The sequence below is a fragment of the Tamandua tetradactyla genome, chromosome 2 (genome assembly GCF_023851605.1).
Source record: "Tamandua tetradactyla isolate mTamTet1 chromosome 2, mTamTet1.pri, whole genome shotgun sequence".
In the NCBI taxonomy this organism is placed as follows: Eukaryota; Metazoa; Chordata; class Mammalia; order Pilosa; family Myrmecophagidae; genus Tamandua; species Tamandua tetradactyla.
Window position 1 is genome coordinate 50789959 of NC_135328.1, and position 71386 is coordinate 50861344.

Here is a 71386-nt window from a genome sequence, read left to right on the forward strand (position 1 = left end):
AAACCGGAACTAGATGGAGTGGCAGTCCCATTTTTCAGATGGAGAAAGTGAGGCGAAGAGAGGGACAAAGATTTGCCGGTGCTCACAATCCGTGTCAGCGATGAAACTGACACCAGAAACAGAGGATCCTACTTCCTGGTCCTGGTCTTTATTGGGGGGAGGGATACAGAGACTGGAGGAGGAGGGGCTGGCTCGAGCCTCCGGGGATGGGGGAAGATTTCGTTGGGCAGAGAGCACCGGCGGAGGGTTAGGCCCTACTTAGCTGTCCACCCTTTAGGTGTCCCCTCTTCACCGCAGGGGATGTGTCCAGGAGAGCCTGCTGCCACCCCGTCCCTTCACTGTGACAGTGGCCCAGACAAATCTTCACACCGGCCCCATGACAAGACCCTTTTCCTATCTTTGGAGACCTTTTCTGCTGAAAACAAGACGTTGGCCCACATCATCTTTGTTGTCTCCTCCAGTTCTAGGGTCTGGAATGCTACCTCCCCACGGTCACAGGATTGGCTGCTCCTCACCCATCAGGTTTCATGAGTCTGGCTAGGCCATCCAGCTGCTGTGTGACTTAGGATAGTCCGGGGCAGCAAGTGAGGGGCCCAGGCCAAGTCGGGAGACAACCCTGGCTTGGGAACATGCTCAGCACCTCCTGTAGGATTGACTTTGGGCTCAGCTATGGGGCCAAGTTTTCCAATTCCATGTGGGCCTAGCACAGAGGAAGGGACTGAAAACTAGACTCTAGAGTTTAAGGGGGCCATGAATAGGGGTCAGCTCTGCGAAAGGGGCTAAATGCTGGGCTGGGGCAAACTTAGTCTCCTAACCAGGTTCCTTTTGTCCCATTCAAAGCCACTGAGGCTTCTGTCTACTTCTGAGCTCTAAATATGGTCCCAGGGCAATCTGCCTTTCCCATTTTGGCTAGCCTACCTGGATGCTGTGCAAGGGGCAGGGAATAATGAAGGGCCCAGGCCAAGCCTGGAGACAACCCGGGCTTGGGAATATGCTCAGCATCTTCTGTAGGGCAGCCTGTATATCCACTTTCTCATTTGTTCCCAAATTCCATTTTGCAATAGAAAAAACTGAGGTGTAAGATACAGTTAATTGCCCTGAGGCTCACCTGACCACTGGGGAAGGCTGCAGAGCAGTGATTAGAACTTTGGTTCTGAGGTTAAGTCCTCTGAGGTCAGAGACAAGTTCAAATACAGGCCCTGCCACTTAATAGGTATGTACCAAGACTGGCAAGTAACTGCCCTTTTGGGCCTCAGTTTCCTCACCAGGAATCCAGCGTAGAAAAGGTGGTTATAGTTAAGACTGCAGCCAGAACTTGGAAGAAAACACTGGCATGCACCCTCCCTACACTCAGGAAAGTCATCTCATTCACTCTGGCTCCTTTCCCATGTGGTCTTTGTGTGACCCCCAACCCCAATGTGAAGTGACAAGGAAAAAACAACATGCCATACCAAAACAAAAACCACATTTAATTTTTTTTCCCAAACCAAGACACTAGACTGATTTCCCCATACAATGTTATTTTCTACAATAGAAGCTGGAGACAGATACAAACAGCCCGCTGAATCTGGGGGGCAGTGGTGGCAGCATTCTGTTAGAAAGGAGGGGAAGTTTAAAAAAAAAAAAAAAAAGGACAAATGATGCCCCTCCCTCATCTCCCTAAATAGAGGAAAACGTGGACATTCTCCATCCTGGTGGAACATGCCACATGGTCATTTTGTAGGGTGACCAAAGGAAAACCCTAAAAATACTGTAGACCTTTATTTTCTTTAAATCTCCTAATAAAAACATTAAGCTGTCTTTCAAGAAGATTCCAAACTGGCATTGCATAGACTGATTCCTTTCCAAAAATATCTCTAATATATTCTCTCTATCTCTATATATAGAATTTGAAACCCAGAGCTGTGGGTGCCTGGTAGGGATTCACTGAGCTCGAGGGGGCCAGAAGGCCCAAGAAGGGGTTCCCACATGGAGAAGAGGCTGGTGTCCAGGCCTCTGGGTCCAGCCAGTATTCATTTGGTTTTGGCCGAATTCTCAGTTGATCAAATTCTCCTGCCAAGGGCCGTGTGTAAGAGTATGGCAGGCTCTGTCTCCTTCTAGGGTGACTCAAGCTCAGACCTCTACTTTGATGGGGCTGGGGTTCTGGTTTGGGGGAGTATCCCCAACAGTGCTAAAGCCAGCAGTTTTGTGCCTAAAGCCCCAGACCCTTGAACCAAAACCAAAATACACCCTGAATGCCCCTCCTCACTGAGCTGAGGTCATGCTGACACAGAAGGACAATGCTCCCCCATCTTCTGGGAGTCATCCAATTTGGAGACAGTGCTGCCAGTTTCCCTCCAAAGTGCCAGATGTTTGTGGGGCAGGAAGGGATCCTTGGAGCTGACCAGAACCTTCCCTAACCAGAGCAAACACTCCATCCTGCCATGGCAGGCACCTTCTAACATTCACTTTTTTTAAAAAAGTAGGTGATTTAAAAAAAAAAAATTACTAGAAATGCTCTGGTCCTAACACCAGTGAGGTTCCAGGACCAATAACCCCATATCTTACCAGCTGGGGCAGACAGAAAACTGGGCAAGGAAGCCTCCTGACCTGGGGAGGACACCTCCTCACTTGCCAGAGAGCCCCAGCATCTTCACTCTTCTGTCTAGAGCCCCAGCCCTGCTGGGACCAGCCAGCAGGTAGGGTAGAGAACAGAACCACCTCCCCTCACCTGGGAGAGGAGAAAAGATTGAACTGTGGACTCCAAAAAAAAAAGAAAGAGAAGATACATGAAGGTCTAACTGAACACCAGCCTGCTGGGTTTATACAAAATGACTGAAATTTAAAAGGGCAGGTGGAGTTTGTCCAGGGGCTGGCTGGCAATCAGACCCCACCTTTAAGCAAGTAAGGAGGACTAGGGAAGGAAAAGTGCTAAGAGCAGAGGCTTTAGTGAGGGTTGGAGGGCAGGACCAGACTGCTCCCCAGAGGAAGAATACATCCCTTAAAGGACTCCACCTCTTCCTTGCCCAGAAATGGGGGGTGCTTTTAGAGGGCTGAGGTACTTTTCCGGCCAGGAACCCAGCTCCAGGCCGGCCTAGTCACAGCCTACCCACCTCTCCAGCCTGGGTCAGCTGACCCTAAGGAGGAAAAGAGGGCTTTGCTTGCCAAGTCCAGCCTAGCTAGGCCCCCAATCTCCAAGACCATGGGAGGCACTTCCATGACACTCCTGCATGAAAAAGTTAGTTGCTCAGGACCCTGCCCTGGGCAAAGGAAAACCACATCAATGCTCAGACCTTTCTCAGCATAGGTCCTAGGCCTGAGCTGGAGCTAATTGGAGGGTAGAGAGGCAGTGCCACGTTCCAGCCGGGCTTCTAGACCCTGAGACTCTGACTGCACAGCAGGCAGAGCTCAGGAATCCTTGGGAAGGGGAGACAATGGGCCAGTGGGAGCTGTGCTGAGACAAGCATGTGCAAAGTGCAGGCTGCCAGGGCAGCAGGAGAACATTCGTTTGCAAGGGGGTGGGAGTGGGGTCAGGTCTCAATCCAGAGCATGGGTGGAGTCTGAGGTGTTGGCTCCCAGGAGGAGGCCACCAGTGGATCCCCCAGGATAGAGGGGAGGGACAGCTGAAGCACTAAGCAGTCAGAGGGTCAAGGTGGCAGGATTCTGGGGGTAGTCTGCCCCCCAAGGTCAAGGGAATAATGGAGCAAGGCCCTGTCAGGGGGTGATGAAGCCAGTACTCCTGGAATGAGCGGGGAACTCAGGGGAGAAGAAAGAGGCCTCTCTGCCACCAGCAGCCCCTGACTTGCTGCTGCATGTCCTTAGCTGAGGCCAGGTCAGTCTTGTGCAAGGGCAATCCTAGCTGTCTTTTTCTTGCCCACCTGCTGCACAGGCCCGCTTGTCCTGCCCTTTAGTGGTTCAGAGGAGAATATTCACAGTGGTGCCTGGGCCCTAATGGGCCAGGAAGGTCCTGGCCTGGATGGGAGGATTATGGAATGATGCTTTAGGGACGGTGTGGGGCTGGAGTGCACAGAGGAAGCACAGATGAGATGCAGCGTAGATGGTGATCCAAAGGGAAAGGTCCCTCGTGGAATGGCGCAGGACTAGATACCCGCGAAGGCAGGGCCCTTCTCCAGATTGGATACCAGCTCCTCAATGGCTTTCAATCACGACTGGCTCATAAACCCCAGAGGAGACCCTGTGGGAGAAGAGGCAAGTCAGTTGTCTTCCTCATTGCTCCACTTAGCGAGTACCATCTGGGCCAGGCCCTTGGAGGTACTTTACATGTAAGCAGGTACTCTTAACAAGCCTCGTTTTTGCAGAGAGAAAACTGACCCTCAGAGATGTTAAATTTCACTTGCCCAGTGTGACACAGATGACATATGTTAAGACTTGTTACCAGGTCTAAGGTAGGACTGCAGCACTGGCACAGGTTCTGCCCCTGAACCCTTGCTGGATATCAGCAGCTTATACATATGGATGTGCCATCCCCATCCTCACAGCAACCCTGGCACATAGGGACTGACTCAGCCCCATCTGACAGATAAAGAAACTGAGGCTCAGAGGGGTTATGAGGATTGAGAAGAAGGCAGTGGAAGGTGAGGCTGGGGCCCATTCATGGGTCACAGACATTCAGGACTTGTCATCTAACTCCATGATACATGCTGCTGCCAACTAGATAGGTTTCTTCCCTGTACCAGATCCTAGTTTCCTCACCTTCAGAGTAGCTAGGATGGGATATTCACAAACCTCCAAGGAGGCCTCTCTTTTTACTTCTTGCCTACCGCACCTTAGGCAGCCCAGGAGGCTGGCTGGGTGATGCTAGCTGCAATTTTAAGCCTCAGCCAGTAGGGGTCAGCAGAACAGCACTAGACAGCACATCCTGGGACCCAGGACTGCCGGGCAGGTCTCCTCCCTGAACCTAAATGCTAAATGGGCACTTTCCCACCAGGCTCACAAGAGCATGGAGAAAAGCCTTCAACATAACCCTGAACATGGAAAGCTCCTCTACTCATTCATTCATTTGGTGAACCAGGGACATTGCAAACATTTTAAATGAATGATTTTGACAAGGCACATTGTAAATTGTTGAGTTCAAGCAAAAATGTGACCTTGTGAGCACCACTAAGGCTGAGAGCTGTGCTGCTCACGACTGGTTCCCCAGCACCTAGCACGGTACCTGGTGCATAGCAGTGTTCCATAAATATCTACTCGATAAATAAATGAATCATCATCAACATTTTAGGGATTGCCAGATCCAGGAGAACTAGGAGGGAAAGCTGGGACCAAATTAACCTATATTCAGCTCTTTCTGTGTGCCAAGCCTTGTGCTATGTCCCTTCCAAGGATCACCCTTGGAACCTGTGGTAACAGCATTCTCATTCTCCCAGGTGCTACCCACACCATTTGGCAGATGGGGGAAACTAATGCTTGAAGAGACTTGCCCAAGGTCACCTTGCATGTCAGAGAGGACATCAAAGATCCACCACGCCCCATAGCTGCCCTGGCCACCCCTCCCTTGACCCTTACCCCTACCTGTTGGCCAGCTGGATGCCACTCAGTGTGGTGGAGCCATCACGGCTCACAAACAGTCGGAGGTTGCTGTCTGTGGGGACACAGGGGAGATGGAAGCTGAGCTGGGGTGGGGGCAGCCAGGGAGCTCCCTGGAGCAGGTGACACTGTTCCCATCCCCTCCCTCTGCCTGCATGGGCATCTCACCCTCGGTGTTGCTGCCATCTGTAAAGTCCTGGCTCTGCATGATCTTCTCCACAATGTCATCTGCGTCAATCCGTGTGTCATCCACCCAGGTCGGATGGCTCTCCACTGAGTCCTTTTTCCGTCTGAGTGGGATGGGCCAGAGTCACAACAGTCAGGACAATAACAAACAGGCACAACAGCAAGAATAGCACCTACAACACTTAGAATGTTCTAAGCACAGTCCATGTCATATCCATGTAAACCTCACAATAACCCTAGGGTGAAGTGAGGTGTTTTTTTTTTTTTAAGTGAGGACATGGGGGCTCTGAGAGGTCAAGTAACCTGCCCAGGGCCACACAGCATGTAAGAGGTTCACCCAGGGTTAGCCCCAGTTCTGCTGGGCCTGAATGGTCACACTCTCAATAACTACACCAAACTGCTAATAGTCCTTGTTAACTGAAAACCTGCTGCAAGCCAGCCATGAAGCCATGACCTTTATGAGCATCAGCTGGTGGAACCTGAGGCAAGGATACTTGCCCTGTGTTCCAGGGTAAGAAGCAGAGGCTCAGAAAGCCACCAGGAACAGGAACCACAGTGGCCAAGCATTCCTGCACACTGCATCATGCTGCCCCTGAAGGGTAGGTACCCAACCAAGCCTCCTGGGGGTCCTCCCCAGCCCTTGCACCAAGCCCTGCCCAGCGGCACACTTGGTGGCAGACTGTGTCTCTAGCCAGGCCTCGCTAAAGCAATGGGACTCACCGAAATGAGCGGTCTGAGAGATGTGGGGGCCGTGGTGGCCGTGGTGGCTTCTCAGGGGGCCGGTATTCCCGCTCACTGCCCTCAGGGCCCTCCACAGTCATGTTGAGGCCACCCGAGGCGCTGCTACTAGTGGACGTGTTGCGGCGGTGCGTCAAGTCTGAGAGGCTGGAGGAGCGTGAGTGCTCCGTGCTGTAGCCTGGTGGGTGATCAAGGTGGGTGGCTCATTATTGGGGGCTTCCAGGAATGTCGAAGGCTGCTGGGGTGGGGCCAGGTTGGGCACTACCTGAGATCTTGGACTGCTGGCTGGCATAGCTGGAGTTGCGTGAATGGCCAGAGTGGAACACCTCCTCAGGGCTGGACAGGTTCTGGTCCGGCTCCTCTGGCAACCCTAGAAGGCAGGGAGAGGCAGGGTAGGAGACAGGGGGTTACCCACCAGCACCAACCTGGCCCTTCACAACTGTCCTCTCACTGACCCTCACAGCATCCCACAGTGAGGGAGGGCCACCATGTATTTCCATTTAACAGACTGAAAAATAGGTTCAGAAAGAAGTAACCTGTGACCCTCCCACACTGTAGCTGGAGACAGTGCTAATACTGCCCCATCCCCTGGGCAGGCAAGAATCCGAGCTTTCAACTCTGGGCCCAGCCCTCTGCCTTTCTCTTATGGCTGGGTCTATAGGAAAAAGGGGAGTGGAGGAAAGCTGAGTCCTTCAGGTCAGAGAGTTCCTTACTGCATCCCTAGTCCTGGGGAGGGCAGAATCATTCAGCAGACATCTACTGAGTGGCATGAGGCCATGTGCCCTCTATTATTTCTCCTGAGGCACAAATTAGGTCCACCACATGCTGCCTTGCTCACTAATCAGTGTGGGGGTGGTCTGCCTCCCAGCTCTGAGTTCACCTGCTGGGGCGAGGGGTTAAGAGGTCATGGATCTTATTCCCGGGGGCCCTGCTTTACACTGCACAGGTACAGGGGGAGACTGACAAACACTTTGGGACAGACCAGAGCCTCTTTTCCAGGTAGCACCCACCACCTCCTCCAAGTTAGCATGCCATCTCCTTCAGGGAATTAGACCCATTCTCATTTTTGTTAACACTGTTAGTAATATGATGATTAAAATATAGTGCCGGAAATATCTATAGAGCACTTAATATGTGTCAGACACAGTATTATCACACATTTCCTCAGTCAAGCCCCAAACCACCCCAGGATTCAGTTGCTACCACTGATCCCATCTTACAGAGGAGAATGCTGAGACCCAGTTCACAAAGCAAGTGGACAAGTAAGAGCTCACACCATGGCCCTCTGCCAGGAACACTGCACCCCTGTCCCCCCAGATGCCAACTCAGATGTTCCCCCCAAGGCTTCCTCTCTTCTCTCTCTGCCTGTTTTTCACAGTTCTTGTCACATCTGTGAGTGGACATGTTTTTGACTTATTTATTGTGATTAATGTCACTTCTGTTAGCCTGAGAGGGGCCATGAGGTAGGGGTGACTAATCGGTCTGGGTCCAGGTCACTGCTGTGATCTTAGGGCCCACCGTAGCGTTTAGCACACAGGAAGTGTTCAGCAAAAGTCTGCCAGATAGAAGCATGAATAGATGGAGATACCATTCTACCCCCTCCCTCTTCTCAGCGTGCGAATCCCTTAGAACCTAGAGACACTATGGAGGTAAAAGCTTTCAGCTGCTGGAAGGGGAGATGGGGAGCCATACCTGAGCTGAGAATGGTGGGCCGGGCCTTGGAGGGCCGGGTCCCTGTGAGAGAGCTGGTGCTGCTACTGCCGCTGCCGCTGGTCCCACCACCTTTACATGTCAGCTGCAAGGAAGAATCCTGGCCTGGGATGGAGATGGACTTAGCAGTGGATGGTGGCCTGGGAGGACAGATAAGCATGAGTGAGGTGCCCTTGCCCTCGGGACTAAATGAAGACACCCCCTTGCCCTGCCTGTGCTGGCACTCACGTCTTGAAGCAGGGGTCTCCAGAGAGCAGGAACATACCAATGGTGACCTATGGGCAACAGAGAGAAATCAGTCATGCTGCTCATCCTCAGCCTGGGGACCGCCTACCTGCAGCCCTGGCTCAGGCTTCAGAAGGGCTTGGACTTGAATCTCTCTCCCTTCCTGGCTGAGTGGTTCTGACAAAGCCACCTGACCTCATGGAGGCCCAGTTTCCTTATCTGGAAGATGGGGATGATCATAGCGCCTGCCTTATGGAATAGCGGTGAATGTGCAGGCAGCTGAGCCCAGCACCTGGCACAGAGTAAGGGTGCAGCAAAAGCTAGCTACTATTATTTTAAAATCATGACTAGACTGTGGGCTCCCTGAGGGCAGGGGCCAGAGATATTCACTTCCCATCCTCAGTGCCCGCTTATAGCCCTCACAGTGGGCCAGGGGCTCACCGAGTCTACAAAGAGAGGGAGAGGAGTACAAAGCCCCACACGGTGGGAAGAGGGTTTGCTGAGCTCGCAGTGGTGGCAGTGGTATTTTCAGAACCTGAATTGGGCTGAGGATCACCAAGTCTGACATGGTGGGAGGGAGGGGAAGAGGGCACGCTCAGAGTCCAAATCAGCAGGTAGAAGTTCACTGAAAACAACTAAATAAAGTAAAGCATGAAGCCACTGGAAATTGAATATTCACTTTAGTAAAGATTTTAGCCACCCGACCCCAGGCTCCCACCATGACCTTTGGTCTCTGGTACCTCTGGTTCCCTCTGCAAAGGGTCCAGGAGGCCCAGAAAACCTGCCCAGGTCTGCTCTAGGTACAACACTCACTCTCCATTTCAGTTCCCAGAGGTATTGTTCAGACAACATTGTGTTCTCAGCCAGATGGAAGGGTATGGAGAGGAGGAAGAGTAGTGTGCTGGCAGTAGAAGCCCCGATATCTCTGTTCCCAAGAGGCCAAGAAGCAGCTGCCTGTGCAGAGGGAGCTGCCCCTAGCAACGGAAACCAGGGGCCTTCAGAACTGCCACCCAGTCTGCACAGTCCAGGAAGACAACAGGTTCTTCCACTCACTGACACTCCACCTGGGAGCTTGGGTCACCTCACGAAGGTCCTGTGGTGCAATGCTTAGGGGCTGGACTGCAGAGTCAAATGGCTAGGGCTCTACTCAAGGCCAGCTCTAATAGTGACCCCAGGCAAATTACTTTAAACTTCTGTGCCTTAGCTTACTCTTATGCAAAACTGGGACTAATGATAGACATGATACCCCATGTCAGGGGATCATGAGATAAGAGATGGCCAGCATTTAGCACAATGCTTATCTCACCAGAAGTGCTCACTAAGCGTTTAAAGACACAGTTCAACCCTCAACTCCCAGTTATGGCTGGAGAAACTGAGGCCGGTGGCCGAGCCAGGCCTCTGATGGTTTCCTGTCCCCTGGGCTCATATCTTTCCTCTGTCTCTCACTGCCTGGTCCAGGGTGATAGCCTGCATTTTAACGACCCCTGGGTGATTCCGACAAGGAGCTAGATTTTGCCCCCTTGGTGGGGAGCAGGTAGAAGAGTCAGGAGAGTCCCTGGGTACCTTGAGGATGGAATTATCCTGGCGGGTGTTCTTTGTGTCATAGCCCTCCAGCAGACAGCAGCGTACTGTGGATCCTGCGCCTGCAAACTCGGCCAGATTCAAGTCAGCGAAGCCCAGCTGTGAGGAGGAGGAGAGGAGACTGTAGGAGGCTGCAGGGAGTGTGGGCACATGGCTGGCAGATGTGGTCAGAAGGGTTAACTTGGTGGGGGGGGAGGGGCAGGCAAAGCCCCTGGGCCCGACCCACAGCCCTGAGTGTTGCATAACCAGGCCCCAAGGACAGAGGCTCTGGGTAAGCGTCACAGACATGGTAAAGCCAGGAGCTCACATCCCTGAGCCACACAAAGCACCCTTTGTGCCACCTCCCAGTGTGCACTGGGGCCTGTACGCCTGAGATGAAAGGACATTGTTGTCTGTGACACAGACACATTGTTCCCTGGGAAACAAGGCTGTGCTGTCGGGAGCTGCCAGGCAAGCAAGCAGGGGAGGAGAGAAGGCCCATGGGAACTTGGCAGTGAGGTGAGGGCGGGGGTCTGGGAGTAGAAGGGGCACTCTGCAGGTGGAGGCCCATGGTGAAGGGGCTGCTAAGCAGAGTCCAGGGTATGAGAAGAGACAAGGATGGGTAGGGAAGTGGGGGTGGGGGGTTTGGGGTGAGAGTGTGAGAACAGGGCAAGAGCTAAGGAGTCCCTAGATCAAAGCTAAGTCTGCCCTGACCTGGAGGGAAGACAGCCTGAGGTGAGGGGGTGAGGGGCTTGGCGGCTAGGGAACAACCAAGCCAGCCAGGGATGACTGCTGAGCACCTGCTGTGTGACTCCACCAGAGCATTTAAGGCCACACGCTTCAGAATTAGACTTGGGTTCAGATCCCAACCCCATTGCGACTCACAGAATGACCATTTTACAGATGAGGGAACTAAGGGTCAAAGGGAAAGGGATTTCCCAGAGCCACACCGCTTTAACCAACAGAGCCAGTACCGAAACTCAAGCCTGACTAATACCCAGTTCCACCCCATTTAGGCCTCAGTTTCCTCTTCTGTCTACTGGGAAAAAAGCTTGAAGGGAAGGTTTGATTAGATACAGAAAGGAAGGGGCCTGGCAGCATCTGACACATGCTAGGTGCAAATAAATGTTTGCTGGGTGGAGATGGAATGCTCCTGGCTGTTTGATGGTAACTTCTTTCCTAGTTGGGCTGCTGTTCTCACTCACATGAGCCAATAGGATAAATTTCCATTTTGACCACACCTTCCACAGCCTGGTTCCAGCCATCCTGCCCCCTGCTTCCAGAGAGGGATAGCAGCATCTGGGGCCAGGGCAGAGCACCTGCAGACCCGCTGAGCTTGCTGAGCTCTTCCCCAGGAAGGGCCATGCCCTGTAATGTGCCACCCTCAGGCCTTCCATGCTGGGTGAGAGGTGAAGCAAAAGCACTTGTGCCTTCTGAATGAATGAGCCCATCCCCTCCAGGGCCACAGGGGGTATTGCCCAGAGCTCCTACAGAGAGGCATGTAGGGTAGTGCAGGCTTATTCTAAGGCAAACGTAAACCTTCTAAAGCTATCAACTTCCACTTTTCCCAGTAGAAAAGGTTTTACTATATAGGGCTGGTCTGTGGGGGCAGTGAGAAACTGGCAAAACATACATTCTAACAAGTAAAGAATGGGTGCATCAGCTACAGTCCAACCCTATAATGGGATCCTACAATGCTGTTCAAAAGCACAAGGAAATGTGTGTTGACATGAAAAGATGCCCAGAAACTATTTTTACTGGTAAGTAAAAATCCAAACTGCAGAATCTGTTTAGAATGAATTCCATTTGTGTATGAAAAATCATATTGTTTACATGTGTACAAGGTCATACACAGAATGTGCATTTTACATTTCTCTAAACCACACACGTTTTTTCACTGCTCTATATATCTGACTTACTTCACAATAATTTATTATCTTTTCTAAAGGCCTGAAAAGAGCCCAACCAATCTCAACAGTGAGTTTCAGAGGAGGCCTGAAAAGAGGAAGGGGGATGAAAAAGACCTTTAAAAAAAAAATTCTATGAACACCTGTACCATTTGTGTTGCAACAAACCCGCACTGCCTTTATAATATTCAGTGCAAAAATTATTAATAAAGAAAATTGTCAAAAGATGGAAGCATCAACCAATGAATGGATAAACAAAATGTGGTACATACATACAATGGAATATTGTCCATCCATACAAAGGAATGATGCTCTGATATATGAGATAACATGGAAGAACCTTGAAGATATCATGTTGAGTGAAATAAAGTAAATACTCCATGATTTCTATGAGTTGAAATAATTAGAATAAGCAAATTCATAGATTCAGAAACTAGAATACAGGTGACCAGGGGCTGGGGTTGATGTAGGAAATGAAGAGTTAAATTGCACAGAGCTTTTATTTGGAAAAAATTTGGTAATGGATGGTGGTAATGGTAGTACAGCATTGTGAACATAATTAACAGCACTGAATTATATATTTGAATGTTGCTAGAATAAAAATAAAAATAAAAACAACCAAAGGACTGTCCAACTCAATAAACCCTAATATAAACCACGGACCACAGTTTAAAGTACAATTATAAAAATGTTCTTTCATCAATTATAGCAAGTATACATGTGCTACAGTAATGCAAGGTATTAAAAAAAGGGCGATATATGGGGACTCTGTATTTTATGCATAATTTTTCTGTAAACCTACAAATTCTCTAATAATAATTTAAAAATTATCAATGAAGACATTTCCAAAAAATAACCCATCTCATGTAGGCTGACTGTCTCCCATTTGGGACAGCGAGGGCACTAGAAGTCCTTCTAGGCACTTCTCTGGTGCATGTTCCATTCTGCCCCATCCCATTCCATCCCACCACCCCTCCACATAACCCCACTTACCTTGGAATAAGCCTTCCCGCCTTTCAGCTCCTGTACAGGGAGGGGAGACAAAAGCAGTGGGGTGACTATGGAATCCAAGGGGCCACGTGGGTCTCCCCAAACACCCTGAGTCTGACTGCCAGGGGAGGAGGACAAGAAAAGCCGAGCGGCATGTCTCATTTTCCCTTGGGGCTGGGGGTGATGGTGAGTCAGGGGATGGACCTGAAGCTGCCAGACCAGCGTCCTCACTCCTGCCCGAGGCCCTGCGCTTGGAGCCCCTGAGCTGTGCCCCATGGACCCCGGCCTCACCTTGCGCACAGACACACGGAAGATGCAGGGGTCCAGCAGGCCGGTGGCCGGATTGGCACTCATCTTACACACAAAGGTGAACCTCTTGCGCCACCGCACACAGTTCTCCTGGACCTCCTCCCTGTGGGCAGGACGGGGACAGGTGAGTGCAGGCACGCATGTGCACGCACAGGCACAGATCCACAGGTCAGCGCAGAGGGGACCCCACATCAGCAGCACAGCTTTTGGGGGCTCTCTGGGAGGTGAGTGCCCTCCCACCAGAGGGAGTGAGGGGAGGGAGGGCTACTGTGTCTCACCTCCAATCACAGTGACTCAAATTTCACAATGAGAATGTGCTTGTGTAGTTGTTATTAAAATTTTTTAAAACATGGAATAAAAAGTGAAAAAAGACAAGGGAGGGGTGAGGTCAGGCTGGAGACAGCTCTCTTTCAGCAGAAGTAACTGACACCTGGCTGCTCTGCTCTCAGCACTGTCCTGACATCCCCCACCACCTTGTTCTGTGGCCATGGGTCACTCCTTCTGCTGCCAGTACCTCCCACCAGCCAGGCTCCTGCTACCCATCTCATGTGACCCTCAAAAGTCTTCCCAGAGGGCGGGCCACGGTGGCTCAGCAGGTAAGAATGCTTGCCTGCCATGCCCGAGGACCCGGGTTCGATTCTCGGTGCCTGCCCATATAAAAAAAAAAAGTCTTCCCAGAAAGGGCTACTACTAGCCCATTTTACACACAAAGAGACCAAGGCTACGTGAACTGCCCATTCTCACCCAGCCAGGAAATCATTGAGCTGAGCTTTAAGTCCAGCTCTGCCAGACTCCAGAGCCCCTTTCTTCAGCGGTCTAACAACAATGACAATAATAAAAGCTAACACTGGGGCACTGTCCAAAGCACTTTATGAAAACAGCAGGCTAAACCCTTCTAGTAACTCTCCAGGGGCAGCTACTATTGTTAGCTAGTATCATACTTAAACCAACAGCTCTGAGGGCTAAAATTCTGCTCATCCAAGGTTCCGAGTAACAGGCAGAACAAGGATTTGAACCCATGCAGACTTGCTCTGGGTGCCACACATTTTCTCACCACACCAAGGCTGAGGCACCAACCAACTCAGGACCCTCAGCTTCCCTGACATTGAGAGACAGGGCTTCCAACCCCCAACTTCTTCTGGGACTATACATCATGGCCAAGCTGAATAACTCAGCACCCCTGTAATGGGGAGGGCATTTTGCATGCAGGGAATATGTGGGAGTAACTCATCCAAGCATTTCTCAGCTGCTGCGGGGGACCTGGCAAGATCTGGGAGCAGTAATGGTACATGGCAAAGATGGGCTCTGCACTGCTGCGCAGCTCCCAGCTCTCCCAGCAGAAGCTGTGCTGAGGAAGGGGCAGCCACGGAAGGGAGGGGGTGGTGTGAGAGAAATTATCTCCTACCTTACCCACCTAATTGGAATGGCCAAGCAGACAGCTGAAGAAGTAACCTCTTTATACCCTGGGTAACCCAAGATGCATGGATTAACTACCAGATTGGGGCCCGAAGGGAGATGGTCAAAAAGGGTCACAAGTCAAGCTGAACATATTCTGAACATCAGTTTGTTTACTGCTCACAGCAACCTTGTAAGGTAGGCTCTATGACACCTCCTCCCCAAGATCACATTCCTAAATGAGCAACAAAGAAGGGTTTGAACACGGGGCAGGCAGATTTCAGAACCAGAGCACCTAGCCATTGCCTTGGTTCACAGGCCCCTTGGAGTCCAGAAAAGTCTGACAGGCAGAACCCATGGCACTGTGAGGCCAGCCATGTGCAACCCCCTAGCCATCCATGTATCTGAATGCCCAATATATGCTAGGCCATAGGCCACTGCAGTGGTCTTTATTCACAGATTGACATTTGACAGTCACCCCAGGGATGACTCAGTGTCCCCAGGAGAGGGTGGAGGAAGGGGTGAGTCAGGGAAGGTGACTGCTAAAAGGAGGTGACATTCAAGCTCAGAATCGAATGAAGAGCTGGGAGAAGACAGTTCCAGGAAGAGGGAAAGCTCAAGTGAGGCAAGAATGTACTTTCCATTCTATTGAGGAGTCCATTTCCTCAGCTAATAAAGACGCCAAGCCTCGCCTCCTACAAGGAGCATTCTCTGGTCAATCCATCCTGGCCCCCAAAGCTTTTAGGATCCCTGTGTCCCTGACAGGGATGTGACTACAGGCTCTTGGACTAGGGTCAGGCAGCCCTGGGCTCACAGCCTTCACACTCACTGGCTGGTTCGGGCTGGGGGACTGACCTCTCTATCCACTTTGTAAAATGCTCCTGGTAGGCACTGGAAGCATTCATTGAGGTGAGCCCTACAAAATGTCCGGCCTGGTCAGAAGGGATCCATGAAAAGTGTTTTATCTGATGAAGAAGCTGAGGATCACTGGCCAAAATGCTCAGACTCATTAAGAGAGTGAGGTGCTGTAAACCCAAGCTTGGGACAAGCTGAGGAGGTCAGAGTCAGAGATGAGGGGAAGGAAGGGAAGGTACCTAACCACCTAGCAGACATGGGGAGGACCCCACAGAAAGCAGGAGAAGTGAGAGCCCTGGGGTGGGGTTTGGGGGATATCACTGACCCCATCATCTCCACTCCCACTCCACTTGTTCATTCAACAAACAGGCAACTCTCAGCTGTGCCACACGCTGTTCTATGCAACAGGAACACAACAGTGACCAGCTTATACCTTAGTGGGAGGAGAAAGGGAAGGATCAAACAAACAAACAAGCAAACAAAACACACGGTAGTGGAAAGGAAGAAGTAAAACTATCTCTATTTGCATATGACATGATTTTGTGGATATACAAAATCCTAAGGAATCCACTAAAAACAGAAGACCGTAGGATAAGATTTAAAGACAACTCTATTTCAATACATTAGCAATGAATAATATAAAATAAAATTATGAAAGCATTTACAATAGCATCAAGAAGAATAAAGCACCTAAGAATAAATTTAACAAAAAAAGTACAAAACTCTGAAAAACTATACAACATTGCTAAAATAAGTTAAAAATCTAAATAAATGAAAAGGCATCCTATGTTCATGTATCAGAAAACTTACTATTGTTAAGATGGCAATACAACCAAATCAATCTACAGTTTGATGCAATCCCTATCAAAATCCCAGCTGGTTTCTTTGAAGAAATTCAAAAGCTGATCCTAAAATTCATATGAAAATTCAAGGGACCAGAATAGCTGTAATAATCCTGAGAAAGAAGAAAAAAGTTTAAGGACTCACACTCCTGATACTAAAACTTACTATAAAACTACAGTACACAAGACAGTGAGTGTGGTCCTGGTATACTGTGAGATGATAAAATGTTCTAAAATTAATTGTGGTGATGGCTGACAGCTCCATCATAAACTAAAAACCACTGAATTGTACAATTTATATGGGTGAATTGTATGGTATGTGAATAATATCTCAGTAGAACTGTTTAAAAAGTAATGGTAGAGGGTGGTGCAACGGTAGCTCAGTGGCAGAATTCTCACCTGCCATGCTGGAGACCCAGGTTTGATTCCCGGTGCCTGCCCATGTAAAAGAAAAAGTAATGGTAGATCAGATGATAAAAAAAAAAGGAAAAAACAGAACAGGAAAAATGGTTGGGATTGCTGGGTAGAGATGGGAAGGTGAGGGTTGCTACTTTAGGTGGGTAGTCAGGGAAGGCTGCTAAGGCAGTGACATATGACATGGGAGAAGAACCTTCTAGATAAGGGAGCATCAAATATAAAGACCCTGAGGCAGAAATACGCATGACAAACAGGAAACAGCATGGAGGTCAATGGCTGAAGAGGAACTAGGGGAGAGCAGAGGAGGTGTGGTCAGCAACAGAGCAGGAAGCCAGGTCACACCGGACCTTGAGGGCTGTGGTAAGGAATTTAGATCTCATTCTCACAGAGGATCTGTTGATTCTGGCTTTGGGCAGAAGCAAGAGCAGTCACGAGGAGGTGGGTGGAAAAACAGAGAGAGCAGAAATGCTTCTCAAGCAGCCAGAGGCCCAAGCCTAAGGGGGCAGGGGGGAGGCTGGGGAGCAGCCCTGTCTTCCCTGTGGATCCTCAAACCCTCCCCCCTCAGATCCCACTAGGAGCTGGAAGTAGCTGCTGGAGACCTGAGGAGGAAACTCACTGTGGGGCTATGCTGAAACACCCAAAGGAATTAGGATTAGTGTTTGAGAACAAAAGCCGATATCAAATTTTAGGCTTTCTCCCTTCCTCTTTGACAGTCTGTTGTGGGAACGCCTGCCAGGAAGACTGCAGCCCGCTTGTGGATCCTGTTGGCCCTGCCAGGCCAGGCCAGGGAAATCCACGTGGAGCCCGCCCAGTCTCAGGTGCAGGGCTTTTCTTCTCCCTCTGCAGGAAGGTAAGCCAGAGCAGGGTCACAGGATCGGCATTGGACCTCCCTCCTATTTCCACAGGGCTCAAAACATACACATATTAAATGCCACCACTCCCACATCAAGAGGCTAGCAGCCCCACCCCACCAGCAGAAGGTCATAGCAAGGGGAAAATAAACACCACAGCAGTGGCCATTTCCTGAGGGCCTACTGCATACCACCTGGATTCTTCTACAACACTGAAAAGTGGGAATGATCACAGTCTATGTTAAGATGAGGAAAGTGAGATTCAGAAAGGCTACAGAACTCACTCAAAATCACAGAGCTGGTCAGCCAGGTCTCCAACCCATGCTCATGCCACAGAGCCAGGGTGGGTCCAGCCAGGGATCAGGCCTGCAGCCACCTCCAGAGCCCACACAGACTCCTCTCCAGATTCAGGGAGGTGGGTACCTCTAACCGGGTGGTATGGGGCTCCAGGCACACAGTAGGGATAATGTGAGGAGCTGAACACAAGTTAGGGTGCGGGAGGATGATACATACTCCTAAGAATGAGACCTTTCTAGCAGAGAAGGGAATGAAGATGCTGGGCATGCAGTCAGGAGTCCCAGGGAGAGACGAGACCACTTAGGGCCTGTTTGAGGAAATCTCATGGACTCAATTCACAGAGAAGCTTATATTGAGCACCTATTATGAGTTAGGCACTATTGAAGGCCCGAGGGACACAAACAGTGAACAAAGCAAACAGAGATACCTGTCCGCAAGGGGCTTATACTCTAGTGTGGGTGGGAGACTGACCAAACAAGGTAGACACACATGGTGACAAGTGCATCAAGAGAAAGAAACCGGGGAAGAAGGTAGGGAGGGCCTGGGAAAGGGTGGGCATGAGGGAAAGATAGTTAGGGTAGTCTTAAAGGGAAGATGACATCTGGGTAAATGCCTGAAGGAGGTGAGAGAGTGAGCCATGCAGTTACCAGTGGGAGGGAATGAGAAATGGCAATTGCAAAGGCCCTGAGGTAGGAATGTGCCTGACAATTTTAATTGATCTGCCAGTGTGTGGATCAAAGTATGCAACAGGGAGAGTGGTGGGAAGTGAGACTGGAGAGGAAATCTTAGTTCCATATTTACAGAGACTTTTCAGGGGCCTTGTGAAGGTACTGGCAATTGCTGGCCTCCACATGTACAGGAGTGGCCACAACAGCAAAGTTTACAGCCAGAAAATGCAAACAACCCAGATGTGTAATAGGAAATTGCTTGAACCGGCATTAGGTAACTTCGTGATGGAATGGCAGACAACTGCCACAAAAACAGAAGAGGACAATTGATGCTCACCAACAGGGAATGATGTCTCAACCAACGCACAGGAAAAGCAAGGTGTAGAAGAGTATCTATAGCAAGACCCCACGTGTGCTTAAAAATTTAAAGAGTAAAATACAGAAATGCTTGTATGCACAGATAAAACTAGAGGTACTCATATCACATTATGAACGAGGGCCAGTGGAAAATTCAGAGATCAGGGGTAGATATGGAAGAAAAGAGAGAAAGGAGGGTGTGGTGAGGAAAAGGGCATTATGCCATGCCCCTCTCCCTTACTTTTGAATGGGCAAGTATTAATTGCACCTTTTTAATAAAGCATGTCTGGGAAGCCCTGTGATTGCAATGAAGTCAGGGGCCACAGAGGCACTGTGGAGAAGAGCAGAGGCCCACAATAGCACCAGGGGACCACTACAGAGAGTATGGGATCCTGGAAGCTGAGAGGCACTGACTCTGGCCAGGAGCTGATGACCAGGCTGCTAGGCACCATGGGCCCCTGTGTGGCAGCACCCAATACATGTCCTCCAATGAGGAGACCGTGGGCTGTTATCTCAGAAAGAGACTGGGGAAAACAAAACAAAACAAATAAGCAGTTACAAAAAAATTATAAATAAAATGTTATTTAAGAAAATGCAAGACTGTACATTCCATTTGCCCTGCCAATGTGGCTCAGGACAGGGCTAGAAACCACAGCCCAGAGAAAGAGATGGTCTTACCCCTGGAGGCCCAAAACCCTGGGCTCTGGGTCTGACTGGCTTGTTCCATTTCTACCTTAACTTGAAGAGACAATGGCCAGAGCAAGGCAGGGAACTCAGCACAGGTCTGGCTAAAGTGGGGATAAAGGTTTGCCAGAGCCATTTTCTTTATTTCTACCCTCGAGTTGTTTACATAATTGAAATTGAAAAATGAGAAAATGGTGTATAAGATTAGAGGGCTGGTCAAAAGGAAAGGGATTGGAACCTCCACCCACCTGATTCAAGGCCTGGGTCTGTACTTGCCAACCCCTCCCCTGAGGCATCAATGACTTGGGGGCCCCATGTGGGAGGGGGGACCTGCTGGCAGGAAGCGGCATCCCCCTTGGAAAGGGTGCAATGAGCCCAGCCCCGACTTGGCCTAGGGTTTCAGGGAACAATTCCCCAGTCCAAGTTGCTGGGGACAGGTAATTACAGAGGCTGGGTTTTCAGGGCGGCTTCAGGGGAATTTCGATCTTAGCTTTAAGACATCCACACCCCCAGAGAGGCAGGGTGAAGGCTGTGATGGGGTTAGCCCTCAACCCACTGCAGCCTGCTGTGGCGATCACAGTGGCAGAATTCAGCTATTTCTGGGTTGTCCTGAAATAGAGCAGAGCACCCCCACCAGGCTGGTGTCCTCAGCCCACAAGAACTCCCCAGGCCCCATGAATGTTACACGGGTGACCCAGCCAGCCTCTGGACCCTCCCAGGTGGCTGTGCTGGACAGTGTGGGGAGACGCTGGGACCTGAATACAAATCCTGACTGGGGCCTCTGTTATGCACCCACAAAGATTTACTTTGTTAGGCTATGCACGGCATGGGGACACAACATGCGCAAACCTCCCGTGAGGAACCCTCAGTTAGGTGGGAGAGACATTTACAAAAGAAATTAATGACAATTGCTGCCAATCTCTGGGAAGCAGAACCGGATCATAAGAGCACTGAACAAAGCAGGGGCCTGGTCTGATCTGGAGGAAGGAGTAAGAGAAGGCTCCCCAAGGCAATGGAATCAGAGCTGGGACCTCAAAGCTGAGGCTGGTCATCTGGACGAAGATTTAGGGAGAAGGATGTTCCAGGCAGAGGGAACAGGAGGAAGGAGGTGGCCCAGAAGAAGCCAAGAGAAAGCCATGGGGCAGGATCAGGCTGTAGACCAGGAGAGGGTGCAAGAATGACATAGAAGCCTCCAACTCACTGAGCCTCAATTTCTGTGTCTATAAAAGGGTGATATTGCTCATTGCATAGGGTTGCTGAGATGACCCTATATGCTGTATCCAAGCTCTTTTCTCCATTGCCTGCTCAGTCAGAGAGGGACAGGTGTGTGTGTGTGTTGGTGTGTGTGGTGGTGTTTGTAGCCATGTCTTCCTAGCATCTGCCCCACTGCATCTCGGGACTGGCTGAATTGGAGTCCCCACGGAGACCCCTGAGGGGTTGCATCTGTATGGGGCCCACATCTGTCTTTATCACCATTGTATTTCCAGAACACAGGACAGAGCTGGCATAGAGTGGGACCCTCCCCTGGGACCTATTCTAGAACACACTCCCTTACCCCTCAGGTTCATTTTTAATCAATCAATAGTAAAATCAGCTTCTGCTCACTGAGTTCTGTTGCAGGCCATGTGTTTTACAAACATAGCCAATGAAATCCTATCACAATCCTATGAGGTATGCACCATTACCATTGCCACCACACAAAGAAACTAGAGCCTAGAGAGGGGCAGGAAAGGCCCAAAGTCATGTAGCAACAGGGCTGGTTTGCTGACCTGAGGCAGACTGACACTAAGGCTACACATTTCCCTCTGCACTCCATTCCTTCCCCATGCTGGTTTTCCTCAAAAGCAAGAAGGTAAGTGGAGATGCCAGAGTAGCAAAATGCTTTCCCATCCACCAGCACTGAAGGCCACTGAAAACGCCTTTAAGGTCGTGAAGGGTGACAGGTTAGGCTGAAGTGAGCCACCATCCTCCTCCTCAGAGTGACAAGCTCAAGGTTCCTAGCAGAAGCCAGAGTCTGGGCTGTGTGATTTCTGGCAGTCAGCTCACTGCCACACTCCTAGCACCTGGCCAGGCTTGGTCCATATTCACTGCTCAGTAAGGGCAACAAGACCTATGAGCCCAGGAGCCCCCAGGTCTCTATCATGCAGGTGATAAAGGGCCAGTGCCATAGAAGCCACCTCCTGACCACAGGCTGCCAGGCCAACAGAGCCCATGCTAACAGGATCTAAAAAGACCAATCTGGATCTCTCCAGAGTCTGGAGCAAAGGCACACGCATGACTGGGCAGTCATCACAGGAGCAAAGAAATGGGGGAAGGTCAGCTGGGGGCCAGTGGGGCAGTACAGGCCCTTGGACAGGACTACAGGGACAGAGCTTCAGCGTGACCCCACCCTCAGCACTTGTCCTCCTCAGCTGCCCAATCACAAGTAATTTTGTCTGTATATCTGTCTTGTCCACCATTGAGTGCCCAACACAGAGGCCTTGGCAGGGAGCAGGTGCTCAAACATGCAGAAACCAGAGAAAGACGGGGTGGCAAGGCCTGGCAGAACAGGGGTTCTCAGACTCATGCAAATGTAAAAAATCTCCTAACTTATCAAAAATGAAGATAACCACAACTTGTAAAACTACAGATTCTGTAGGATAGGGTTTCTCAACCTCAAACCACCTACTGACATTCTGAATCAGCTAACGCTCTGTTGTGAGATTGCAGGATGTTTAGCAGCATCCTGCCATTAGCACAACCCCTGCTGCGACAACAAAAAAAAGTCTCCAGACATCAATGCACATCTCCCTTGGGAAGCAAAATTGCCCCATTTGACAACCACTGTTGTAGGCCTTGGACTGGATATTTTAAACAAACTGTCAAGTGATTGTGCCGCAGGAAACTGGGTACCCTCCTAAGAGATAGTATGTGGAAGAAAGTATATCTGCAAGAACTTGAGACTCCTAGGACCTCTCAGCCCCCAGCTGTGTTCCAGGGTTCCTGATAGGGCTGGATGTGTCCTGTCCCTGGATTCCTCCTATTTGGTCCCTACAATGAAAGGTAACCAGGCTTTATCACATAAGCCCTCTGCCCTCCCCTACACCCACTCCCAGAATAAAGGAAAAGAGTATGTGAGGTCATCCTGCCCTTGGCTGGAGGCACAGCTTAGAACCTCTCTTAGCATCCAGCCTGCACCTCTTGAGCCACATCAGCTCCGTGATGGCCTGGACTCCCAGTCCTTGGCCAGGTTCCTGAAGGAGGGAATGATCACAATGATGCAATCAAGGTTCCCGGATGATGAAACCCAGCCCAGGCTGGGAGAGGCAAGAGTTTAATAAGGAAACAATTTAAATCTACAACATCTGCCTGGCTTCCCAGAAGAGAAGAGAGTACAGTTGCCTGGGGAGGGCCCCACCCTCGGGACCAGCCAAGGCATCGGTCCAGGGGCTGTGGGGCTGAAGAGCCTCCATCCCAGCAACATGGCCAACGTGGCAGCACAGCAACGTCTGGCTCTTGCCAGGAATTCAGAGCTGTGCAGGGAAGCAGCTTGTTACAGTTCTGGCACAGCCAGACCTCTCCTCCTGCGACGAGGCAGCAATAAGTTCCTAGAAGCCAAACAATTCCCTTCCCAATACTGGAAGGCTCAGAGGAACCACCCTGGCCACCCCAAGATCCCTCCTGTGCTTTTCTGCCAATGTAAGCCTTAAGAGTGGCTCAGGGATTGGTAGACAGGCTGAGAGTGGAAGCTGGTATCAGCCAGTGGCCTGCAGCAGTATGGAGTAGACAGCATGCAGGTGACTACAGCATGCAGGTGACTTCAGAAATTCCAAGATGAAAAAGGGGTGGGGCCTCAGCCAGATCACTCACGCTTGGTGGGGAAGCATCAAGGTTAAGAGTAAGAATTCTGTCTTGAGTAGGGCATGAGATTTTGTAGGTTTGTCCAGAGTGATGTCTCAATAAATCCCAGAGGATTTGAACAGTGAATAAAAAAGTATTTGCAAAGTCCCGTTTGGGGAATGGTGAGATAAGGGGAAAATTCAACTTCCCCAAGTAGAGAATTCTTGATATTCTCACAAGCAGTGGGAACAACCAAAGCAATAGACTGAGACCCCAATCCTGGAGTTTGTCATTTGAAACTTAACCCCACAAAGGATAGGCTAAGCCTACTTAAAATTAGGCCTAAGAGTCAACCCCAAGAGGACCTCTTTTGTTGCTCAGGTGTGGCCTCTCTCTCTCAGCCAGCACGACAAGTGAACTCACTGCCCTCTCCCTCTCTACATGGGACATGACTCCCAGGGGTGTGGACCTTCCTGGCAACGTGGGACAGAAATTCTGGAATGAGCTGGGACTCAGCATCAGGGGACTGAGAAAATCTTCTCGACCAAAAGGGGGAAGAATGAAATGAGACAAAACAATGTGTCAATGGCTGAGAGAGTTCAGAGTTGAGAGGTTATCCTGGAGCTTATTCTTACGTATTAAACAGATATCACCTTGTTAGTCAAGATGTGGAGAGGCTGGAGGGAACTGCCTGAAAATGTGGAGCTGTGTTCCAATAGCCATGTTTCTTAAAGATGATTGTATAATGATATAGCTTTCACAATGTGACTGCGTGACTGTGAAAACCTTGTGTCTGATGCTCCTTTTATCTACCTTATCAACAGTTGAGTAAAACATATGGAATAAAGATGAATAATAGGGGGAACAAATGTTAAAATAAATTTACAGTGAAATGCTGGTAATCAGTGAGGGGGAGGGGGTATGGTATGTACGAATTTTTTCTGTTTTCTTTTTTCTTTTTCTGAATAGATGCAAATGTTCTAAGAAATTATCATGATGATGAATATGCAACTGTGTGATGATATTGTGAATTACTGATTATATATGTAGAACGGATTGATCTAAAGTTACGAATGTTTGCGTTTGTTTGGTGTTTTTTGGTATTTTAAAAAAAAGAAGTCATGGTTGGTATCACGCTGGACCGTAGTAGTAGGTTCCCCTCCTCAGGACACATAGCTGTAAAAAGAAGAGCTGCAGGTTGTCTCCGCTCAAGGAATTTTCCTTCTTGAGCCTTCAAGACTCCAGTTACAAGTCACAGACACAGGAGGCAAAGAGGCCAGGGCTCAAGGTCCGGCTCTGCCACCACTGGACACTTGATTTCTACAGTCTCAGGCACCATCCCTGTTTACTGGGCCTACTGTGAGGACCTAGCGAAAAAACAGGGCCTGACATACACAATTCAGGGACACAATAACATAGAATGGGAGACAAGGACTACGCCTTCGGAAGGAACTGGAGAGAGTGACAGTGAGTGGCCTTGTGAGGCAGATGGTCCAGCAGGAAGCCAGGCATGAAAATCCCACCCACACCCATGGATAAGGACATTTCTGCAGGCCTTGAACCTGGCTGGGACCTCTGGCTGGATGCCCAGGGTGGTGGGGAGGCAGGTGGCTTAGGCATGCCCAGGCCACCCCTGGTTGACTCACACCCAAATGGTGTTTGATCTGCCTGAGGAAGAAGGCAAGAGGTGAGAGCAATCTTCATCCCTGGGGCCCAGCTCTTGAATGGCAAGACTCAAGTCACAGGGTGTACCCATCAGTACCCTTGACTGAGAGAACCCTTCCCTCTCACAGCAGGCTGGACAAATTACTTCCTTTTCTGGGCCTGAGTCTTAGGTGTGGTGAAAATGGAACAAGGCTCCCAGAGCACACTGCTCCTGAGGAAGGGTCTTTGTTCTGCTCCCTGCTGCGTCCCCAGGCCTAAGGATGGCCCAAGTACACAGCAGGTGCTTGGTGCTTCACACCCCTGCTCCCAACAAGGGCTGAGCCGAAGACTTTTTGCCCTGCCATTTCTTTCTCCGGGGGGGGGGCCTCCCAGTCATGATCATTTGCTGCAGAATTCAAGGGGTCACCTCTTGAGCTGCTGACCGGGGCTCCACTTAATCACACAGTATTCCCTGTGACTCCCTGGACTTCTGGGGTGATCAGGGAACAAGCAAGGGCCACTTGGCCAGAGTCACATTGCTTCACAGGCCCAGCACAAACTCAGACCTGTTTTTCCAACCATGTTAGTGACTCCTAGAGATTCTGATAACAGGAAGAAGGGCTCAGGGTCAGGAAGGACTGTGAGACCCTGACTCACCAATCTTCTACCTCCTCCCTGGGACACCTAATCTCCCTGAAGACTCACTGACCTGCCACTGGCCATTCACTGACTCGTTTATTCACTTACTCCATACACATTCACTGAGCACTTATTAACAACCAAGCATGAGTTGGATACTAGGGACACATGTGTAACAAGCCTGGGCCTCAGTCTTGCCTACATTCAAAACGAGTGTGACATCTTCACCCAGGCCCCGACACAAAACCTTCAGTGGGCCTGAAGCCCAGAGTCAGGCCATCTCTTGGCATTCAGGGAGAGCAGCCATCAATCAAAGGCCCATCTCCAAAAAAGGCCCATCTCCTTGAACAGGGTTCAAGACCAGGGTTCAAGACCAGAGCAAGCAGAAGAGGCCAATGCCTCCCCCTGCCCTCATTGTACACAGCACTTCTCTGAGAGATGGATGTATCTAATGGCTCCCCACCTTGTGGGCCCCAAGGGCAGGTTTGCCTGTCTTGGCCATTGCTAGACCCAAAGGCCCAAGAAGTGGCTGAGACCATAGCCTTGTTCTAATCACAAATGTTTGATGAATGGGTGAATCAAGGGAAGAGAGAAGACGAACAATTTAAGGGAGAGAGGAAGGAAAGTGGACCTTTCCTCTCTTCTACCCCTGGATGCCCTCCAATAATTGCTTAGGATTAACACCAAATACTGCCAGCCTTTTCTGAGCATTCACTCCATGCCAGGGGCTGTGCTGGGTATACAACAAACCTTAACCCATTTAATCCAAGCACCAAGAGGGAGTTCATTACTCCATTTCACAGATAAAGATAGAAGGCTCAGAGATATTCTGTGGTCTGACAGCTTCAAAGGAGCCTCCCTCTGAACTGCCAAGCCCTATAACCCAGCAAGTCCATCTGGAATTTGCAAGAGTCAGAAGGAAAAGTCCCTAACCAGAGAAGACTGCTGGCAGCTACTGCCTCATGAACAGGCGCGATGCCTATCAGGGTGGAGTGGTTCGGGCCCAGGAAAAGAGCTGAGTACCTCCCCCAGGCTTCCAGATGCCACATGTCTGTCTAGAGGACTGTGGTGCCTGGATGTCCTAAGGTGTGGGCACCTGAAGGCTCCTTCCTGGTACAGAGATGAGCACATATAGTTAGTGCAGTGCTCGAAGGATTATGAGTGAATATCCCTGAATAACCAGCTTTCAAGAACATCATGGCCCCCAGAAGCTCCTCCAGTCGTGACCCCTCCCCCAACAAACTCATCATCTTGATTTGTATCAGGATGTTTTAGAATGTTATATGAATGGCATCAAATGAGAAATTTTATATTGTATATATGTTATCACAATAAAAAAAAATTTTAAAGCCACTACAGAATTACGCAACACAAAGCTGAAACCCTAATGTAAACTATGGACTGCAGTTACTAATAATATTGGTTCATCAATAGTAATGCAATTGTTAATAGGGAGAACTGTTTGAGGGATGGTATATGGAAAGTGTACTTTCTGCATGATTTTTCAGTAAATCTACAACTGCTCTGAAAAAATAAAGAATAAAATAAATTAAATGCCATCGTACAGTGCACTCTTGTCTCCTGCTTCCTTCACTCAACATTATGTTGGACGTGAGGAGCAGCAGCCGGCTCAACCGCACTATTGTGCACCATGCTGGAGTTTTGTTTTTCACCATTCCATGATGTCAGCGGTAGAAAGCTACCCCTCTCAGCTGCCACCCACCTCCCCTGCCGCAACCTGGAGCTCCAAGCGGTCAACCCCATCCCTGCCCATGGACCCCAAAATACAAACCTAAACCTTGCTGAATCCCTCCCCTGATTCTCACCTTTCTGTGGCTCCCACATCTCAGGATAAGGTCTAAGCCCCCTTCTCATGGCCTCCACAGCCTTCCCCACTTCCCAGCCCCATTCCATGACCCCTCCAGGCTGCCCTGGCTCTTCCCACGGCAGCTTTGCTGTTTCTGTGACCTGTACCGCTTTTCTTCCACCCTCCACGGGGCTATCCCTACTCATCTCCTGCCACTACAGCACTGATCCCAAACACAACCAAACAACTGGGCATCATTCAATCTGTGTGCTTCCCCCATGGAGGGGGCTCTGCAGGAGCAGTCCCTGGGGCACAACACCATGCCCCACCCAAGAGGTGCTCAGGAAATAGTCTCTGAGTGACTGTGGGAGCTGGGGGGTTGCTGCCCCCACATGTCCATGAGAAGCCTGGCTGCCCTCAGAGAGGAAGTAGAGGGGAGGGGAAGGTGCTTTCCATGAAGGAGGGCCAGATTCCACCTCCCCAAGCTCCAGGCTACACCCCTCCCCAGAACCTCTTCCTCTATCCACAGGCTTCAGTCTGTTTTTAGTTGCCAGCTGCCTGGCCCTCCACTGAGCACTTTACTGACCTGATCACAGGTAACCCCCTATCTCCATATGATCACCCACATTTGATAGAGGAGAAAGCTGAAGCTGGGGGTCAGGGGACAGGAGCAAGGCCCATGGTCATGAACACAAAGCCAATGAGCAGCGGTCAAGGTCCAACCACAGAGCCATGATCAGATCACAGTCCCCACCCCCTCCCCATCAGTTATGAGATCCCCACCCCTATTTTTACGCCATTTCACATAGGAAACTATGGTTCCAAGAGATTTCATGGCCTGGCAGTCTCAGGAGCCTCCCTCTGAACCGCCAAGCTCCACAGCTCACAGACCCAGATTTACCAGACACAGACACAACACAACCCATCAGTACTGCCAGCTGCCTCTCAATTGCAGGCTGAGCCTGTGGTGGTGCCCAGCTGCCCAGTATATGGGTGAGGGCTGCTCCTGACACAGACTGACACCTCAGGGCACGAGGATGGGATAGGCAGGGTCCAGGCAGCTGGCGGGGGCCACTGCATGGTCTAGCAGCATCAGCACCCAGGCTGGTCCAAAGCCAGGGAAGAAATGTCCCAGCCCTGGGCCAGAGCCAAACCACAGCAGGAAGCTCCAGGACTAAGAGGTATCAAAGGTCACTCCTGCCCAAGTCTGGGGAATTGCATGGGGACTGCAATGTTCTGAGATGGGGGCCCACAGGGGGGGGATGAAAGAATCCAAAAGAGGAGGGTGGCTCTTGGGTTGAGCAAGAGTTTAGCCAGGTGAAGTAGGGGAAGTGAGCAAAGGCACAGAAGCTAGAAGAGAAAAAGGGGCAAAACAAGGGCCAGGAATAGCATGGACCTCCCACTCACTGCCCTGTGCCAGCGCCCCCCGTCTCATGTGTGAGCTCTCTTCGGCCTGCCAGAGTGGGTCCCAGAGCTGACTGTGAAGAGGGTCCCCTTTCCACAGGCAGAAGCCTCTCCCAGGGCTCCAGCATGAGGTCCTCGCCGCTCAAGCACTAAGTGTGCTCCTTACCTGTTTCCGCTCCTCCGGCGGGCAGGGTACCCCATGCAGGAGCACCCTCTCCCTGCAACCCCCAGTAGTATCACAGTCAGCACCTCAGCTCCAGCCCACAGGAACTACAAGTTGCCACACAGGGACAACTGAGAGGCGCCATATGGACCACTGCCATGACTTAGCCCAAGGGATGAGAAGACTGGGTGCTAGCAAGTATGATGTCACTACCATGCATCAGGAGCAAGCTGGACATCTGACAGGCGTCATCTCACTGCCTCTTCCTGAGCATGCTGTGAAGCAGGGACCAGCAACTCCATTTCACAGAGAAGGTCACTGAGGCTTAGGGGCTAAGTCCCTTGCCCAAATAACAGAGGCAAAGCTAGAAGGTCAGTTTATATTTTCATTTATCTCCTTGGGGTCTGTGTGAGGAGGGCAAGGCACGGAGCCCGAGCAAACCCATTCTTCCCTGCAAACAGCCCCCGGCCCAGGCAGAAAGTTCTCCATCAGAGCTCCTTCTTCCCAATCCTGAAACAAGCCAGCTGGAGGAGGCCATGGCCACTCTCAGCTGACTATTGGTGGGGGGAAGGAGGGCAGTTCCAGTACTGCCTGTGAGAGCTATTCCAAGCGCTGGGTGCCAAGAGGCTCAGAGCAAAGACCGGGGGTTTGCAACCACAGCCCTTGGCAGAAAATAAGCTTGGGCACAGGCTGGGGCAGCTTCAGGTCTCATCAGTTCTGACTTCACAGGAACCAGCAGGCCCAGTGGGTGACTGACCTCGGGTCAGTGCCCGGTGTTCCCAAATTCCAAAGCACTTGTTGGAGACCTCCCTCACTCCCCACCCCATGTTAGTTCCAGACCTCTTTCTAAACAAATCTGATGTCTCGCCTCTGCTTACTTACATCTTTCTGTGACCTCCAGGCAAGATAAGGATACATCAGAACTCTTCACTGTATTTGCCTCAAGTATTACTGCCCGTCCGCAGCAGCAGCAGAGGTCACCACATGGCAGTCACCAGTCCCCATACAGAGAGTCCCCAGGCTCCTGAAGTCTGTGAGCACACACACTAGCAGCTACCCCAAGGCCCAGGTAGAGCTGCAACAACATAAGTCAGAACTTCATATACTAAACAAGGAGCAGGTTCAAAAGAATTGCCACCCCTAGCCAAGAAGGGCCTGCAGGCACACAGTATGGTTGCTGCTAAGAAGCCTTGGCCAGACCTCTCTCTCCAGCCAACACAGCAAGCAGACTCACCACCCTCCCCCTGTCTACATGGGACATGACTACCAGGGGTGTGGATCTTCCTGGCAGCGTGGGACAGAAATCCCAGAATGAGCTGAGATTCAGCATCAAGGGATTGAGAAAAACTCTAGAATGAGCTGACACCCAACATCAAGGGATTGAGAAAACCATCTTGATCAAAAGGGGGAAGAGTGAAATGAGACAAAGTGTCAATGGCTGAGAGATTCCAAACAGAGTCGAGAGGTTATCCTGGAGGTTATTCTTATGCATTAAGTACATATCACCTTGTTATCCAAGATGTAATGGAGAGGCTGGAGGGAACTGCCTGAAAATGTAGAGCTGTGTTCCAGTAGCCATGTTTCTTGATGATGATTATATAATGATATAGCTTTCACAATGTGACTGTGTGATTGTGAAAACCTTGTGTCTGATGCTCCTTTTATCTACCTTGTCAACAGATGAGAGGAACGTATGGAATAAAAATAAATAATAGGGGGAACAAATGTTAAAATAGATTTAGTTTGAAATGCTAGTGATCAATGAAAGGGATCAGTAAGGGGTATGGCCTGTAAAATTTTTTTTTTTTCTGTTTGTTATATTTTTCTGTTGTCTTTTTATTTCTTTTTCTGAATTGATGCTAATGCTCTGGGAAATGATCATGATGATGAATATGCAACCATGTGATGATATTGTGAATTGCTGAGTGTATGTGTTGGGAATGTTTGTTTCTTGTAATTTTTTTTAATTAATAAAAATTAAAAAAAAATAACAGGGGGAACATGTTAAAATAAATTTAGTTTGAAGTGCTAGTGATCAATGAAAGGGAAGAGTAAGGGGTATGATGTGTATGTTTTTTTTTCTGTTTTTGTTTTATTTTTCTGTTGTCTTTTTGTTTCTGTTTCTGAATTGATGCAAATGTTCTAAGAAATGATCAGGATGATGAATCTGAAGCTATATGACGATATTGTGAATTACTGATTATATATGTAGAATGGAATGATCACATATTGGGAATGTTTCTTTCTGTAATTTTTTTTTAATTAATAAAAAAATTTTTTAAAAAAAGAAGCCTTGGCCAGAGAAGTAACAGGACAGAACTCAAAAGCGAAGAACAGGCCTCAGGGGACAGCCTTGGCTCCATGCAGTCAGATCACCTCAGGTCAGGGCTGAGGCCAGTACCAGGCAGGCAGGCCAGGCAGCAGGACCCGCCAAAGTGGATCTGCTAATGGTGCGGCCAGCTGGTGGTAAAGATCAGGTCCAAGGAGCAGAAACCAAGGACATACACAGGTTGAGCAGCTTCAGGTCTTACCAAGGCCACCAGCTGCACAGTCCAACCTGGAGGGCAGCTAGCAGCTCTGTTGCCAGAGACTTGCTGTCTGGGGTAGCCTCTGCGACCTCCCAGTCTGGGGCTCTCCTCTTATGCCCCCAGGCTTCACAAACAATGCTGCCCACAAGAGCCCAGGCTGGCTTGTGTAATAGGAGGGAGGCAGGTCATAGTCAAGGATCAAAGGACGGGTGGCGGGGTCAGGAAGAGCAAAAAGCAGACAGGCTTATGTGAGGAGGCAGCTGTGAGGCCTCTTGAGCCAACTGTGGCCATGCAGCATCGTTGCCAGATCTTCCAACTTAAAGGGAAATCAAAAGTCTGAATTTTTATGTCATCAAAACTTTCAGGACAACTGATTTAATAGGCTAAGCCCTTGATCTTGGGGCTCACCCCTATCAAACTTATTCCTGCAAAGGAGAAGCTAAGCCTACTGATGATTATGCCTAACAGTCACCCCCAGAGCACCTCTTTTGTTGCTCAGATGTGGCTTCTTTAAGACAACTCCGAAGACGAACTCACTGCCCTCCCCCACTCTATGTGGGACATGACTCCAGAGGATGAGCAGGTTCCTGGCATAATGGGATGGAGAAAGTATTCTTGACCAAAAGAGGAAGGAGAGAAATGAGACAAAATAAAGTTTCAGTGGTTGAGTGACTTCAAATGGAGTTGAGAGATTACCCTGGAGGCTATTCTTATTTATTATATAGATATTCCTTAGAAGTTTATGGTGTATTGGAGTGGCTAGAGGGATGTACCTGAAACTGTTGAACTATATTCCTACAGCCTTAATTCTTGAAGAAAACTGTACAACAATATAGCTTTTACAATGTGGCCATGTGATTAAAAAAAATCACCAAAGTGAAAAAGTGGCTGATGCTCCCTTTATCCAGGCTATGGACAGACAAATAAGAAAATAAAGACTAAATAAATAAATAAATGGAGAGGCAGAGGTAAAAATATTGGGTAGATTGCAACACTAGTGATCAATGAGAGGGAGGGGTAAGGGGTATGAGCTGTATGGGGTTTTAGAACAAATGTTCTAAAAATGATTATGGTGATGAATACACAACTATGTGATGATATTGTGAGCTACTGACTGTACACTTTGGATGTACTGTACGGTACATGACGATATCTCAGTAAAATATTTTTTAAAAATTAAAAAAAATTCGGAGCACTGTCTGGGTCAACAAAATCCTGGTTACATTTCACCACTGTGCAAGCAAAGAATTTCCATTTCCAAGCACCTGCTACATGTTGGGCACAGTGCCGGGCACTTCAAGACAAGGAAACCAGCCTGCCCACTCTGCTTTCCAGTTCTCCCTCTCATCACCCATCCAGGTCAGGCCAGCACTGCATCCACCAACCCCCACACTTGGTTGATTCCAACTCTCCCTCACCAGGCACAGGTCAGGTCTCCTTGCATCTTCTCTATCTGGCAGCCAAGAATCATCCTAGTTAGCAAGCTGGTCCACATGGCTCCACTGCCCTTCAGCAGGACTCCCAGGCCATGAATGGTCCAGCCCAGCCCCTTCCATCTTCATGCACTCTAGCCCCTCCCTGGACTTCCCCACACTCCAACCACATCACCACCTGCCAGGGACCACCAGGATCAAGTGCCTTTAGATGGGGGCCACAACAAAAACAGCTTTTCACAGCCTCTCTTTAGTCCAATTCCCCTCAACCTTCAGGCTCCTGTGAGGGTCACTTCTTTGGGGAAGCTCTTCCTATCAGAATGATTGCCCAGCACAACCAGGATTTAAAACACCATCTAGGGCAGGCCACGGTGGCTCAGCAGGCAAGAATGCTCGCCTGCCATGCCAGAGGACCCAGGTTCGATTTCTGGTGCCTGCCCATGTAAAAAAAAAAAACCATCTAACAGCCTGGGGGAGGTTCTCAATCAACAGCTGTCAAAGGACAAAGACCCAAACAAAACATCTGCCCAAGCTGGTGTCTACGGGATCACAACCACCCACTTCAGATCTGGTTCTGTAGTCTCTGCGGTGCCCACCAGTCACAATGGCCCCTACCCAACTGGGAGCTCCATGAGGGCGGGGTTCTCTGGAGTATTTACCTCTGGAAGCCAGGGCCATGGGGTGCTTGCTACATGTGGAATAAGAGGACACATGCCTGCACCCCCACCCTCACCCAAAGCCAACTCATACAATACCTGTTCTGTAAAGGAAAGTGGCTGCCCTCCCCACCTCAGCGATCCCACTGCACTTTCACAACCTCCTCAGTCCCCTCAGCTTCAAGGGACAGGACCATGCATCCATCTCTTCATTCCCTCCCTCCAAAGATATGCCTCTGAGGAGTGACGGATTCAAGAGGCATTCTGCAGCCTTCTCCTGGGAGAGAGGGAGAGGGATTCAAGGAAGCAGAGGCCCTGGCCAAGTCTGTGGTGTGTGTGGAAAGAACCAAGCTGGCCAGGCCTTCCCTGGGGCCAGGCACAGGCACAGGGCCTCCAGCTGCAGAGCTGACCTGTCCAAGGCCTTCTTCATGCCCAAAGAATCCCAAATATCTCCCAGAAGATTCTGAACCAGCACAAGGCTGCAGACAGAAAGCAGGCAGTACCGTGTTGAGAACAGGCAAGCACTCTTTCAACAAGGTTGCCCCCCAAAATCCCATGGAAAAGCCAATGGAGGATTCAAAGCTGACAAAGAAAAAAAAGAGGGGGGGGGTGGGCAACTTATCACCTTTACGGATAGCCTGGAACATAAGTACAGAGTCCACCAGAGACTCCTTCCTCTTATTCTGGCCTAACCTACCCCCTTCATCCAAAGAGACTTAATGAGGCACAGGGGACAAAGGTTCACCTGGCTGTGCCATTAGCTCCTCCTATGAAGTAACTCTGGGTAAGTCACTTCTCTGTCCTGGGTCTCAGTTTTCTTGTCCATTGGCTGAGCAGACATACTCTCCTGCAGAGAGGACCTGTTGTGAGGTCAGTCAGTCCTCCCTCGGACTTCCCTCCCCTGGCACTGCCAGCCACGTGTACAGGGCAGGCCACAGAACCAGTGCCAGCTGGGAGCAGAGACCGCTTAGGATGTTTGGGATTGTTCCTGTTTGAAGGCTGCCTTGGGCAGGTTGGATTGGGGCTGGAGGCCTGCTGCCTGGCTCACCGTGGGGAGACTGCAGCCCAGTCTATTGCTTTCTGATTTGCCATAGACTTGGCTGGGGTGTCTGCATCCCTCCTGGGGCCCCTGGGGAAAGATTCATGGGTGCTAATTGGATGCACCAACCTGGGAAACCTCCAGACTGGGAACCTTGGCAAATGCCTACTGTGCCCTAGTACCAGCTTATGCCTAGCCCCAAATCTATGGCAATGACTTCAGCTCCACTGCCCATCTTACAGACCTGAAGACCCTCTTCCTTTGGACCTCACAAGACCCAGCTCACTACGTCCAAACTATCCAAGCCCCGACTTTCCAACCAACCCACTAAAAGGGACTTTTAAAAAGTCTGGGGACATTGTGTAGATCTGAAGTCCCCTCCAACCCTCTGTCCGCAAGGCAAGGTAGGGCTTTGGAGTGGACCTGCTCAAATTTAAATCATTTTCCTACTCCCTATCTGTGTGACTTTAGCTCTCCTGACCCCAGTTTCCTCATGTGCGCATAGGGATAGCACCATCAGCTCATGGGGTAAGTTCCAAGAACTCAATGGACCAACCATTTAAGGTGTTCAGCAAGTATCTAGCACAGTCAAACCCAGTTCTGCCAGTTACCAGCTGGGTGACCTATGGAATGTGGCTTCATGCCTCAATACCTTTCCAGATAGCCAAGAGGATTAATGGAAATACCATTTGCAAAACATCCAGCATAGTGCCTGGAACACAGTACGGGCACTCAGAAGAACATGGTACTTTGAGGATTACAGACTATAAGGAGGCCTTAGAAAGATGAGGGTTTAGAACAGCCTGATGTACCACCTGTTCTACCTGCTCAAATTGGGTCACACTGGAGCTATGTACCCAGCTGTTGCCATGGTACCCACACACACACACACATGGGGAAACACTCCAACTAAGAGGGGGGTTGATACAGGGGTGGGGCCTGGGGCCTATCTCACTCTGACACTGCCATGCTGTCACCACAGGGTCTCTGGACCATCTCAAAGGTCTCTAGGATTGGGGGAATATGCTACTGGACCTGGGCCAGGATCCAGGCAGATTCTGTCACTCTACCTGCTGACCCTACCCCAACATAAAAACAAAAGGGCTTTGGTTGTCTGGTGGGATGGGCTGAGAGGCGAGGCACCTGGCAGCAGTCCAAGGTGTGTGGGGTTGGGGTACAAGAGGCAAGAACCCAATAATCCCCATCTCCTGGACAAAGTCCCAGACCCCAGCAAAAGCTTTAGATCCCAACGTCTGTACACTCCCTACAACCACAACTGCCCCAAGAGCAAACAGGTAACTTGCTCCCATCAAGTGCCCAGCCTTGGGGGACTCAACATCAGCTCTTCCTGCCCAAGGTTCAATCAGACTTCACCCAGGATGAGAGCTGGGAAAGGCAATCTGGACTCAGCTGGGTTCGAGGAATCTGTGGCTTCTTGCCAGGAGGGAGTAAGGGAAAGCAGCGGTGAAATCCAGGCATTGTAGGCTAAGGCTGGGAACTTTTCAGACTTTCCCAGGTGAGGGAGGGGGCAGGTTTAGGGCAGATGAAGAGTCCAACAGGTATGGGAAGACCAGACAAGATCTCAGCTTGGGGTTTGATATCAATTTCTCGGCAGGATTCAAGACCTTGTGCTGCCCCCCAGCTCAAATGCAGGCCTCCTATGGATCTTACCCAATTCCTCCCAGACCAGCCGGGCCAGACACCTAGCTCCTTTGCCCAGAGTAACCACAACTGCAGCAGCACCTTGCCTGGGCTAGATATGGTACATAGATTATCCATTCCCTTTCATAAAAATGGTGGACATGACTTCTCCATTTTACAGAAGAGGAAACTGAGACTCAGAAGAGGAACAGGGTAGTGCTTAAAAGCAAATTCTGAGTTTGAATTCAGGCTTTGCTGTATTAACTCGAGTGAATCACAGCCTCTCTGAGCCCTGGTTTCCACCTCTGTAAAATGGGAATAATAATTCTACAGAATCCCACCCCCTCCACAGCACAGTCAGGTTGAGAAGTACTTATAAAATGGGAGTACAGTGCCAATCAACACTGGCTCCTGGAATCAGATGGGTTAGGTAACTCATCCAAGATCACCCAGCCAGTGAGTGGCAGATTCTGGGTCTTAGCTTGGAACACAGCCTTTTCCCTGCAACCTTAGGCCACTGTGTGGGTGGGCGACAGGATCACTGGCTTCCCAGGCAACCGAGGATAGCTCCCATTCCCGCAACCCTCTTAGCAAAGGGCAGCCCATCCAAATTCTTCTGATAAGCAGTCCAAGTACACAGAAGCAGAACCCCAGCCTACTCACACTGAAGGCTGCTAAATTTGGATTAAGACACTCTGCTCCCCTCCACTCCTGCCATCAGAGCATTCCATCACCAGATTCATCCAAAAGGTCTCCAAAGAGGCCAACTTCAGTTGGCAACTGCCATCTGCAAAGTCCCTGGAAAGCTACTTAGTTCCTCTCTCAGATCTCAGTTTTTCCATCTGTAATACAAACCCTCTAATCTCTCAACAGTGAGGCCATCTGTACCCACAGGAAGGCCTGAAGGAGCACAGACATGACCAGAGAAGGGGAACCAGCATGTCCCAGATGTGGGGCAAGGTCCTGAACCACAAAATATCTCACTGAAACTTCTCCATAGATCTTTGACAAGGGACTTGTCAGAGGAAAATGAGGGTCAGAAAGTGACAGAACCAGGACTCAAACCCCACCCGTCAGGCTCCAAGATTCGCTCCTGGGTAGGCCAGGGCTTTGTGACCCCAGGTGGGCCCAGTCAGAGGGGTACAGCCTGGGAGCTCAGTCACCTTCAGTAATAAGCTGGGCAGTAGGACCTGCCAGGATGGCAAGGAACACAAAACCCAGCCGGATGGAGTCTCTTTCAGAGAAGGCAGCAGCCTGGATACAAGGGCATTTGCAATGCAAAGCAGCCCAGCTCCAGCCAGAAGGGGACAGACAGTGGGAGGGGGGGCTGGGCAGGCCAAAATCCAGACACCTCCCCTCCAGCCTGGCTGTGGAGTGCCTTAAGCAGGGCCTGCCCAGCCGCCGGGGAACCTGTGGCTGGCATAGGCTCTAAATCATATGACAGCCTGAGTGGCCAGAAGGGATGCAAGGTGGTCTGGAACATCCTTCCCTTCTCCATCCCTTCAAAGCATAACTCCCCTGGGCTTTTCGGGCAGATCTGCAGAATGGGTCTAACTGCAGGCTTCAAGCAGTGGCTTCCTCAGGCCCAGGCCTTCCGGATCTCCCAGTCCAGCCTAAGGCCAATCTTCCCCAGGCACAAACGATCCCCTGGACTCTTCCCAGGCCCTAGAAGGGCCACTTGCCAAGTGGCTGGATCGTGCTCATCGCTCTCCACTGCAAAGGCTGGGTGGACTGCCCCAGCTCTTACCTTGACGACAAGCTGACAAAATCCCCGCCATCCAGCAGCCGGACCTTGCAGAAGAGGACCCCGTTCATGAATGGGACCGCAGTCAGCTCCTCCAGGGTGAAAGTGGTTTGGAATTTGAATTTCTTCTTCTTCATCAAGAAAGCCATGAGCGAGTTCCCTGAGTCAGAAGCCCCAAAGGCAAAAAAAAAAAAAAGGGGGGGGGTGGGGTGGGGAGGGGGAAGGTGTGCAGAAATCCCCAGGATTCCTTTCCCCACACCACACCCCCTACTCAAAACACCAGAGTCGGATTCTGCCCAGATACTGGCAGAAGCGGCAGAGCGAGCGGGGCTTTGAATCCAGAGGACCCAGGTCTGAGAGTCCAGTCCAGTTCGCGGGTCGACTGCCTTCACCCTCTGGAGGCCGGGGCTCGGAGGGGCTCGGAGCTGCCGGGAGCTTCACCGGCATGTAAACAGCGGCGCACGGCCCAGGATGCAAGGGCCGGGGTGGCAGGCGGCGCGCGAGCGGCCACGCTAGGGGTCAGCATCCCGAGCCGTGATCTCCGGGGAGTTCACGCCGCGAGGTCGGGCACGGCAGACAGACCCGAGAGACTGAGAGCGGCCGGCCGATCCGTGAGGCTGAGGGCGGCGGGCAGCCCCGCCCCCGCCCCGCTGGCGGCTGGGGGAGGCGCCCTCGCCGCGTACACGCCCCCGCACCTGGGTGCCAGGCGGCCTGCGCAGGTGAGTCCGGGGGAAGGCTGAAGGTACCGCCCCTAACGGGCGGCCGAGAGCTCTGGGGGGCCCCCGCGGGGGACACGTCGGGGATGCCCCGGGCTTGGGTTTCGGGTACGGCGTCCGCGCTTGGGCCGGGAACGTCCGGCCGCGGGCCTGCTCTTGTTCCACACCGGCCCCGGGCAGTGGGGGCGTCGCCTACTCTTCGATCCTGGGTCCCGCGCCGCGGGCCCCGGCGGAGCTGAGGCGCCCCTCCGGCCCAGCCGGTGGCGCCCGCCTCGTCCGCCGCCTCTAAGCAGTGCCCCGAGAGCAGCAACGCCGCCTCCTGCGCCCCAGACGCCGCTGCCGCTGGAGCCTGAGGCTGCGCGGCTCGCCGCAGCTCCGAAAATGCCGAGGCCCTTCGCGGCCGCCCGCGGGGCCGTAGCCGAGCGCGGAGGGGCGGGACACCGGTGGGCCAGACTGCCCGCGATTGGGCGGCCCAACGAGGCGGGCATGGAATGGCGTCCCTGCCCGCGATTGGTGGGCGGCAGCGTGGGGGCGGGCTCGCGGGAGTCAGAGGCGGTTCCGGGTTCTCAGATTGGTGCGCGGCGCTGATGGGCCCGCCTCCCAGTTTGGGCGGAGCACAGAGAAAGGGAGAGGGGCCCCGGGAAGGCAGTGGGAGGTCGTGGGGCGGGGGTCGGGGTTGGCGGGGAAGAGAGTAGAGCGCGAGCAGAAGAACGAAGAAACAGTGAAGGGGATAAACAATACGAGGACTACTGCTGGAACAGCCTTCCGGTGTTCCCACAGATTTGGGCTCGTTGAACATCAAATCAGGTCCGGGAAGTAGAGCCCCATTTCTCAGAAATCTGACACCCAAAGAGGTGGCCTGGGACTAGACCCAGCAGTTCTTTAGTCCCTGAGTCTCTGGTTCTTCTCAACGCTTCTTCCTGGAGGTGACTTGAAGCAGTTCATCTTGCAACATTGTGACCCAACTTCTATCGTCCCAAACTGTTATCTAAGTCTTTTTTCCGTTAAGTTTCTTGCCTGTTATGGCTGGTGTCCCAGACTGGATTAACTGCTCGTGGGTCAGGGACCACCTCTGGAGACCCGTGCCTCCCAGGTCTGACACAAAAAAGACCCTCGATATATTGTAGTTCATTCATTCAGTCCCCAGGTGTTTAGCAGGCAATCTGCTCTGTGCCAGCCTCTGGGAGGACCCAGCAGGAACCCAGTAGACCTTCCTCCCCAGGTTCTCCAAGCTCAAGACCAAGCAAGGAAGCACACAAGGACATAAACAGTGAAAAATCTGATGTACAAGAGCTGTAATAGAGAATGTACAGGGGGGCTGGGAAATGTCAAACGACATACCTGAGGTATGGGAGGGCCCAGGCAGAGGGGTCTTGGAGAGAAGGCATCTTGTACAAAATGACCCAAGCCATCTGCAGGATACATGCGGTGAGTTAGGCAGGGTCCAGGCTGAGACGTGGGTGTACAGAGGCCTAGAAGCCAAAGAGAGCACTGTGTGTGAAGAAAGTTGCAAGTATCTCCATGTGGCTGTATTGTGGCTATTTGAGGGACAGAGGGGCCAAGATATGGAGCTGGAAAGACCTGGAGTAGCTGGATCTTGCAGAGCCTTGCACACTAGAATAAGGGGTTTAGATCTCTCAAGGATAATAGGGAGCCACTAACAGGTTTTGAGCAGGGATGTGACATAGTCAAATTTACTTTTTGTTGGAGGAAGCTTACTTTTGGCTGCAGGTAATGTGGAGGGGACAAGATGGGAAACACACTCAGGGGGAAAGAGCCTATTATGGTAATCGAGGCAAGAGATGATGCTGACAGACCTCAGCATTGGGGAGGAAAACTAGAAGATGGGTCTGAGAGACCTTCAAGAGGCAGATTCAACTGGATTTGGGGATCAGTTAGGTCTGTACATGTAACGAAGGACTCAGATTTCTGATTTCAGTCCATTTCCCTCTCAGTTTTCCCAGTCATAAAATGGATGGTGATCCATGCTTCTCTCCAGTTTATCTCATTATTTAGAAAACACAGCCTGATGGGAGAAATATAATAGAGCAGCTCCCAATGCAATTATTTACCTCTATTTTGTACAGATAGGAAAGCTGAAACATAGAGAGTTTTAATCATATGAGTAGGGTCTTGACTGGGAGTGCTAAACCGTGATGCCCACATGGTAGGAGGGGGTGGGGAGAGATGTTCCCCTCACTAATCCTTTCTGGGCCTGCTCCACAGGGAAGAGCCTGTGGCTACCTGACCCCTGAGAGGATTTCAAAGGAGAGAGCCAGCCAAGGATGTCCCCAGGCTTGGCTGGCTCCTGAGTACCTCAGGCCACTCCAGCAGGAAAGAGGGTGGGCCAGGCTGCCAGGTTTAGCAGCAACGGGGCATTTATCTCTCCACAGTCCGGGAAGTTTCCCTGCCTTTCATTTCCCAGATGAGATTTGGGGAAGGGGAAGAACTTGGGCATGTTCTCCAACAGTGGTCTGGGGATAAAAACCTAGGGAAATATGAGAGGGAATGATTGAAGCAGGGTTCCTGATTTAAATGGGGTGATCAAGAAAGACCTCTGTGCGAAATCATCTCAACTAAGACCCTAATAACAAGCTGGGACCCAGGCACAGGAAGCTGTAGGGACAGAGACATGAGCCGGAGTCTTTGGGGGACTCTGTGCCTGGAATGGAGTGAGTAGAGAGGAGAGAAGGAGAGATGGGGAAAGGCAGGGACCTGCTTATATGGGCCCTTGTGGGCCTGAGAGGAATTCAGATTTCATCTAGGCTCACTGGGAGGCCACTGGAAGATGTGAGCATAGTAAGAACAAACTGTGTTCCCTCCAGCTGCTGTTTGGAGAATGGATTGATTGTCAGGGGGCAAGAACAGAAGCAGACAGGTGAGGAGGCGAGTACAGCAGCCCCGGCAGGAGACTCCAGAGGCTCAAACCAGGGTGGTAGCAGTGGACATTTCAATGGCGAGAAAAGGACACATTTGAGAAGAGCTGACAGCACTTGCTGGGCAATGATAATAATTACTCGAAGTTGTGATCAAGGCTAATGAGCCCAGGAAGGACTTAAAACCTTTTGAATATAAATAATTCTCTGTATTTTGAAGTAAGTTGAAGCCTATCAGGCTCTTGGAGTGGCGAGATAAATGAGCATAAACGCTGGATTAGATGTGGGAAAGGGGAACAAAAGAGTTTAGTGCACCTGCCTCCAGAGGAGAATCACAACTCATAGCTGGGAAAGTGGGGAGGTTCCTAGAGAATCCTTAGCCTTTTCTGGCCCTGGACAAACACTCGTGGTTCCCTTTTGCTTATTTCTCTGTCCCATTAGAGCCTGAGTTTCACCAGGCCGGATACCTCACACATGGTGTCTCCATCTCCAGTTCAGGGAGATGCACATGAAAGATGCTCCATGAACAGATGCCAAAGGAAAGGATGCATCAGTGAATGATTGTATACATGGATGGATGTGTGATTGATGGATGCATGATGGGTGGATGATGAATGAGTAGACAGAAGACTGCAGATTTAACCAGGCCGCCCCCTACTTTAACATTCTTGATGTTACCAATAAGTACCAATATTTGATGTGCAAAATTCCTTTTAGCATAAGTTATCCAATAGCAGCACCCACACATGTGTGCAAAGATACATGTACAAGAATGGTTTCTGCACCATTGTATATTTATAAGAAAAATTAGGGAGCAGCCTAATGCCTGGCAGTAGAAAAGAGGGAAGCCTTGAGGACAAAGACTGCGTTTTGTTTTCTGCTGGATCTGTGGCACCTGGAACACTACCAGGTACACAACAGGGTTCAATAAATATTTGTCAAATGAAGGGAGGTATCATTAATAGATGCTGTTGAGACGGATGTGAGAAATGTGTATATGCTGAGGTGGGAGACATCCGCTGTACAGCGGCAAAGCAAGTCACAGAACAGTCTGTAAAGGATGAGCTTATTTCTCTGAAGAAAAACTTGATTTGTTTATGCATGCCTAGAAAAGAATCTTAAAGGATACATCCTAAATGGTTACCAGAAGCTTCCTCTAAAGAGCAGATTTGGAGAGAAATTTTTCAATTTATTTTAATTAATATTCTTGGGTATTGGTTTTTTTTTTGTAATAGAATGAATCAGTTTTGTAGCTTAACAAAATATCATTATAAGGGTATTATAAACAAAAGCCCTTCATGCTTCTCTTGTCACCCTCCAGATAAAATCCAAGGTTCTTAACCTGAAGTTCAGGTCTCTCCAGAAGCAGCCACTCAGCCTCTCCCTTGCCTGCCTCCCTCAGGTCCCTACATCCCTGCTTAGAGGTCCGGGGCTCCCCCTCCCTATTCACCTGGTGATACCTACCCAAATGTCAAGATTAAGCTCAAGTATCTGTTTCCACTCTGTACCATTCAACCCCGTGTCTGGTATAATAACCACTTCCTGTTCTGTGCTCCTATGTTACCAAGCGTGGGAAAATGAGATCTTGGTCTTCAGTTTTCTGTGTTTGCAGAACCTAGCACAAGTAGTGCGTACCCTTTGACATTCATAGAAGATAAAGGCAGGGCAGGGCAGGGAGGGGAGGACAAAGGAAGAGAAGGGAAGGGTAGGGAACGGAAGTGAAGGAAGGAGAGAAGGAGAAAGAAACAGAAAAAGAAAGGGGGAAACTGAGTTAGGGGTGGGAAAGATCACTTGCCCAAATCATCCTGAGGGCGGCTACCCAGCTGGCCTGCTCCCTCTGTCACCTGACACCCAGCACAGTACCTGCTTCATACAGCCATGTCACGCCAAGCAGCCTCCCAGTCCTGCTTGCCAAGGGCAGCCGGTGCTGATTCACTGGTGACTGGCCTCCAGTTATTTGCAGAACTGGAATGGCAGCTGAGCCACCACAGTGCTGATCAAAGATGTATCGATTTGTGCTGGGCTCTTTACTGATATCTGAGCCAGTCACAGGAGAAGATAAAGGCACGAAAGAACTCTCCCATAGCAGTCCATCCTGTTTAACCCTCCCACGGTCCATTCCACAAGTCTTCCCACTGAGTAGCCAACTCTGCCCTTTCCAACTCAAGCCTGACCATCACTCACCCCAGGTAGTCATGGTTCAGAACACGAGATCTAGAGTCAGGTAGATTCCGGCCCCAGGATTACTGAGTCAAAGGGTATTTGCATGTTTACTGTTGAGAGAAACTGCCAAACTGCCTTCCAAAAATGTTGGATCCATTTATTTTCCCACCACCAATATAAGAAAGTATGCATTCCGCACACTTGCTCTATCTTTACCAATCTGTTTGACTGAAAAAAAAAAAAGCTCTCTTATTCTGCTTGCAGTTCTTTCACTAGCATCTTTTCATATGCTTTTTGACTATTTGAATTTCTTCTATAAATTGCTTGTTCATGCCTTTGTCCATTTTAAAATTAGGATTGTCATCTTCTTGTTATTTATTTGTAGTAGCTCATTATATGTTATGGATATTAACCTTTTATATATATTAAAGTATTTCTTCCACTTAACCAAGTATCTTTGGATCTTGTTTATAGTATCCTTTTTGCCTTACAGAAGCCCCTTACCAAGCCCCAGCTAAGAGATAAGAGTCAACCTATTTCAATGAGAGCCGACTTACTTTAATGGATTAGAAGTCCAGAGCCCAGGTTTTGAATTACACCTCTACCACTTACTGTGTGACTTTGAACCAGTTCCTGACCTCTCTTTCTTGATTCGTTAAATAAGAGCTTTGAATTAAGTGGTCTTTGGAGACTTGTCCACTTCCATGGTCTAGAACAGTGCTGCCCAATAGAACTTTCTGATACAAAAAGTGCCATACATGTGCTGTCCAATATGGTAACCACTAGCTACATAGCTATTCAGTACTTGTAATGTGGCTTAGTGTGTCTGAGGAACTGAGTTTTAAATTCTACTGTATTGAACTGTGCAGGTCTAAGAATTGTGTAGATCTCCCCATTTCTAAGCAAGCTGCAATACAGAATTATAATGAAGGCAGGGACTCTATAGTCCCTGAGGGACTTTGGGCAGGCCACTCCACCTCTCTGAACCTCAGTCTCCCCATCTGTTCCAGTAGGGCACACATCAGCCCTTGCCTCCTGGAATTGTTGGCACATTTGAGTGGTAAGGAAATAAGGCTAAGGCCCAATACCTGACCCAACATTGTGCAAACTCAGCTCAGGTTCCAAGATTGAAATATGAAAGTGCATTTACCCTATATACATTGGTTCCAGAGACCCGTTGATGGCTTTCCTCAAACTACTCGTCTCCTCCTACAGCCATGAGGCCACGTTTACCCTCTTAAAGCAGGACTATGGCTCCAGCGTGCCTTAAATCTGAGACTCCAAATTGCTGATGGGGCAAAGTCCAAACTTTTTCAGACTGTTTCCAGCCTCTGAGAGCTGGCCCTGCCCTTGCAGTACCATCATTAGTACAATCTGCAGGTCAGTCCAGTGGCTCTTGCCACCCTTACCCCATATTTGCCTCCTACCCCAGCCTTCCAAGGTCTGCTGAGCATTTCATTCCTTCACACCATTCATTTTTCACCCCCAAGTGTTTGTTGTGCTGTCTGCTCTAAGAATGAGGCTGTGATGGTGGGCATGCAGGATGTGGCCCAAGCAATGACAACTGTGATATTCATTGTGAGTGGATGGGGAGTTCGAGGAGCCACAGGAATACAGGGTGGGTTTCCATGAGAAAGTGGCTATAAGCCCAAACCTGATGCATGGGTAGAAGTTAGCTGGGAGTAAAGGAAGCTAGTAGAAAAGACAGTCTAAGCTGGCCCATGGCAGGAGGGAGTGTAGGAGCCCAGGAACTGCCGGAGGCAGGGACAAGGCTAGAAAGGAAGGTAGGCCCAATCCTTGTATACCATGTTTTTGATGTTATGCTTTACTCTAAAGGTATTGGGGGGTCATTGAAGGTATTAGACAGAAGCTATGCGATTATTCCAGGTCAGTTCCCTCTGTGACCTTTAGCCCCCTCACCTTTCCTTTCTCTGACTGCTGCCTGGCCCACAGTGCTTCCTTCTGCCTGAGATAACCAGGGTTCAAATCCCAGCCCTGCCACTCCCCGGCCCTATTGCTCCAAGCAAGTCATTAACCTCTTTCACCCTCAGTCTCTTCACCTTGTAAAAAAGGAGATAATGACACCTGCTTTGCACAGTAACATGATTTAGTGAGGGAAAAGTGTCTGGCTCAGAGCCACTTAAGAAGTGGAGTCCAGTTGAATTTCTTCTGTTCAAGGGCCAACCAAAGCCATGAAGGGGGTCAGAGGGGCCTTCCCAAAAGGTAAGCAGATCCCATTTCTCAGAAATGGCCCTTTGGCCCAGACGGTCTTGATGGGAGTAGAAGAAGGGGTTCACTGAGGCCTTTATTGGGCTGTTTGACCACGTGCTCGTCCACCTCAGACAAACAGCCCTCCTGAGCCTAGCCTTGGTCTTCTGAACCTTCTCAAACTCTCACCCAGTGGGGACCAGGAGTCGGCAGGTGGGCACAGAGCTTACACAGCCGGGCAGAGGTCCGACACTTTTCACCCAGTAGTCAGGGCCGTGTTTACTGAGGTGAGGTGTTCCCGGGTCACCTCCCTGCCGCCTTTGGTTCGGGCATGCACGTAGCCCTTTGGCCCTTGCTGAGCTCTGCTTATTTTTTTGAACTCTTAGTCACAGTCCCTGGGGTCACTATCAGCAACAGCTATTGTTTTCAATGTGAAAGTCCTCACTGGTACTGTTCAGTGGAGAGACTTTGGGGGAGGTTTGTGGGGTAGTGAAGGGCGGAGGGAGCAACGACTGGACATCAGGCCAGGGTGTAAGTCCCGGTCTCTTCCACCTGTTAGCCCTGTGACTGGAAGCCAGTTGCTTGGAGTCTCTGATCCTCAGTTTTTACAGCTGTACTGTGGGTGGTGCAGTGGTCACGCTTACTTTGTGGAATTCTGAGACTTCCACCAGGTAGTATTGTATATAAAGGGCTTCATGGAGTGTCTGACAAACAGGAAGTGTTCAGCCCATGTTAACCGTTAACGTCACACTATGTTTTGTAACCTGCCTTTTCTACTCAACAGTGTCTGATGAACCTCTTTCCGGTGAGATTAGAGAACAGAACACTTGTTGGGGTTTTCCTATACATCCCAAATTCCTGACTGCCTGGGATTGCAGGGCCAGGAGCCAGGAAACCCAGATTCTAACCTCAAGTTTGGCGTTGGGACTCAGCCCACCCAGGCTTCAGACTCCAACTGTGGAACCATTTCGGGGCGGGAGGGGGGGTCATGGAGAGGAGGAGGGAAGACTGATGCTGACTAAAGGGCCTTGTTCCTTAACTCCATGTTTCAGACCTAGAGACTCAAGATCCTGCACCTCATCTTTCCCTCCCCCCCTTCCTTCTTCAACAAACATGGCCCAAGGTTTTAAATTCTACCCTGCCACTTATTGGCTATGTGACCTTGGGCAAGCTATGTAATCCCTATATGCCTCAGTTTCCTGATCTCTAAAATGGGACTAAATCATACTACCTATTTCACAGGATTGCTTTGAGTATTGACTGAGTGGATGTTGTAAAATGCTTAGAATAGTGCCTGTTTGATTAAAACAAAACCGAGTGACCTCTGTGTGGCAAGCACTGTTGAAGGCACGGGGGATACGAGTGAACAATCAGAAAAGGCCCACCCTCAGTCAGCTTTTGTTGGATGAGTTGAGGGTGGGGGGCAGGAAATCAAGACTTCAGTGATGCAGCCTCAAGGTAGGGTGGTGCTGACATGTCAACCCTTCCTGCCAAGGATTGGCTTTAAAGCAGGCCTTGGCTCTCCTCCGCCTCTTTTTCTACAAATCACAACAGCAGCTTCTGGGTATTGATCTCACCCAGTGGGCCAAGACCTGTGCAAAGCACTAAGCTCCTAAGATCTCTTCAAGCCCACAGTGACCTATGGGTAGGTACCATCCTTTCCCCATTTCACACATGAGAGCATAAAGACACAGGGGGGTTAGGTCTACTCCCATTAGGGCCTGCTCAGCAAGTGGGTGTTAAATGAACAAAGGAATGAATGAACAAATCAACACAACTGTCGTTAACACATCCACAAGGTAAACGTTAAAAGCAAGAGGCAGGAGCCCTTGAGACCTGCGGGGCAGAGAGCTGAGTGATATATACCTGGTCGCTGCCATGCTGGGTTTAGCACAAGCTGTGTGGATGCAGCTGTCCTCCTCCCCTGTGCCCCCTTCTCCACTCCTCCTCAGCATCATCACAGCTAACACTTTCCTGAGGCTGAGTTAGTATAGGCTCCACAGATTGATCTCACTGCAATCACATGAGGCATGTCCCACTTCTCAGGTGAGGAAACTGAGGCACAGAGAAGCCACAACATGGCCAGGGTCGCATTCAAACCCAGGCAGTTTGGCTCCCAAGCCGGAGCTCTTAACCCCAGTGCTATGGAGGCATTCTTCTTTTTAAATCTTTGCTTTGCTTATTTCAAATCATTTAAAAATGAAAGCATTGCACAATTTTATACTGTAGAAAGCAAACACTTAGAAAATGAAAGTCCCGCATAATGTCCTTCCTCAGACGTGACCTCTGTTAACAGTGTGGCATGGACACATCAGATGGCTTTTTCAAAACTTGCAGCAAATGTAGCATCGGACGGTATACATTGTTTTGCCACTTTTGCAGGTTTTGGTTTTTTTGTTCTTTTTTTTTTAACTTAATGATACCAAAAGGCCATTTCTTATCGGAACATTCTCTTCAGGAGCTGCCGAGGCCTCTGTAGTGGAAACATCTACACTGGATTTACCCAGTTCCACCAGGCTATGCTCAGAGTGTTTGCAGTTTTTGACTGTTTCAAAGCACGCTGCAGTGAGCACCCTTGTAAATGCCCCCTGTGTGCTGGTGGGAGGATCTTTGGGGGGTAATTTCCAGAAGTAGAAACTCTGGGCCAAAGGGTAAGAACATTTTAATATTCTTTCCAGGAAGGCAGAACCAGCTTCTCCCGGAGGGTGGGAGAGGACCCGTTTCCCTACCCCCACCCCTACTGCTGTCAGCTTTGTCCGACTGGGTGATATCAGCCCAAACTGCTGAACTGCGCTGCCGAGCACTGCCTGACCCTGGGAGTGACCCAGGCAGTGACGCTGGTGGCTACCCTGCTGCTGCCTTTGGGTCCGGAGTTTGATCCTGCTTGTCAAGAAGCTTCGTCAGGTGGCTAAAGCCGCAGCACTTCTCAAAAGCCCAACATTTGCTTTGTAACTCATTTAGTAAAGCCAGGAATGTTAAAAATAAACCCTTGGAGAGGGGCCCAGAGCTGGACTGGGGCCCCGTTTTTCAAGGTGAGCGGCACCCGGGCCGGCCTCTGATTAGCATCTCCACGCCTGGGTTGCTGGGCTGGTTCAATTCCCTTCCAGAATCCAGAGAGCAGCTTTTCCCCTGAATCATCATGGCTTGGGCCAACCTGGCACCAAAGTGATAAATGTCTTTCCGGGTCGCATGGTAGCAAATGTCTCTCCAGACACATCCATCAGCTTGTCCTGCTGCCCCCTGGAGAGAGCTGTGGGCATTCAACGTGGTTGCGGGCGGGGAGGTGGGGCAGAGCCACAGAAGAGGCTGCCAGTCCACCTGGAGGCCAGGGCTGGGTCCTTATCATGCCTGTCACCAATGCCCAGGTGACTTTATGCAATGTGTGTTCCTAACCTGGGGCCCACTGTGCATGCTCTTCCCTCTTTCCTGGACCTCAACTCGTCACACCCCCACCGCTTTGCCTGGCCCACTGCTCTTCACTCAGCACCAGTTTCACCTCCACAGAGAAGCCCTCCCAGAGCCTCCCAGGCAAGGACTGTCCTGTTCTAGACAGTCTCAGAGTATTGAGCTCTTAGTATTTAAAGCAACAGTGATCAGCTCACCTGGTGGGTCATTACTATTTCTATCTGTCTCCCCCAGAGGGTGAGGTCTACAAGGTAGGAGGTATGTCTTAATCTGCATTCCAGTGCCCAGGACAGTGCCAGGCACAAGGCAGAGTCTGGGGAACAGTGTAGCACAGTGATTACAAGCATGGCACCGCAGCCAGGCTGCACAGGTTGTACCCTGGGCTCTGTGAACTTTGGGGTTGGTTACTGAACCTCTTTGTGCTTTAGTTCCCTGTCTGTAAAATGGGAATCACAGGATCTACCTCATGGAATTGTTAGAAGGGCTTGAGTCACGTCCGTCGCACAGTCATGGGAATGTAGTGTCATCGGCGACGGTGCTGACGAGCCCCACAGAAGATCCCTGTGCACGTTCCGCCTGTGGAGGTGACACAGATGCTAAGGCCTGAAGAGTGAAGAGGAGCAGACCCAGCAGAGCCAAGTAATGGAGTCCACCAGTATTCTGACTCGGCTGCTTGCTGTATCTTTCCCTCTCTGCTTTTACTGACAACCCCACCCCATTAGCCTAGACTACTCAGAGGACTTTTCACCCAGAGGAACCTTCACCTCCGGCCTGTAGCTGTCCTGAGGCAGGCATCTGAGCAGTTGTAGCCAGGGGGCACGGGAGAAGAGAGGGGCTACGGACCACTCCCTTGGAAGGTGCGTGGACCAGGCCAACTTTCTAATACTTTGCCCCTCAAGGCAACTGCCACTGAGGGAGGCACCATGGTGCCCGCGCGCTAAGCCATCCAATCAGCCCTCCTCTGAAGAATGTAGCGGCTAGCCTCATTTAGGGAGACCAGCCCACCCCTGCCCCTTCTCTGAGAACCCCAGAAAACATCTTCAAAGGGTTGGGTTAAAAAAATATATATATTCCCCAATGAATCCCAGAATGATTTGATCAGTAACTGGAAAAGTATTTGCAAGCCCCCTTCGGGGAATGGTGAGAGTGGGGAGAAATTCAACTTCCCCAAGTTGAATTCTTGATATTCTCACAAGCAGTGTGGACAACCAAAGCTATAGGCTGAGCCCCCAGTCTTGGGGTTTGTTCACATGAAACTTAACCCCACAAAGGATAGGTCAAGTCTACTTAAAATTTAGGCCTAAGAGTCACCCCCAAGAGAGCCTCTTTTGTTGCTCAGATGTGGCCTCTCTCTCCAGCCAACATGACCAGCAGTCTCACCACCCTCCCCCTCTCTGCGTGGGACATGACTCCCGGGGGTGTGGACCTTCCTGGCAATGTGGGACAAAGATCCTGGAATGAGCTGAGACTCAGCATCAAAGGACTGAGAAAAACCCTAGAATGAGCTGAGAATTAACATCAAGGGATTGAGAGAACCTTCTGGACCAAAAGGGGGAAGAGTAAAATGAGACAAAGTGTCAATGGCTGAGAGATTCCAAACAGAGTCGAGAGGTTATCCTGGAGGTTATTCTTATGCATTAAGTAGATATCACCTTGTTGTTCAAGATGTAGTGGGGAGGCTGGAGGGAATTGCCTGAAAATGTAGAGCTCTGTTCCAGTAGCCATGTTTCTTGATGATGATTGAACAATGATATAGCTTTCACAATGAGACTCTGTGAATGTGAAAACCTTATGTCTGATGCTCCTTTTAGCTACTATATCAACAGAAGAGTAGAACATATGGAATAAAAATAAATAATAGGGGGAACAAATGTTAAAATAAATTCAGTTTGAAGTAGTGGTAAATGAAAGCAAGGGGTAAGGGGTATGGTACGTATAGTTTTTTTTTCCCTATTATCATTTTATTTCTTTTTCTGTTGTCCTTTTATTTCTTTTTCTAAATCAATGCAAATGTACTAAGAAATGATGACTATGCAACAATGTGATGATATTAAGAATTACTGATTGTATATGTAGAATGGAATGATATCTAAATGTTTTGTTTGTTAATTTTTTTAATTAATAAAAAAAGTTAAAAATATATATACATATTTTTAAACCTTATGGTGATAACATACATACAACATATATTTTCCCATTTTAACTACTTTCAAGTATACAATTCAGTGCTTCAAAGGCGTCTTAGTATAGTTCGCCCCACCTCATTGGCTAACTGGAAACCACCTGGCCCACGCCGGGCCAATCAGATTCCATCTTGGGAACTGACCTCACAACCAGGGCACAAGAACTGCCAGCCAGGTGTAGCAACGTGCCCAGAGAAGCTTGGAATGAAGCTGGCAGTCTTTAACACTGATCACTCAAGAGGGTCCTTCCAGCTCTCCAGGTTTCCTCGGGAGCTGGGCTTTGCTGCTCTGTTCCCAAAAGCTTCCTCTTTCTCCATATAAGTTCCCAACCCGCATCCCTTTAAAGCTAAGTGAGTGGGCCTCCCTTCATTACCTCCAAAGTCTGCCTACATTTCCTCTGCAAAGGAAATGCTTTGGCCCTGTTCGCAGCCAGCGCGGCAAGGACCTGCAGTGGTGGGTGATTTTCTGGTCTAATCGAGGCTGACCCTGGGGGCTTCCGGGAAGCATCTGCAGCGCTGGTCCCCATCACTGCCCTGGAGGCTGCTGCGTGCCTGGGAACTCAGCTGCCAAAGCACAGGAAGCCCTTGAGCCTGTGTCAACTCCCGTCTCCGGCTGGAGAGGACAGGCTTCTGGAGCCGAGCACTCCATGAGGTCAGCAGAGGCTAGGCGCTGCTTAGGGCACTTATTTTGTTTTCCTCTTGCAAAATGGAAACGGTTTTATTTATTACAAATATTAATGCAGACCTGTGGTTTTTTAAAGCATTAAGTGAATGCAGAAAAATTTAAAGAAAAAAATCTGTATCACCTTGGATCTGTCAGCCAGACAATATGCGCAAACACCCCCCACCCCCGAAAGGAAACCAAACTGTACATACTGTTTGGAAGCTGCAGTTTTTTTTTTTAATTTAGCAGTATATCAAAAGGCATTTTAAAACAACAGTTTTATGGAGGTAACTAATGTAGAATAAACTGCACATGTTTAAAGTGTGCAGTGTGAGATTTAACATAGGTATACCATGAACCCATTGCCATGGTTGAAATAACCAAAATATCCATCACCCCCCAAAATTTCTTTATGCCTCTTTGTAATTCCTTCCGTCACGCCTCCCACCCCACCCCCATTGCCAGGTAACCACTGATCTGCCTTTTATCACTATAGATTTGTTTGCATTGCCTAGAATTTTACATAAATGGAATCATAGAGTATACACTCCTTTTTTTTTTCTGTGAGGGGAGGGTTCCTTCACTTAAGGATAATTATTTTGAAAATCATCCATGTTGTGTGTGTACCGGTAGTTTTTTCTTTTTTATTGCTAAGAAGTATTCCGTTGTAGGGCTATGTTATAGATTGCTAACCCATTCACCTGTTGATGGACATTTAAGTTGTTTCCAGTTTGGGACAGTTATAAATATAACTGTTATAAATATTTAAATACAAGTTTTTGCATAGATATATCCTATTATTTCTGTTGTGTAAATACCTTGGCGTGAAATCACTGAATCATATCATAGGTGTATGTTTAACTTTTTATGAAGCTGCCCAACTGTTTTCCAAGTTGGTTGTACCATTTTACATTCCCACCAACAGTGCATACAAGTTCCAACACTAGGTATGGTCAGTATTTTTAAATGTAGCTATTATAATAGATTTGTAGTGGTATCTCTTTGTGATTTTGAGTTTCCCTGGTGACTGAGTAGAGCATCATTTCATGTGCTTATTCAAAGCCATTCTTGTATTTCAATAAGTAGAACTGAAAAATAATGGCTTAATAGATACAAAGTTTCTGTTTGTAATGATGAAAATGTTCTGGAAGTAGTGGTGAAAGTTACACAACACTGTCAATGTACTTAATGTCACTGAAGTGTACGCTAAAAAATGCTTAAAATGGTTTTAAATTATGCATATTTTACACAATGAAAACAATGGAGACTCACCATTTTTTATGACTGCATGATACTCCAACATTGAAGATGTCATTTTATTTAATCAGGGCTCAATTGATGGACATTTTGATTGGTTTGGATATTTTGCTGTTATAAATAATACTGCAATATGCAACTTCATATGTGTACATTTGCACATTTTTCTGATTAGTTACTTCATGTGGGATTGATGGATGAAGGGGACGCACATTTTGAAGGCTTTTGAAACACACTGACAAAAGCTCTCCTGGAAATCCGCACCGGTTATAGCCCTATTAGCAGTGTGTAGGAAACAGTCCATGTTTCTAATTGAGGCAGAACCCTCCAGAGTGATGACTTGCAGAGTTTGAGGAAGTCTTTCAAGTGTGACCCTGTGACATTTGGCAAGAAGCCAAAAATAAAGGCAAATTGGCCACAACACTCACTTGAGATGGCCTTGGAAATTGTTATGATGGGCCAGAGGAAGGTGAAGCCACTTCAGGCTAGGGGAAGGAGGAGCTGGGTTCAGGCCTGGGTTTGAGCAATGGTCATTCCTGACCCTGTGACCTTGCACCAGCCACTTGACCTTTCTACTCATAGATTTCCCACATGTGGAGTAGAGCAATTACCACTAACCCCACAGCGGTGGAAGAACTTTAGAAATTCACACATAATTCAAAAGGTGTGTTGTTAGAGGCTTCATTTCCTCTCCAGAAATGTCAGGAGCATAGACTTCCTCCTTCTAGCCTGCCTGAGGACATCTGCTTGGAAAGGGTGGGAAGGAAAGGGCAGGAGCTGGTGACAGGGGCAAGGGGAGATGTGATTGACAAAGCAATGGCCCCTCAAAGATGTCCCCCAAACCTCTGAATATGTTAAGTTACCTGGCAAAGGGGAGTTAAGATTGCAGATGGAATTAAGGTTGCTAGTCAGCTGACCTTAAAATAGGGAGAGTATCCTGGATTATCCAGCTGGGCCCAATGCAACCACAGGGGTCCTTAAATGTACAAGAGGAAGATAGAAGAGAACCAAAGAGGTGGTAGTGTGTGAAGGACTTGACCTGACATTGCTGGCTTGGAAGATGGAAGAGGACCACCAGCCAAGGATGTGGGCAGCCTCTAGAAGCAGGGAAAGGAAAAGAGATTCTCCCCTAGAGTCTCCAGAAGGAACCAGCTCTGCCAACACCTTGATATTAGCCCAGTGAGACCCATTTTGCACTTCTAACTTGAGAACTGAAAAATAGTAAATTTATGTTGTTTTAGGCCACTAAGTTTGTGGCCATTTGTTACAAAAGCAATAGGAAGCGCATACAGGAGGGCAGGCGGGCCCATGGGCTGCAGGAATGACTAGGGAAGGGATTGAAGGGCCTCCTGCTGGCATTCCTGGTGGCAGCTAAGGCAGGCTTCAGCAGCAGGCTTCCTTGTGCCGTCTAGAACACCGGGCAGGGAGGTCTGCTTTGGTGTGGATTCACGCTGGGGGACAGAGAGAACCCTGGAGCAGGGACCCTGAATGCCAGGCTGAGACAGTGTAGCCCCTAGAAGGGTTTCAAGCAGGGTTGGAAGATGATGAGAACTTGCTTCTTCTAGCAGCTGGGTTGCGGTGAAACAGAATTGGGCCTGAATCAGAGACCTGGGTTCAAGTTGCAGCACTGCCTCCCTGGGTAACCTTGGGGACAAGTTACTTACACTTGGATTTATTCCTGAAAACTTTAGGGCCATGTCTGGGGTTCTTCTAAACAAAGGAAGACAGTTGGCCCAGTTTAATCAGAGCCTTTGGGGGTCAAAGAGAATTCTCTGACCTGACTCCCAGGGGTTGGAAAAAGTAAAATAATATGATAATACTACCACTAACTATAATAATAATAATATAATGGCTGCATTTGTTGAACACTAACTGTGGGTTAAGAACTTTACAGGAAGTATCTCATTTAATCTTTCCACCATCCTTTCAGTAGTTCCCTACTGCTGTTAGTTTAAAAGTCAACATCCTCATAAAATAAAATAAGAAAAAAAAAAAAAAGTCAACATCCTCACTGCAGCCCGAGACCCTGCATGATGTGATCCCGCTGACCTCTCAGGCCTCATCTCAGACCTCCCTTCCCTACACTCTCTGTGCTTCAGCTTCTTTCAGTCTCCCAAATGAATGTGACATGACCCTCTCACCTCAGGACCTTTGCACAAGCCATTCCACCCGGCTGGAATGCTGCTACCTGATCTTCACCTGGTGAGCTCCTCCATCCTTCTGGTCTCAAAGCGATGGCCATCTAGTTGCCCCACCCTCTAACTAAACCAGGTTCCTGAGTATCTGCACCCGTTTTCACATGATGTATCTCCACAAACAAAAGTTACACATAAATACATATCTTTGTGGATATCTAATTGGCCTCTGCCTCCCCCACCAGACTGTGGGGTCAAGAGGGCAAGATGATGAATGTTTGCTGAAAGTATAAGTAAATAACTAGAAAAGTAAGTAAGTAAATACATAAATGTTTGCAGAAGGAATAAAAACCGAAAAGCAGAAATGGGCTCAGAGAAGATCAAAGTTTTGTCCAAAGTCACAAAGGTGGATCGGGAAGGCCTGACATCTGCCCCCTAATTTGCAGCAGGAGAGGGTTGGGGCTGGTGCCCATCTGAGCCAGGGGGCCCCTGTGAGCAGGGCAGGTGGGGTGGGGGGTTGTCAAGACCAGAGGAGCTTGGGCCTAACCTTGAGGAGGGTCTGCCGGGGAAGCGCCTTCAAGAGCAGGCTGAAAGCGGACGTGCTGAGCACAGCTGCCCAGGCAGAAGAGGAAGGAACCGAGGGGGGTGACAGGAGGGGGCCCCAGAGCCTGCTCCCTGCAGCCGCAGCAGATCTTCCCTTGAATCCAGGCCCCCACCCCACCCCAACCACACTCCTTAACGCTTTCTCACAGTCTAGCTAACTTTTGTTGTTCAAATGGTTATTTACGATGTATCTCAGATGTGGGCAAGGGCTGAAGGCTAAACCCATTTTCCCACTGTAGGTGGGAGTTTAAATTGGTCCGAACATTTCAGAGCGTGATTTGGCCATAGCTGTGACAATTTTAAAATGTGGATCCTTTGACCCAGAAACTCTACTTCTGGGAACATATGCACAAGAAAGCTTAACAACAGCCAGAAAAGATATCCACACAAGGAGCAATTTTTGTCATGGTGAAGAATTACCACCTAAGGTACACCAGTAGGGTAAGTAAATCATGCTTCATTGATCCCGTGGAAAATTATGCAGTTGTTAAAAAGAATGAGATGACCCATATAGATTGACCTAGAAGGCTGTCCACCTTGTATATGTTTGCTAAGGTTTTTTTTTTAAAGTTGCAGGACAATATATGTTTCATTTATCTGTTGCTGAGGAATAAACCATTCCCAAATTAGCCAGTTCTTCTGCAACACATGGCATCAGCTGGGGTCACTTACATGGCTGCTTTCAACTGGGAGCCTGGCTGGAGCTGCAATGTCCAAGACAGCTTCCCATCCTCTAGGGTCTCTCTCCAAGGGGCCTCTCATCATTCCCCAGCCTAGCCTGACCTTCCTTACAGCCTGGTGGCTGGATCTCAGAAATGAATATTTCGAGAGGACAAGTCTCAAAGTACAAGCCCTTCACAAGCCTCTGTTTGCTAATATCCCCTTTTCCAAGCCGAGTCTTGTGGCCAGGCCCAGAGTCAACATGAGCAGATCCTGCAGCACCACATGGATCCTGGGAGGTGGGACTCAATCTACAACATTCCATAATCATCACACTTCACTACGAAATCAGGCATGCTCTTATAGTATCTTGTAACGCATTGTCTAATGCATACAAATATATAGTTATACATTTGCACATAGATTGATACAAGTCTGAAAAATGTTTTGTTTATTTTATTTATTAAACCATGAATGCTAGTTAACTTTCTGGAGTAGAAATAGGTAGGTAAAGGGGGGACCATTCAGCTTTTACTTTATACTCTTCTTAAGGACTTGAAGATTCTAAAAGAAAGCACATATTATTTATTTATTCATTTATTTTCTCATTAAACTTTGTTTTAATGGGTCTCAAAATTCTGTGACAGATTTTTGGTCATTGTTTCCATTTCAAAAGTATTGATTTTAAAAACTAATTAAACCTGCCACACGAAAACAAATGGTCCACGAAACATTCCTTTCCTTCTGAAGGTTTTACAATGCATTGTTATCATTAACCAGTCTTTTACTATTAAACTTCAATGGCCGATTGAGACAAACAGTTTTGAGACCTTCTTCCACCACCTAGTAAGACTGGAGTGGCAGGTGTTATGGGTAAATTTCATTGAGCTTTCTGGGCAGAGTTGGTGACCTTGCCAGCCCCAGCAGCCTTCTAGTCCACTGCCTTGATGACATCCACAGCAACTGTCTGTCTCATATCACAAAGAGCAAAACGACCCAGAGAAGGATAGTCAGAGAAGCTCTCAACACACATGGGCTTGCCAGGAACCATATCAACGATGGCAGCATCACCAGACTTCAGGAATTTGGGGCCATCTTCCAACTTCTTGCCAGAACGGCGATCAATCTTCTCCTTCAGCTCGGCAGACTTGCAAGCAATATGAGCTGTGTGACAATCCAGCACAGGTGCATAGCCAGCACTGATTTGACCTGGATGGTTCAGGATAATCACCTGAGCAGTGAAGCCAGCTGCTTCCATTGGTGGGTCATTTTTGCTGTCACCAGCCACATTGCCACGACGAACGTCTTTTCCAGACACGTTCTTGACATTGAAGCCCACATTGTCCCCAGGAAGAGCTTCACTCAAAGCTTCACGGTGCATTTCAACACACTTGACTTCAGTTGTGAAGTTTACTGGAGCAAAGGTGACCACCATGCCTGGTTTGAGAACACCAGTCCCCACTCGGCCCACAGGCACAGTACCAACACCACCAATTTTGCAGACATCCTGAAGAGGCAGACGCAAGGGCTTGTCAGTTGGAAGAGTAGGTGGCAGGATGCAATCCAGAGCTTTGAGCAGCGTGGTTCCACTGGCATTGCCATCCTTACGGGTGACTTTCCATTCCTTGAACCAAGGCATATTAGCACTTGGCTCCAGCATGTTGTCACCATTCCAACCATAAATTGGCACTAATGCTACTGTGTCAGGGTTGTAGCCAATTTTCTTAATGTAGGTGCTGACTTCCTTAACGATTTCCTCATATCTCTTCTGACTGTAAGGTGGTTCAGTGGAATCCATTTTGTCAATACCAACTATTAGTTGTTGCACACCCAGCGTGTAAACCAGAAGTGCATGCTCACGAGTCTGCCGATTCTTAGATATACCAGCTTCAAATTCACCGACACCAGCAGCAACAATCAGGACAGCACAGTCAGCCCGAGATGTGCCTGTATCATGTTTTTAATAAAGTCTCTGTGTCCCGGGGCATCAGTGATGGTCACATAGTACTTGCTGGTCTCAAACTTCCACAGGGAGATATCAATGGTGATACCACGCTCACGTTCAGCTTTTAGTTTATCCAAGACCCAGGCATACTTGAAGGACCCCTTTCCCATCTCAGCAGCCTCCTTCTCAAAATTTTCAATGGTTCTTTTGTCGATTCCACCACATTTGTAGATCAGATGGCCTGTTGTGGTGGACTTGCCCGAATCTACATGTCTAATAATGACAAGGCTGATGTGAGTCCTTTCCTTTCCCATTTTGGCTTAAGATGTAGTGGTGGTTTTCAAGACACCTGTGTTCTGGCAGCAAACCCGTTGCAAAAAAGAGTACATATTATTTTTGCAATACAATTTTCAGAAAATAATGTACCATGGAAACCTTTACATTACTAGATACAGTTTTTTAATGTAACTTTCGAAAGCACAGCCTCCCCTCGCCCTAAGGCTGGGGCATTTAGATCATCTCCAATTGTTCTGCCATTATAGGCCACACTTCGATGAATATGCTTTGCAGCCAATCTTTTCATCAGTCCTAAATTATTATCTCAGGGTAAATTCTGAGAGGAGGAACTGCTGAGTTGAAGGATGGGAATGTTTTAAGGGTGTCATATACTCTGCCAGATTGCCCTGCTGAAGATGGAACCCACTCGCCCCCTCACTACCCTGCCCCCGACCGTAACCCAGTCTGGTGTCTACTACACAAGAAGCTGGTGCTCATTTCACAGATGAGGAACCTGAGACCCAGAAAGGGCAAACAACTTGTGCAAGACCCACACAGTGACTCTGCAGCTGAGGGTGCTCCAACCAGCCAGGGATTTCTTTGCTCCAGGTCCAGCCTCTGTGCCCATCCCAGGCCCTGTCTCCTCGGTGAAGTCCAGCCTCCTTAAGATGCCTTTTTACTCAGGTCCTGCTCACTTACCTGCACCCTCTTCCCTCGCCACCTCCCACCCTCACCCTCAGACCTCCACCCAGACTAATCAGCTTTCAGTTTCCTGAAGGGATAAAATGCTCTCTGGTCTCAAGAACTTGGTATAGGCTTTTCCCTTTGCCCAGAATACCTTCCTCCTCCTCTCACCACAACCTGCCGCCTCTTCCTCCTGGAAGCCTTCCCTGATCACCAGAGAGTAGGTTCGGGCATGTAGTCATGTGGCCACTGTTGGACTTTCCATTTATTCATACTTGCTTGTGTTCACTATCCATCAGTTGTTTGCTGAATGCTTGCCTGGGGGCAAGTATCAGGCCAGCATTGGGGACACCGGGAGGAGCTGACCCGCCCTGTCTGCTGAGCTCCCATCTGAGTCTGGGTCTGGGGGTGGGAGAGCAGATGACGTCAGTGCACATGTGAGCAGTGCTGGGCATGGGCACCTGGGAGGCCAGAGGGAGGATGAACAGCCCTGCTTTCCTCCGCCTTAAATAATGCACCAACCTATTTAAAAGGGGGAAATCTCTCTTAGGGCCCTGGAGGGTGGAGGGGGAGAAAAATAGAATTAAAATAATTCTATTCCTAAAATATGTATAACCTTGATTATCATACCAGCTTACATGTACTGATGTTTTTACTCTGTGCATCGGACATGCATGAACTCATCGAATCCTCACCACCACCTATTTGGAAGGGACTACTAGTGTTCCCATTTTTCAGAGGGGGAAATTGAGAGAGGAAGCTGAGAGAGGTGTGTGCTTGCCCATGGTCACCCAGCTGGGAAGTGGGCAGAGCCGCGGTTTGGCCCTACATTCTTGACCACTACACTATGTGGCCCACAAGTTAAATGTGAACCGAACTACAAGAGCAACAACATTCAAACTATTGCACAAACTGAATGTGACAATGACGGTTTGCAGAAATGAGGTTGCCCCACCTCCTCACCCTGCATTAAGCCTGTGTGTGCTCGGGAGGTCTCAGGCTGCCCATTGTGTCTTTCTAAACCATAAGGAAAGCATCAGCTTTTGTCCTTCACTTCGACAACAGCAGCTATTTTTTATGTTTAACTTCATTTTTGGAAGAGATAATACCTTCACATGGTTCCAAATATTATATATATGCAATTATATGTATTATATTATTTATTATATCTTATATATAATAAATATTTATCACATGTACGGTGTACAGTCCCACCCCTCTCCCAATTGGAACCAGACTTATAGGCTTCTTGTGTATCCCTCCAGAGGTAGTTTATACAAGCACAAGCAAACACAATTGCATATTCTGCTTTTCCTCTCATTTAAAAAAAAAATGTATTATACCTCATCTGTGGTCCTGACCTTCTATTTCCACTTAACAGAGTGTCTTGGAGAGCATTGCTTTTGGGTAGGGAAAGGGATTCCTCATTCCCATCCTGGTTGCCAAGCGTCCCTGCCCGCCCCCTGCCCGCTCCCTGTCCGCCCCCTGCCCGCCTCCTGTGGGCACCTGAGAGGTTGGGTTCCGCCCTTCACAGCTGCAGCATTTCGGCTGACGTTGCAGTGGTGGGCAGGCTTTCAGGAGGTCCCAAGGACCCCATCCCCAGGCATTCAGGCCCTGCGTGATCCCCTCCCCTTGAGGACAGGCCCGACCTAGTGACTGGCTTCTCACAAACAGTACAACACAGTGAGGGACTGGCTGAGAGGCCTAGAGGCAATGACACCACTGTTGCCACAAGCAGACCCAGCCTCCGGAGCTTGGCTTCTAAATGCTATTTTCCAAAAACAGATATCAGAGCTTCTTCAAGAACAGGCTGATTCTGAAGCTAGAACAGGTAAAAGACAAGATGAGCCTGCAGCATCTTAAAGTGCCAGAAAGGAAGGAAGTGCTCAAACAACAAAGAGATGGAGGCATGTCCAAGGGATAGAGCAACAAAATAAATACAGCAGTACTGGGTTACAATCCAAAGTAGAGAATAAATATGCATTTATGTACTAATATAAATAAATGATTTAATAAGTGGGGGAGAAGGGACAAATTGTCCTCGCAGAACAATTCCAAATAATTTTTATAGATACTTCCCCTCTGGGGAGCTAGGCTTAATGACTTGCTTCCAAAGAATAGAGTATTTGTATACCAGTGTCCACAGTAGTGCTATTCGCAATGCCCAAAAGGTGGAAGCAATCGTGTTCATCAACAGAAGGGTGGCCATGGCAGAGCAAACACAAAATTGTGGTATATCCATAAAATGGAATGAAGTACTGATACATGCTATTACATAAATGAACCCTGAAGACATCACATTGAATGAAATAAGTCAGATGCAAAGGGATAGACATTGTATGGTTCTTTTGGAGAGCCCTGGAGAGAGGAAAGTAGAATACAGGTTACCATGGGTGGGGAGGGGAAGAATTACCGCATAATGAGTCTGGGGTTTCTATTTGGGGTGAGGGGAAAGCTCTGGTAATGGATGATAGTGAAAGTAGCACGACTTTGTGACTTTGATTAATCCCACTGAAGGGTGCTTGGGAGTGACTGATAAAGGGAAGTGTATGTTGTATATATGTTTCCACAATCTTTTTTTTCCCAAAGGAGCAACTAAAGAGACAATGACACCCACTCTCTGACCTCTAGTTCTATCTCCAACCTCCCACCTTCCCCCCCCCCCCCGCCTCCCTGTCCCTGCCCATGCCTGCCTCAGAGTATTTGCACATAGCATCTCTCAGCATCTTCCCACGGCTCCTTATCATCCTGGCTTCAATTCAAATATCACCAACCCTGGTCACCCCCCACCCACACGCCCTGCCACCCCTGACCCTCTGCATCACATCTCCCTACTCTATGTCTTTGTTTTCTTCCTAACACTGATCACTTTTTCCCCCCCTTTCAGAGACGGAGTTGGGTGTGGTGGTTAAGAAAGAGCCTTGGACTCTGGTTTGAATCTAGCTCCAACCGTGAACAAGTTATTTAGTCTCTCTGGGTCTCAACTTCCTCATCCATAAGACAGGCATGATAATAAAACACTGCATCGTAGGATGTTGGCAGAATTGAAAGACCATAGGAAGTGATTGGCCTGTGCCTGGCGGTTTAAGGTTCGGTTTACATGTTTGCTGTTGTTAATGTTGGTTTGTTTCCTCTACCTCCAAACATAAGCTGTATAACGGAAAGGATTTGGTCGGTTTGGGGTTTTGCTGACTGCTCTATTCCCAGCATAGAACCTGACACACAGTGGGGGGTTAAAAAAAACCCTGCTAAATGAATGAATGAATAAACAAATGAAGGAATAATATAGAGTAAGGTTTAGGAACCCTGGCTTTGGAGTCAGGCAAAGCTGCTTGCTGTCTCTCCTCAGCCTGGCTCCTTAGGAGGTGAGTGATATCACCTCCCTGAGCCAGCCTCAGTTTCCCCATCTGGCCGAGTCCTGCGTGTTCGCACAGGGCAGGCCCACAGCATAGTGCCTGGTGTGTAGTGGGCACAGACAACAGCAGCCATCACGCTTCTCAGCCTCCGCGAGTCTGGTGCTCTCGGCCTCCAGAGGCACTGGGGTTCACACAGCAGTTTCCAGATGCACTGGGGTTCACACAGCAGTTTCCAGATGCACCGGGGTTCACACAGCAGTTTCCAGATGCACTGGGGTACACACAGCAGTTTCCAAACAAGTCCTGAGGCCCCAGGACCCCAAGCCCATCCTCAAACAGCCCCACCCGAGGTGAGGGGCCCTGTTCCCTTGGGGAAGTCTGTGCTCCTGCCCAGCAGACCACACATTCCCTGGGCCCAGAATGAACACTTCTAAAATGTTCCTCATCAGCACTCCCTTCTGCTGGGTGGCCGGCAGCTTCCCGGGGAAGCCAGGCCCTCTTATTCTTGTGACAAGGCTCTGGGGTAGGAGGATGCCACTGAGAGCAGGTACGAAGTGAGGCAATCTGAGAGACCAGGAGGCCATCGAGCAGAAGCCAGGGAGAGCCATTAGGTGGGCTGAGGAGACTGGGTACCACTCCCAGGCTGGATCTATAGAAGCCTGCCCTCGCAGTGAGTGCCCCATCTGCCACAACGCTGTGAGCGGACGGGCTCCTGGGAAGCCACCCGATGAAGATGGCAGAACCTCCGTCAGCCAGAATTGACTTTGTGGAGTAGAGCCCTTCCCCCAACTCCCTGCTGCTGATCTGACCCTACAAGAGGGAGAAGTAAACCTCTAACCTGTTAAACGCTGAGATTCCAAGTGTGAATGGCTCCTACAGCCACTTCATTTTTTTTCCCCTTCAGGATCATTTTGGGCAAAAATTTACAAATTATTGTGTGCCCTTCCCCCCTCAGTTTACCAAACCGGAGACACATACATTATAAACAATGCAAGCATCACAGGAATGAATGAAGGGCCCCCACGACCTTCTCCTGCTTCTGCAGCCAGAGACAACCACTCCTGATAGCCTGGATCTATTCTTCTGCAGGCACATGCAGCATGTTTTTATACAAAAAGACTACATTGTACATATTGTTCTGCAGGCTTCGCGTCTGCTGGGCAGCACAGCTGGGACACAGGGATACACCTCGTTCTTGTTAACACTGGTCTGGCGTCCCATGGCACAGGTCCCCTAGAGTGCATTTCTTAGTTTTTTGTTGCTCCAGCACGTATGACTCCAAATCTTAGCTCAGCAGCAGTACTAAAAATCAACAGACAGCGCTGAAAGGGTGAGGTGGAATACAACCTGCTACCCTGAGCTAGTAGAGACTGTGCAAGTAGGCGGCCTGCAAACCCAGTGGGCAGACTGAAATCGAATGTGGGCGGGGGTGGGGGTGGGGGCGGGGGATGGCTCTTCAGATTTCCTTCCAGGCCTGAACGACTCAAAGGGAAAGCCAGTGAGTTCTTTTCTCTCACTCATGTAATGCCTTTGGAGCTGCAATCATTCTTTTATTTAAAATCAAAGTATTCAAACTATAATGTGAAGTTTCCTTGAGGGGAAACCACCACAGTCTTCTTTCCTTTGGGACTTTCTCACATGTGGGCCATCATTCCGTGTAAGAACCAAAGTGCAAGATATAAAAAAATAATAGAAGTTGCCTTGTATTGAAAGTCCAAACTGTGCTGGGCAGTGTAGAGAACATTTTGCAAGGGTTATGGGTGTTGTAACAATAAAACAAAACAAACCGTAGCAACTGAGAGCAACAAGCGTTCATTATCTCAGAGATTCTGAGAGTGAGGAATCCTGGAGTGTCTTAGCTGGCTGATTCTGACTCAGGGTCTCGCTGATTCTGACTCAGGGTCTCCCATGAAGCTGCAGTCAGGCTGTCGGGTGGGGCTGCCGTCATCATCGTCATTAGAAGGGGCTGGAGCATCTGGTTCCAAGCTCATTCTCCTGAGGGCCGCAGGCCTCGGGTCCTTGCTGGCTGGGCCTGGAGCCTTCAGTTTCTCACCTGTGAGCATCTCCATAGGCTGAGTGTGTCCACGTGATGTGCAGCCACTTTCCCCAGAGCCAGGGATGAGAAAGCAAGCAAGCCTGAGATGGAAGCTGTGGTTTTTTTTGTTTTTTAATGTTTCCTAAAATATTTTATTTTATTTTATTTTGAGATGTTGTAGGTTTACAGAAAAATTGTGTATAAAATATACACCCTATTTTTAACACCTTATATTAGTGTGATCCATTTGTTACAACTGATGGAAGCCGCAGTCTTTATTTTTTTAATGTAAACAACCAACAAACATACAAACATTCCTGACATACAAACATCCTTGGCATGGTTACAATCAACGGCTCACAGTATCATCACAGAGTTGTGTATTCATCACTATGATCATTTTTTTGAACATTTGCCTCTCTCCAGCAAAAGAGATAAAAAAGAAAAAAAGGAAAAACTCATATATGCCATACCCCTTACCCCTTGTTCTCATTGACCGCTAGTATTTCAATCTACTCAATTTCTTTTAACCTTTGTTCCCCCTATTATTTGTTCATTTCTTATCCACATATTTTGCCCATCAAGCCGCAGTCTTTTATAATCCAATCTCAGAAGCCACATACCTTCCCTCCGCCCTTGCTTACTTGCACCAACCTGGTCCAGTGTGGGAGGGGTCACCCCAGGCTGTGAATGCAGAAGGTGGACAGGATCCTCGGGGCCACCCTGGAGGTGCAGGCTGCAGGCCACGACCGCTGACACATGGCTGTCTCTGCTTTCCTCCTTCCCTTGGCTTCCCCTGGCACACCTGGGTTGGTTGGTGCTGGTGCCTCGAATTCCTCAAGGCAATTCACAGGCACCAGCAACTGAACTCTTACCACACCCCAGTGAGGCAGATGCAATCGCTGTGGGCATTTTGCAGATGACAAGATGGCTTATTCCCGCAGGACTTCTAGCGCCCTGGTGGGCAGAGGGGACTTAGTGTGACTTTTCCACATGGGAAGGGATCAATGCACCTGCGATGAACCACGGTAACGTTTGCCTCGCAGCTGGACCCGCTTTAGGTAAATGGAAGGCGGGACAGGGCCACCACGCCTGTCATACAGATGAGGAAACCGAGGCTTAGAGAGGGACAGAGACTTGCCTCTGGTGTGGCACAGCTTGGTCAGTGACAGAACTGGGCGTCGCACCCATGTCCCCCAATTGCTAGACACTCCCAGGTTCCCACTCAGCAGCTCCCACGCAAGAATCCCCAGATGGCTTCAGCCTCGGGACGAGTGTCAGCTCATCAGTCTTCCTTACAGGAGAGGAGACTGAGGGGCTGAGACCTGAGGTGTGGAAATGCTGCAGACGCTGGGGAGTGCCGCGGCCGTGTGCAGACCAGGGCTGCGGGGCAGAGGCGAGAGGAAGGAAAGAGGGGGCTGGGCCTCACGTGGGAGATTCTCCTGAGACCCTGTTATCACAAACTCACATCTTTGCAGCAGAGCAGGAAACAGGATGTGGGTTTACTTTTAAGGGGCTGGTGCCCCAAATAGACATTGGCCGTCCGTTACAAGCGAACGTCATGGGAGGGCAGTGATATCCAGTGAGACCACAGGCTCTGGAAACAGGCAGGGTCCTGGCATGGCGTGACCTCCTTGAGCCTCTGAGTAGGACCAACCAGGCAGGTTGTTAGGAGTGCTGGGGAGATGACACTCAGTAAATGGGGACAGGGGCTCCTTGCAGGGCTGAGAGGTGGTGGCAATTCTTTGTCAAAAGAACAGGCAATGGCTTTTGGTTCAGAGGAGGCCAGGGTGCGACTGTCCTTGGTCATCCTGCATCCGGGTTCATCCGACACCAGCCGCCCCTGCCATGCTGCCCAAGTTCGACCCCAATGAAATCAGAGTCCTGTACCTCATGTGCATGGATGGGAAGGTCAGTACTACATCTGCCCGGGCCCTCCAAGACTGGCTCCCTCAGTCTGTCTCCAAAAAAGGTTGGTGATGACATTGCCAAGGCAGACTGGTGACTGGAAAGGTCTAAGGGTTACGGGGAACTGACAATTCAGAACAGACAGGCCCAGGTGGAGAGGCACCTTTTGCCTCTGCCCTGATCATCAGAGCCATTAAGGAACCACCCAGAGACAGGGAGACACAGAAAAACATTAAGGACAGCGGAAATATCACTTTTGATGAGATTGTCAACATTGCCCAGCAGATGCAGTACCGACCTTTAGCTAGAGAACTCTCTGGAACATTTAAAGAGATTCTGGGGACTGCCCGATCCGTGGGCTGCAATGTGGATGGCCCCCACCTCACAACAGCACAGATGTCATCAACAGTGGTGCCATGGGATGCCCAGCTAGCTACAAACTCCAAAGGAAGAGATTTCAATTAAAGATCATTTGACAGTGGGGTGCAGGGGTAGTTCAGTGGATAGAATGGCCGCCTTTCACACGGGAGACCTGGGTTTGATTCCCAGACCAGGGACCCCCCCCCAAAAAAGAAAGATCATTTGACAGCCAGAAGAAGAAGAGGCAGAGCCAGTGGAGTGACTTGGGTGGCTTTATTTCCTCTCCACTTAACAGCCCCCCCAAATGAACACACCATTTAAGTAGTAACAGTGAGCTGGCTGTGCGAGTATAGCTTCCAGTGAAGCCCCTGGTCACCCCCGCATAAATTCCCTTGATGCCTCCAGGCCCCTTCCATGGAGTCATTTTGGGGTTGTCCTGTCCTGAGGCCGGGCTGACCTAGCTGTGGGCCCAGGCACTCATGGCTGTGTACATATGACACAGTTTTGCTGAGCTCCCAGCAGGCAGCAAATGCTTCTTGTGAGCAGGACAGGCACCTCCTGGAGCCACCTTCCAGGGCTCAGCTGGGCCACCTCAGTGTCACCTGTACTTAGGAGCTGCAATTCAAGTTCTCAGGCGTCCCCTGAGTGTCAGGATCACTGTAAGGAAGGGAGAGACCAGATTCAAGGGAAGGATACTGAACTGGGTATTAAAGGCTCAAGCCTAGGCCCAACTCAATCTTAGCCTTCCTGTGTGATTTTAAGCAAATTGCTGCTTCTCTCTGGGCCTTCGAACCTAAGGGACCACAGATGGAAGTCTTTTAAACTAATCAAAACAGAGGCCACGCATGCAGGAGTAGACAGTCCCTTTTTTTGACTCATGTGTCTATCTCTTACTGACTGGGTGACATTAAGGAAGTCACTTAACCTCTCTAAGCCCCAGTTTCCTTGTCTCAATAAATTATATAATCCAGGGTTGTCGAGGAAGCTCAGTGCCTAGCCCATGGTGGAAGCTCGATAAATAGCAGCTCTTCCAATTTAGCTTATTTTCTTCTTTAATTTTATTTGATCAAAACACTGGCATAGGGCGGGCCGCGGTGGCTCAGCGGGCAAGAGTGCTTGCCTGCCATGCCGGAGGACCCCGGTTCGATTCCCGGCCCCAGCCCATGTAAAAAACAAACAAACAAACAAAATATAATAAAATAAGAAAATGTTTAAAAAAAAAAAAAAAAAACACTGGCATACGTCATTGAATCTAAGACATTAATAATTGTAAGATGCACTGTTACTTATGCACCATCAAGAAAAAATACTGTCAATTATAGTTGTCTCATTGATTGTAAAAGGATATAACACTATTGATTATAAAAAGATGCATCCTGATTTTAAAAACGCCAAAGTGTGCATAACTGGGCATCTCAGACTTGATGAAATATGATGACAACCTGTACTGAAAGGCACAAACAGCATGTAGCAGTTTCCTGTCTGCCTCTTCCTGAGTCACCTCTTCTGTCTTCCCAGAAGCAACCACTTTTAACTCTTCTAGCTGTTTTTTACATAGCACTCACACATACCATGTTTCTAAACAATAGGCACAAAATGCTATGTTTCGACTCATTCGTTTTAGCCATTACTTACCCACTACCTGTTAGGATAAATGAGGATTTAGCTTTGCTCCATCCCCACCCCCTTTTCCCCTCCTCCATCATCCAGTGTGGCAGAAATGTTGCAAGTTTTGGTTAAATTACTAGTCACACTTCAGATTGGCACACTTCTTTAAGCAACTCACTGTATGCATTTGATACCTCAACATAGGAAATCATTCTTCAGTGTTTACATGATTTTTCTTACGCAAATACTCACCGCTGAGCATTGCATTTCCTTTCTTACTTTTTTTCCTGAAGTCAAAACTTGCCTTCCTTTATTTTTTTCAGCTTTATTGAGATATAACCAGTAAACCGTAAACTTTACATATTTAAAATATACAATGCAGGGTGCATGGGTGGTTCAGTGGTAGAATGCTCACCTTCCATGCAGGAGACCTGGATTCAATTCCCAGACCATGTACCCCCCCCCCCCAAAATGTACAATGCAATAAGAGTTTTTATCCATGTGATCACCCATGGAAGCAACTCTAACATCAAGACGGTGAAATAACTATTACCCCCAAGGGTTTCATCATGCCCCTTTGCAGTCCCTTCTTCCTAGCCCTCTCTATCTTCCCTCCTCTCCCACTCAACCCCTGGCCCAGGCACCACGAATCTACTTTCTGTCATTGTGGATTAGTTTGCATTTTCTGCAATTTTATATAAACAGAATCATATGGTATGTACTCTATCTCATCTGGATCCTTGAAATTCATGTTGTTGCGTGTGTCCACAGATCATTCCTTTTTTATTGCTGAGTAGTATTCCATTGCAGCACCCACTGTGGTACAGATGCATTACAATTTGTTCAATCATTCACCCACTGATGGACATTTTGATTGTTTCCAGTTTTTGCTTATTATGAATAAAACTGCTCTGAACATTCCTGAACGAGTCCTCATGAGGACATATGTTTTCACTCCTTTGGGGTATATATCTAGGAGTACATTTGCTAGATATTTAGTAAATACAGGCTTAACGTTATAAAAACTGCCAAATTGTTTTCCAAAATCATTGTTCTACTTTATATTCCTACCAACAAAATATAAGAGTTCCAATCGCTATATCTTCACCAACACTTGAGATAATCAGTTTTTTTTGGGGGGGGGGGGTATACATGCAATGGAATATTATTCAGCTGTTAAAAAGGAGTGCAGTTTGGATATATGCAACAACATGGATGAAACTTGAAAAACATCATGCTGAGTGAAATAAGCCAGCTGCAACAGGACAAATAATATGGGACCTCACTGATATGAAATAATTTGAATAAGCAAACTCTTAGAGTCATAATCTAGAATATGGTTTACCAGGAGATGGGTTGTGGAGAGGGATCAGAAAGTTAAGTCTTACAATATACAGAATTCCTGTTTGGAATGATGGAAATGTTTGGGTAAGGGGTGGCGGAGATGGTAGCACAACACTGTGAATGTAATTAACAGCACAGAAATATATATTTGAATGTAGTTTAAAGGGCGTTCTAGTCTGCTAGGCTGCCGAAAGCCATATAAAAGTCGGCTTCTAACAGTGAGAATATATTGACTTACAAGCTTACAATTCTAAGGCTATGAAAATGTCCAAATCGAGGCATCATCGAGATGATACATTCTTCCTGAACACCAGCTGCAGGCAATTCTGGACTCTTCTGTCACATGGCAAGTCACGTGATGGCATCTGCTGGGCTCTCCCTTCTCTTCTGGATTTTGTTGCTTCTAGTTTCTTGCTTCTGTGGCTTTCTCTGTCTTTTTAATTTTAGCCATTCTAGTGGCCATGTAGTGGTATTTCATTGCAGTGTACTTCCCTTACAACTAATGATGTTGAACATCTTTCTCTGCTTCTTGGCTATTCACCTATCTTCTTTTGTGACATAACTGCTCAAATAGTTTGCCCATTTTTTAACTGAGGTGTCTTGCCACTATTGAATGTAGGTATTGTTTATATATTCTGGGGATACAAGTACTATATCAGATACCTGTTGTATTAGTTTCTGTTCTAGTTTGCTAGCTGCCGGAACGCAACACACCAGAGATGGATTGGCTTTCAATGAAAGGGAATTTATTTAGTTAATGTATAGTTCTTCAGAGGAAAGGCAGCTAACTTTTGAGTGAGGTTCTTTCTTACATGGGAAGGGGCACAGGGTGATGTCTGCTGGCCTTCTCTCCAGGCCTCTGGGTTCCAACAACTTTCCCCAGAGTGATTCCTTTCTGCATCTCCAAAGACCTGGGCTGAGCTGTGAGTGCTGAGATGAGGTAGGCTGAGCTACTTGGCTGTGCTAC

At 49.0% G+C, this 71386-nt stretch overlaps 1 protein-coding gene, 1 long non-coding RNA gene and 1 pseudogene across 2 annotated transcripts; 1 reads left to right on the plus strand and 2 right to left on the minus strand.

The window, feature by feature from the left end:
• Positions 1 to 1448: 1448 nt before the first annotated feature.
• On the minus strand, positions 1449 to 38685 carry EEIG1 (estrogen-induced osteoclastogenesis regulator 1). Its single transcript, XM_077145942.1, has 11 exons — positions 38038 to 38685; positions 13134 to 13254; positions 12846 to 12875; positions 9949 to 10065; positions 8389 to 8435; positions 8143 to 8300; positions 6716 to 6820; positions 6433 to 6628; positions 5695 to 5816; positions 5512 to 5581; positions 1449 to 4174 (listed from the first exon to the last, which is right to left on the minus strand). The coding sequence occupies exons 1-11, from the start codon at positions 38181 to 38183 to the stop codon at positions 4129 to 4131; spliced, it is 1158 nt and encodes a 385-aa protein (XP_077002057.1). The 5' UTR covers positions 38184 to 38685; the 3' UTR covers positions 1449 to 4128.
• LOC143670931 (uncharacterized) lies at positions 10412 to 18209 on the plus strand. The gene is made up of 3 exons (XR_013169477.1): positions 10412 to 10464; positions 11520 to 11705; positions 17374 to 18209. It is a non-coding gene; the product is annotated as an uncharacterized LOC143670931 (long non-coding RNA).
• A 19098-nt stretch (positions 38686 to 57783) lies between the features above and the next one.
• LOC143660089 (elongation factor 1-alpha 1 pseudogene) lies at positions 57784 to 59162 on the minus strand (annotated as a pseudogene).
• Positions 59163 to 71386: the final 12224 nt, after the last annotated feature.

Excerpts from the sequence above, each read along its gene's own strand:
- EEIG1 (XM_077145942.1), bottom strand. The coding sequence starts at position 38,183 with ATGGCTTTCTTGATGAAGAAGAAGAAATTCAAATTCCAAACCACTTTC. Across the intron at positions 10,066-12,845 it reads GCGGGAAGGCTTATTCCAAG|CTGGGCTTCGCTGACTTGAA; the intron begins GTAAGTGGGGTT and ends TCCTCCTCACAG. Across the intron at positions 6,629-6,715 it reads CCAGCAGTCCAAGATCTCAG|GCTACAGCACGGAGCACTCA; the intron begins GTAGTGCCCAAC and ends ATCACCCACCAG.